This window comes from Balaenoptera borealis, assembly GCF_965194805.1.
Source record: "Balaenoptera borealis genome assembly, chromosome: 19".
NCBI lineage: Eukaryota > Metazoa > Chordata > Mammalia > Artiodactyla > Balaenopteridae > Balaenoptera > Balaenoptera borealis.
This window is the reverse complement of record NC_138878.1, coordinates 3355249-3425232: the sequence shown is the minus strand read 5'-3', so window position 1 is coordinate 3425232 and position 69984 is coordinate 3355249. Positions and strand designations below refer to the sequence as shown.

At 50.7% G+C, this 69984-nt stretch overlaps 2 protein-coding genes across 3 annotated transcripts; one reads left to right on the top strand and one right to left on the bottom strand.

Moving 5' to 3' along the window:
- Window positions 1–19382: 19382 nt before the first annotated feature.
- On the bottom strand, window positions 19383–35171 carry EMC8 (ER membrane protein complex subunit 8). 2 transcript variants are annotated; one of them, XM_082366938.1, is made up of 5 exons: window positions 34631–35165; window positions 26668–26744; window positions 21194–21263; window positions 20379–20473; window positions 19383–19850 (listed from the first exon to the last, which is right to left on the bottom strand). In XM_082366938.1, exons 1-5 carry the CDS (start codon window positions 34859–34861, stop codon window positions 19691–19693), a joined length of 633 nt encoding a protein of 210 aa, XP_082223064.1. In that variant the 5' UTR covers window positions 34862–35165; the 3' UTR covers window positions 19383–19690. The 2 variants fall into 2 exon arrangements, with proteins under 2 accessions (XP_082223064.1, XP_082223065.1); XM_082366939.1 differs by lacking the exon at window positions 20379–20473 and having other exon boundaries at window positions 19713–19850; window positions 34631–35171.
- A 29-nt stretch (window positions 35172–35200) lies between these two features.
- COX4I1 (cytochrome c oxidase subunit 4I1) lies at window positions 35201–42747 on the top strand. The gene is made up of 5 exons (XM_082366947.1): window positions 35201–35337; window positions 36518–36591; window positions 40662–40829; window positions 41482–41613; window positions 42504–42747. The coding sequence occupies exons 2-5, from the start codon at window positions 36519–36521 to the stop codon at window positions 42638–42640; spliced, it is 510 nt and encodes a 169-aa protein (XP_082223073.1). The 5' UTR covers window positions 35201–35337; window position 36518; the 3' UTR covers window positions 42641–42747.
- Window positions 42748–69984: the final 27237 nt, after the last annotated feature.

Sequence of the window (69984 nt, the reverse complement as noted above, 5' to 3'; positions counted from 1 at the left end):
CTCTCGGGCTCCGGGGCTTTTGTAAAGAGCGAGGTGGACGAGCTTCACCACCAGCCTGAGGGCTGACTCTGCAGCAGAGAGAAGGGGGATCCCGGGACCCTCGTGGAGGGGCCGCAGCACCTGCAGAGAGGAGCGGGAGGGCAAAGGGTGGGCCCTAAAAACGAAGGGTGGGGGGGTGTGGAAAGAGGAGGGGAGACAAAAAGCAGGAGCGACCCGAGCAGGAGAATGGAAGGAGGTGCAGGAGGAAGAGGAGGGGGGCGCCGCCCGGCACCTTGGAGAGCACCGTGACACCGACACCGCAGGCGGGCTGGGCAGCCCACGGCCCCGAGTGAGGGGCTCACGTCGGCAGAGGGGCCGAGCCTCGTGTTTCCTAGCTCACGCTTGTGACGGAGAAAAAGAACGAGCAGCCGTTCCTTCTTCAGTTCCTTAGGTACGGAGCATCTCACAGGTACTCGCGCTCTGTCGGGTGCCGGCAGCTTGGGGAACAGAAGAGCAGCATGGGGGCGGGGAGGGGAGCCCTGACATGTGCGGAGACAAGCATGATGGGGGGTCACGGGGGCAAAGTTCAGGGGCACAGGGCCAGATGGCAGGGTTCAGGGGCAAGGCAAAAAGGCGTCCCTGAGGCAAGGTGATAGGATGGGAGTGACAGCAGGGCAGCCCTGCCTTGAAGTCCCTCGGGAGGCCGGGCAGAGGAGCCCAGAGGGTGAGGGCGGTGTGAGCCGCGGCTGGAGGTCAGAGGCGGCCAGACCCGCGGGCTCGGGGGTCATAGAGTTTGGTAGCAGCTGGTCATCGAGACGGTTTCGGCAGGCGGTGGGCAGATCAGAGGGGCTGCAAAGCTGCCGCAGGGAGGGGGCGGGTGGGCTGGAGGGCCGGGGGCCGCGCCAGGCCCTGTGGGTTCTCTGTGACCCAGGAAATTGTTCCAGAGTGGGGAAAAAAACCCCAAAAAACAATAAACAAAAACAAGATTGCAGCCGCAAGAAAGCTCTTCATGTCCTGATGCGGAAAGATCTCCAGGTGAAAAAAAGCAAGTTGCAGAAAGGTGTACAAACGTTCAGTCCTCTCGCTGAAAAGGGAGGAGAACACAAGGCCCTGCGTTTGTTTGTTCGTGTTTGCTGGGGTGACTCTGGAGGGTTCTGCAGAATCCAGCACCCTCGGCTGCCTGCAGTGGGAGGGAGTGGGGCCCTGGGCAGAGGCCTGGGGGACTTTTCGTTCCCTTCCCTTTAGCTCCTTTTGAAACTTGAATCAGGAGAATGGATTACTCAGTCCAAAAGTTAAAAAAAAAAAAAAAAATCCATGGGTTTTAAAGTATAGAGAAACCTGCAAAATAGAAGCTAATAAAAGTTTACTTAAGACACTGCAACGTTCTTCTGAGTTAAATTTGGTCTTCACAAAGTTTCAGTTCTTTGAAGACAAATTGAGGTTTCGCTTCACGAGCATTCCTGTGTGCTTGACTGTGCTTGTTAAATTTAATAAGTTACTTATAGCCACATAATTTCAAATGCCAAACTAAAAGAATTATTTTAAAAATGTTCCAGAACCAAAGGTGTTTAATGGTGGGTGTGGGTGGGATTTCTCATCAGTCTTCCAGCCTCTGGGCTGGGACCTCCCACGGCAGATGTGGAACCCCAGCCTGGGCTGGGGTTGAGCTCGTGGGTGTGGAGAGATACGGAGGGGTTCCTGAGAAGTGGGGGAGGAGTAGGCATGGATCTGTGACGAGGGGGACGTGGTGGGGACGGGAGGAATGGAGGAATTAACTCTGATTTTGCCAGATTCAGGGAAACAGCCGATCTTGGAACCATCTTGAAGATACAAAGATCGGTACTTTGTGATCTGTAGGGAATTTGTTGCTTTTGATAGACATTCTTGTTCATAAACCAATATGTTCTTATAAGGACAGTAAGCGCCGTTTATTTGAGGGCACGTCCGGGGACCTCCTTATCCACACCCCAAAGCCCTGTGCCAAAGTCCACCCAGGGGTCAGAGGCAAGACCTGCGCCAAAGCTTTGCCCTTCTTTTACATGGGCTTGAGTAAGCTTGGCTTTCCCAGCTCAGCTCAGTAGAAGCCTCTCAAAGGGGATGTAGATGGGCCATGGGGAAAGTGGGTCAGGGACGATGAGGGAGGTGGGTGTCCCGACAGAGCTAGAGCACGCACTGGTGAAGCGCCTGGTACCAGGAAGGAGAATGAAGACCCAGGAAGTGTGGCCGATGGGGACAGCGTGGAGGGACAATCCTCCCTGCTCAACAGAGCCTGAGGGCATTGCCGGTCACCCGTCCAGCCTCGTACCTGATGGTCACCATTTGTTGCAGAGAAAAGAATAAACACCATCGTTAAATATTTCCCACCTAAAACCATTAAAATATGTTGAAGCATTGTGCCTGAGGGGTCAGATTCGGCTACCTGAAACCTTAGCTTAAGTCAACTAGACTTCTTCCCAAAGATTCCAAACGGGTAAGGTTTCTGCACATCTCTGGAAAGAGCGGGGGATTCCCGGGCAATTCAGACCGGGCTCCGCATCTGCCAGGGGTAACTCCGTGGAACGCTGCGGGCTAGAGCCTGACAGCGCCTTCTTCAAGTCCTGCCCGGCTCAGCTGCCCAGACAGGCAGCTTCAAAGTTAACCTTTCTCAAGGCATCAAAGCGGGTGCCCTGGTGTGCAGGGCCCGGGCCCCGTGCCCAGGGGCCGAGGGCAGCTCTGCTTTCTTCCGGGAGGCCTTGGGCAGCCAGCGTTCTAGCGTGCAACCCTCAGTGTGGTCTCGGCCTCCCGAGGGGTTTGGATGAATGTACCCGGGACAGTGCCAGCAGGGTGGGGACGTCACACACAGTGGCTGGGAGGGGGCTGACCCCGAAGGGGCCTGAGCTCTTCTGCAGGACATTGTTTCCCTGGTCAGCGTGGGGCTTTCCGGGAGGCGCTGCTCAGGGGGAGGTCAGCCTGGCAGACACCCAGTGTTCCCTGCACAGGCAGCTGGCTCTCGCGGCCTCTCCCTCACTCCCCTGGGGTAGGAAGAGAAGGGAGGAAGGGAAGGGTGTCAGGGACCAGCTGCTCTGCACAGTCTGAGAACATCAGGGATGGGCCAGAGGGGGCTCAGATACACCGCAGTTCTGTTCTCAAAGCGTCGGGTCACACACTCATTCATTCATCAAACCTTCCCCAGGCACCTGCCACAGGGTGCCAGCCTGGTAAAGTCTAGGGCTATTTCTATCCAACAGAAATCTACTTCGAGCCACAGGTGCCATTTATCATTTATGATTTCCTAGTAGCCTTGTTAAAACAACTAAAAAAGAAACAAGTGATTTTCATTTTAGTAGCATATTCCATTTACCCTGATTTATCCAAAAATTATCACTTCAACATGTCATCAATATAAAAATTATTAGCAAGATAGTTTACATTCTTTCTTTTCGTGCTAACTCTTCCAAAGCCGGTATGTATTTTACACTCAGAGCACATCTTGATTTGGCCCAGCTGCATTTCAAGTCCTCAGGAGCCACACATGGCTGCCGGCTGCCATATCAGGCAGCAGGGATCTAGAGGTGCAAAAACCAATAACACCCAAGCCTTCTGCTGAACGGGATCACTGCTCATTGGGGCGGACGGGGGGTGCAGACATGTAAATAACCGATTATGCGAATCAGAGCTTGCTAAGTGCTACAGGATGCAGGAGCAGGGGTGCTCTGTCTAGAGTATCCTCCGTGGGCCCCTGGTCCCTGCTTTGCCATTTGATAACCGTGCACAGTGCCTGGCCAGCTCCGGCCGCTGGTAAGCATTTAAGGAATTAACTACGAGGAGGTGCCACTCCACACCCACTGAAATGAAAACTTAAAAGTGCTGGTCCCGGCCAGAGAGCTGCTCAGGGAGTGGAAGTGGGGCGACTGGAGGGCAACTGGGCACCATCTGGGGAAGCTAACCTCCGCCAGCCAGCCTCCCCACGGAGGGGTCTGTGTCCTGGGAAGCCTACACATGAGCGCCAGGAGGGGGCATGGGTTGGGGGTTCACTGCAGCATCGCGTATAAAAGAGCGAACTTGGAAAGGCTCTAACTGTTGGTCAGAAGAATGAACAGACAATCTGTGGCGTATTATCATGACCTGTTCGTCCGATGGAAGACCACACAGCAGCCAATGTGAACGAGCTAGGTCTGCGTGCATCCACATGGAAATACTCAAAAGCATACTGAGTGGGAGACAGCAAAATTGTATGGTATGAAGTCGACTGGAGCATTTTGAAAAAGACAAAGCCGTCTATAACGGTACATAAGAACACTGTAGGACTATCTGAGGGGGTGCCCACCAGCTTCAGGTGAGCGATCGGTTCCGGAGAGAGAAAGGTGGAGTAAGAGAGGACGACAAAGGGACTCTTATCTCAACATTTGATCTGTTAAAAAATTCCTCAAATACAGCAAAATGCTAATATATGTTAAGTACATAAGTGTGTGTTAAAGTATTCTCTGTACTTTTCTATGAGTGAAATATTTCATAATAAAAAATTAAAACTCCTCTGAATGTAAAAAAAAAAAATGAATGAATGAGTGGCCTTGTGAAAGTCACTTGTCTTCTCTGTGCTTCATTTCCCACACCTGAAAGATGGGATAATAGTATCTGTGTCATTGAGTTGACGTGGGGCAAAAACGTGGCCACTTTTTCATGACCAGCATCTGGTAATAGAAGCTCTTAATCAGTAACAGTCCTGAGTGTTTACTGAGTGCTTGCCAAGTGCCAGACACAAATGAACTGACTTAATGACATCAGGTACAAAAGGCAGGCATCCTTGGGACTTCCTGGAGGTCCAGTGGTTAGGACTCTTCCACTGTGGGGGGCACAGGTTCAATCCCTGGTTGGGGAACTGGGATCCCACATGCTGTGTGGCGCAGCCAAAAAAAAAAAAAAGCAGGCATCCTTATCCCCATTTTACAGATGAGAATACCGAGGCAGAGTTAGTTAAGTTGCCCAGCGTTACCAGCTAGTAAGTGGTGCAACTGGGATTTGAACTCAGCCAGCCAGCCAGGTTCAGAACTGGCATTTTGACCCCTTCTGTAGACTGCCTCTAATCAGTGCTGATTCTCTTTCCTTTTTCAGAGATTGAAAATTATTTTTCAAGTCTGCAGGTGCCAAATCACCCACAGGGCGCAGGGCCCACGCTAATCCCTGGAGAGGCAGGGGTGCCCACTCTGGCCGCAGACGGCTCACAGCCCTCTCCCCGGCACGGACGAGCCCCTCTGGAAGACCATAGTGCCCCCCACCGACTTTAGGGGACCCCCAAGCACACCAAGTTCCATCTGCTTATTAAATGCTGCTGAGGACTTGGCCACCAGCGGGCCCATTTTTACATCTCCCAGCTACAAAAATATTCAACAGGGTGGGGTGCACGCAGAAGGGGAAGTTCCAAGTCCAAATCCACCTTCAAGTTACCCTGGGGCCCCAGAGAGCAGCTCCCCTCCATGGAAGCCCCCCAACGACCTGGGCTGGGGAGTGAGGGGGTCACAGCCTCCGTGCAGTCCGAAAATGGCAGCGAGCTCTCCTCCACAAACAAAAGATTTGTGCCGCAGACAAACATCCCCTCCCCTGGGCACTGCCGGCCAACAGCGAGAAGCAAGCAGACCTGCTTGTCCCGTGTCACTTAATTTCAATGCCTCACTGAACCGAAACTGGAACGACTCACTTTGGTTTGGTGATGGGGTGGGGAGTGCGAAGCAGTAGCATTGCCACGTCTTTCTCTCGTATAAACTTCTGAAGTCTTTACGTTAAAAACACCCAGGAGTGCATTCTGCCATAAGAAAATAAAGGCACGGTTTTTACAATTCAGGAGCGGACAGGAAAGTAACTGGCACACTGCTGGGCACCTGGTGGGAGGGAGCTCCACAGCGAGGACAGAGAGAGGGGGCCGCCCAAGCCTTCTGGGGGTCCGGAGGTGCAGCGGGAAGGGGAGGGGCGGGCTGCTGTCCCTGTGAGGCTCCCTGTGCCCCAGCTCTTACCTCTAGGAGGAGAGGTCGGTGGCCATCTCGCGCCTCAGGCTGGGCACGGTCGCTCGCTCTTCCTGGGTGGCCATCCGGGCTGTGGCAGCTCCCTGTCCCCTGCTGGCTGACCGTCCCGACTCTGCGCATATGGACTAAATGCCTGGCCTTCGCAGAGAAGGGAAATTATCTTTAAGCTCAGGCCTTCCAATGGCCCCCGTGGCTTTCGGAAGCTTACTCTGTGCCATTAATCCCTGGCTCATATCCCTGGTTTCTGGCCTCGAGCATAGGGGGATGAGCCAGCCGGAGCCCCGCCGAAGACAGAAACCCACATGGCGGAGGATCGAAACCACGGCAGGAGAGGAAGAGACAGAGCAAGGATGGGACCATTTCTGGAAGGCTCCCCTAGGAAGGCAGCTGTGGGAGTCTTGTGGGGTCCTAGGGGGTGACACGAGGGTCAGTGGGGGAATGTCAGGAAGTGGTTCATAAAGCAGAAGGGGAAAGGTCTGGCATTCGGGACTGGGGTGAGCTCCCCAAGTTTGGGTGTGTCAGGCACGCCGGTCACCGCACTGGCTTTACTGGGATGGTTGACCTGATGACTTGAGAGCCTGGGAGGGAGGGTGTTCAGGCTCCACTGTCACCGTGCACCCCTTGTGAGCAGGCCTCCTGTGGCCTCGGCTCTCCAAGCAGGCGGGACCTCAGGGAGGAGGAGAGCAGAACTCAGCGCCCTGCCGTCGCCCCCAGCAGGTGGGGGGCACCCCTAACAGTGGTGTTGGGAGAGGCTCTTGTGCTCCAATGACGCCCACGTGAGATGCCAGACAAGCAGTCTCGGGGCAAGAAAGCAACCCTGGTCCTAGCCTAGGTGCTTCAAAGCCATGTAGCAGGCCAGACGAGAGCAGGCGACGGCATGATCTGCAGGTGGAGAGCTGCGAGGTCTTCACACGGGGCCGAGAGCTGTGGTTGGGGGGTGAGACCAGGCTGGCAGAGAGACCAGGGCTTTCCAGTTAGCTGATGAGACCCAAGTCAGCCCTGGCAAGGACGTTTGCTCAGACCTGGAAAACCCACCCGAAGCCATCGCTCACCCCAGTCCCAAAAGGGAAGACAGGCCTCTTCCTCCAGCACCTTCCCCAGGCTTAGCTCTGGAGACTTCTGCAGTTCAAATGGAAGCATCGCTGAAAGGCTCCACTCTGACATCCCCCTCCATGCCTCCCCACCCTGGAGTAAGGAATGTTCCTGCAGTTAAAGCCCGGAGCCTGGGAGGCAGAGTAAACGGAGTTGGGTGTAGGGGTCACCAGTGCGTTTTGGGCTCCCATGCTGAGAACACAGCCGTCCGAGTGGGAGGACCAGAGGCCTTTTGCAGCAGGTCAGGCTGGATAACTCGGCCTCTGCTCCACTGGGCGCAGTCCTGGGGGTAACTAAACGCTGTCCACGGCTGAGCTTGGCCTCTGCTGTGTTCACCGCTCCCACGCACGTCATTCTGTTGTAACAGGGCTGAAGCCAAGGCCCCTGCGCGAAGGGGGCCCAGGCGCAGCTGGAGGCCGGAGGGAAATGACCGTGGTGGCAGTTTTCCCAGACTTGTCCTGGCTTCTAGAATTCTGTTGTCGCCACACGCGTCAAAGCACGTTCCTGACACTGGTCCAGCCCCTCTGCTTGGGGTGGGAAGGGCCAGACCAAGGTGGGCCGTCACGTGGGCCAGGTGAGGACGGCTGAGCTCTAACCTCAGACTCTTCCATGGCCGGCATCTGAGTCCCTGGGGCCAAGCGCTGAGCGTCACTACAGGCCTGGCCAAGCCCCTAGCTGGTGAACTGGTGACCATACCGTTTGTACTTCCTTCCACAGGCGCACCTGAAGGAAAGGGGCCCTGCACTTTGGGGGTTTTGTATCCGGTCAGAGCCTGGGCTGGCAGGTGCTCCAGTGGCGGGGGGCAGGTTCCAGGGAAGGGCCCTGCAGCCTCACCTCTTCGTCTTTAGTTGATTGGGGAGGCTTTGCTTGTCCTGGGGCCCAGGAAGTTTCTGGCTGATGAAAGCTAAGTGTGCCACCATGAAAACGTGGTTCTCCTGGCCCTGAGAGGGCCGGCAGCCGGGAGGTGGATGGCAAATGCCGTCCCTCTGAAGGGTGGAGAGGTGAGCTGAGATGCGGTGGGACCCGCACAGCCCTGTGCACTCCTTCCCCATGACTCAGCTAACCAGAGTCACAGCTGGACTGTCTGGGGTGCTGGGTGGTCTCGTGCCAGCTGACAGCTCCCTGTGGAGCGGGGACAATAAATGACAGGATTTGTTCAGCTCCAGGCTTAGCCAGTGACCCTCAATCTCCAACCCAAACCAGCCACGGACAGTGAGACAGCCAGCCAGGCTCTGCTAGAGGAGCTTCTCAGAGACACACGTCTCCAGGTGTCTCCCTGCAGCATCTGTCTCTGGGGTTCTGACAGGTGCCCCCCAGGTGGCTCAGGAAGCTGGCGCCATCGAAGGCATTTCACAGGAGATACCAGGCAAGGTGGGCAGTGGGTGGGCATGTGCTCTCACATCCCACGTTCTCTCTGATCACAGGGAAGCCCTTGCTCGTTGGCACAGAGGAGGGAGACCTGTGTGCACAGAGGAACACTTCCTTTTCCACGATTCACTGGAATGTTCCTCCTCTTTCTACAGGCTGCTCCCCTGCCCTTTGGAGCCTGTACAGACAGCATCCACACTTCCTCTATGCTGGACACGGGGCACACTGCCTGGTCTGGATGTTCAGGTACGTGAGACATCAGAGGCGCGAATGGAAAGGACGAGATAAGTCAGCTGTCACCCTGGCCCCCAGGCACGACCCCCCGGCTGACGGTTCCCGCCCCCACTGCCAGGCTTTGACCACCACCCAATCCCTGGACCCACAGGGTTGGGGGGCAGTGTGGAGCTACAGGGAACAGCCGAGCAACAGGGTGGTGGCAGCCAGGGATAGTGGTCTCAACCTGCCCACACTCCCGGGGGCTGGTCACTCCCTGCCACCACGTCCTGGCTCTGTCCCGCCTCCCTGGCTGCTCAGGTGGGAGGCCCACCTGGGATGCTTCTCTGCCCCGGCTTCCCTCCACCAGAGGGACGGCCCTTACCTAGGAACTCAAGCTCCTCCTGTGTGTCTGCGCACCAGCTGTGGCTTTCACTGCACTGAAGGGCCTGTGGGCGGGGCCTGCAGGGGACTCTTCTCTACGCCTCTGCTCCCACACAGTGTCCCGACGGCTGACGGCTGAGTAAAGGAAGGGCCAGGAGTCAGCTGGGTCAGAGGCTGCCGGCGGTGGGGGGGGGGGGGGGCGGGGCACAGCTCTGAGCACCCCCCGATCTTCCTGCAGGCCCAGGGGAGGCGTGGGGTCCACAGGGTGTCTGAGGCTCTGCCCGCATGAAGCTGGTCTCCAAGGTGGGCTGCTTGGGAGACACATTTGGGAAGAATGCCAAGTGACTCTCTGCTGAAACTGGAAAGATACTTAACTTCCTTTGGGTCCCAGGCTTCTCCCCATCTGCTTTGCTCCCCCAGTCCCCCAACCAAAATGCACTCCCCTCTTCTCTGCTGCCGGCCTGCCCCACTCGCCCAGGTCCACTCCTGCCTCAGTTTCCCTCTGCCCGGATGTGAGTGGTGGCCCGCCGTGTGGCTGCGTCTGCAGGAGCATCAGCCCGCCTGGGTAACCACACTCGCGTGATTACGGGCAACGCTGCCCCTCCTGGATGATCCCATAATGCCTGGAGGAACGGCGCCTTCCTCCTGGGGTTTCCGTGGGCGCAGAGCCTGCTCGTAAAGGCACCCCAGGTCTCCGTGAGTCTTGAGAACGGCTTCTTTGCCCAGAAGTAATTTAGCAGAGAGCTTGGCTGACCACGGGACAGCCATTTTACCAGCAGGATCTGCAAAAGGCTTTGAGCTCCTCAAAGTGAGTGAGGCCGGCACTGAGTCAATTCCAGGCATTAGAGGTGATGAACAGAACAGCTGGACTCTGGAAGGACCAGCTCTGAGCTGCAGGGCAGGATGAGGTGGGAGGCGAGGATGGTAGAGGCAGCAGGTGACACCCACAGTAGTCTTCCTTAAAAGTCTCGCAGAGGGACACGTCCTAAGTAGGCGAGGAGAAAGGCACGGCCGAGCTCCTCAGACAAAGCACTGTTGCTCCCCATTGGCGGAGGCCAAGTATTAAAGCCGAGTCTCAGGAATACGCCAGCCCAGTCGAAGGAGCTACGGAGGCTGCTGCTTCTTCGGATGCCCAACACCGTCACAGCACGCGAGATCGTGCCGGGAGGCCCAGGACACGTGAGTTGTGCGCAGCGGGGGGATTCTGCTTCTTCACATTTTCTTCCCATGAAAAGCTCTGTTTTCAATTTGCTTCTCCTCGATGACTTTACTTGAGCATATTTTTGATGTTTACTGGCCATTTGGATATCTCCTTTTGGGAAGTACCTGATCAGTTGGGTTGCCTTTTTAAGAAAATTGGTCTGAAAATTTTAATATATTTGGATAGATATATCAAAGTCTTTGTTGGGTGACTGTATTATAAATATCTTCTATCGCTCTGTGACCTCCCTTTTCACAGTCGTAATTTTTTTTTAATGAACAAAAGTCTTGATTTTAATGTAGTACAACTGATCACTTCTTTATGTGTCCTGTTTAAAAATCTTTGCCAAGCCAAGGACATGAGTATATCCTCCTGTTATTTTCTGGAAAGCTTATCATTTTACTTTTCATATGTAGACCAATAATCCATGAGATACCACTACACACCACCAAAATGTCTCACATTCAAAAGACTGACAACGCAGTGTTGCTGAAGGTATGGAGAAAGTGGGGGCAGATGTTCAACTGGTAACATCCCCTAAAAAGCTGAACATACACACCCCGACAGGCTCACTTCTGCACATAATCCTGAAAGAAACGTGTACGTATGCACACAAAAGGACACATACAAGAAAGTTAGGGACTTCCCTGGTGGCGCAGGGGTTAAGACTCCACGCTCCCAGTGCAGGGGGCCTGGATTCGATCCCTGGTCAGGGAACTAGATTCCCACACGCAGGCTGCAACTAAGAGTTCGCATGACACAACTAAGGAGCCCGTGTGCCACAACTGAGGAGCCTGTGTGCCGCAACTAAGGAACCCAAGAGCTGCAACTAAGGAGCTGGCAAGCCGCAACTAAGGAGCCCACCCGGCGCAACCAAACAAATAAATGAATTAAAGAAAAAAAGTTAATTGCAGCAAGATTTGTATCAGCCCAAGTCAGGAAAAACCCCAAATGTCCATCCACAGTGAAATGGAGAAATTGGGGTACGGTGATACAAAGAAATAACACACAACAAGGAAAATGCATGAAAAATTGCTCCATGTAACATGAATGAATCTCACACACAATTTGAATACATGCCGTACCCTTCCATTTATATAAAGCTCAAAAACCAGGCGGAACTAACCTAGGTTTGGGCATGAGGGGCTCCTGGGTGCTGGCAGTGTTCTAATGTCCTATATTTGGGGCTCGGTGGTAGTTACAAGAGCCTGCGCCTGCCCACTTTGTCCACTTTGTGAAAATTCACTGAGCTATGTACTTGTGATTTGTACACTTTTCTATATATCTGTTATATTTCAATAAGTAAATTTTATTAAGAAAAAAAAAAACTCTTGCCAAATATGTCTGAGACGGGAACACAGAGAACGTAGGACGTGAATATAAAGGGCAAACTTAATGGTTCTGGAAATGAAGTGATTAAATAATCCAGAAATTATCAATTACATTTCTTTCAACAGATTTAAATCTAAGACTTCAGAATTCAAAAATAAAGAATTCTAACATTTAGGGGAGAGCATATTCAGCAAATGGGGAGATTTCAGATGATTCCGCTTTTTCAGTTCCTACCTTTGTCCAGCTTGAACAGCAGCAGGTCTCTGGAGGTATGTCCCGCATGCTAGGGACGAGGACAGGGCCCTCGGGACGCAGGAGGCAGCTGCACGGAACACTCTTGGTACAGAGCCGCCTCCAGGAAGTGGGAAGTACTGACAGATTCCAGATTTAATTTAAAAATTAAAGATAATCAACAGGTCTTCCTAGGTATAAGATAACTTGGGAGGCAGAGAAAGTATAAAATATTGTCCTTGCCCTGCCGTCCTGAGTCCAGGGGTTTGAGATGGCTCAGAAGCTGTGAGTCTGGCGTCACCTGCCTGCTTCCTGTTGCTCAAATGTTTACAGCACATTCATGCATTCTGTGCGTGGCACATTTTAAGAGAAAAAAATCAAAGAGCTTCCTGCTGAGACAGAGTTCACTCAGGAGACCTGAAGCCCGCCAGAGTGAACTCTATGGAATTGTGATGCTTGAGCTGCTGACCTGTTGAATTAGCAACTTCACAGGGTCGGCCTAACGGTCCGAATCCTCCGTCCCTGGCTGAGTGTGTACAGTGGGGTAAGGCATTTCAGTTCTGAGGATCTCTAATTCTTCACAATAATGCACGGATTCTGGTCAGAGCTCAGGGTTTTTAAAAGTATGGCCTGAATCACCTGCTAAAAACTGACTTTTGGGTCTAAAATCTCAATGAATTTGGATTCTCAGGGCCTGAGCCCAAGAATCTGCACAAATTTCCTAATATTTTACTTGTAATTATGCATTTTACCTCTTAATTTACACTGTAAGCTCCTCAAATGTAGGCTTCCCATGCTTCCCACTTTGCATCTCAGTATCCAGGACATTCAAGGTCTCAGGAGATCCTGACGATGTGACAGCTTTCCGTCGCGTCTTCGTGAACGGGGGGAATGGGAGGATGGCAGAATGGGAGTGACTTCTAGTTTGTTTTTGATTTTCTACTGTGAACAGACACTGACATCGTAGTAAGACGGACAATGCATTAAGACTGGCGTGGGGGCAGGAGTGAGGCTGGGCAGCGTGGAAAGAGGAGGAGGAACGCGGCTTCTCTGCTCCTCGTCTCCCAGGAGAGGCCCGTGCCCTCGGATCTGGCCGCAGGAGTCCTCAGGCAGTCACTTCTACCACCTGCGAAATGCAGACCCTAACACCCTTCCACATCCTCGGGGCTGGGGTGGGGGGCGCGGACTGGGAAGACAAGTGTAAACAAAGGGTTAAGGAAAGGTAAGCTGCTGTTACTGCTGAGAGCAAATGCTTTTATTCACTCATTCATTCCATAAACGTTCACTGAATGTTTACTATGAATAAGCACTTAGATCTTTCTTAGCAAAGGACTAAGTAGGCTTTTACCTTGGGGGTCAGTCCGGCCAATAGTATGTTGTAGAACTGTTAAAACATGAGCATGAAGAACGTTATTCAGCGCAGCCCAAACGCATTCTACTAAGAGCTAGCACACGGTATTAGTCCCTCTGGTCTTAACAACGTCCCCGCAAGTAGGTGCCATCACCCTCCTTTTTCAGACGAGACACGAGAGGTAACTTGCCCACGGCCACAGAGTTGAAGTGGCCAGCTGGGACCCACACCACACACTGCTGCAGCCTGACGCAGCTGTCTAAGAACCGGGGCGATGAGGCACTGCCCAGGCAACAGGAAGATCAGTTTTTGAGAACACCCTTCTCTGAGGCATGACCACCTCTTCAGTAGTGAGGTCAGCGCAACGGAGAAGGGCAGTTGGGAGACGACAGCGGGGTCCACTCTACACACTTCACGTAACCCTCAGCGCCCAGGGTGCACCCAGGGCCCTCAGCAAACTCGGGCGAGTGTCCTGTCGCGGGGCAGACTCCCCGACTATGGGGGCTGTACTGGGTCTGAAGCCTTGTCCAGGGAACTTCACAAGCACAGGTAGATCTCCTTTTATTGCGCTTTGCAGGTACTGCATTTTTTAAAAATTGCAGTCTGTGGCAACCCTGTGTTGGGCAAGTCTATTGGCACCATTTTCCCAACAACATTTGCACATTCTGTGTTACATTTTGGTAAATCTCACAGTATTTCCAACTTTTCCACTATTGTTATATTTGTTATGGTGATCTGTGATCAGTGATCTTAGATGTGACTATTGTAATTGTTTTGGGGTGCCACAAACCACACCCATGTAAGACAGCAAACAATCGATAAATCATGTGTGTTCCGACTGTGCCACAGACTAGCCATTCCCCCATCTCTCCCTCTCCTCGGGCCTCCCTATTCCCTGAGACAAAACAATATTGAAATTAGGCCAATTAATAACCCTGCGATAGACTCTAAGTGTTCAAGTGAAATGAAGAGTCTCTCACTTTAAATCAAAAGCTAGAAACGATGAAGCTTAGTGAGGAAGGCATGTGGAAAGCAGAGCCAGAGGCCTGTTGTGCCAGTTATCTGAGTTGTGAATGCAAAGGAAAAGTTCTTGAAGGGTATTTAAAGCACTACTCCAGTAAACACACTGATAAGAAGAGGAAACAGCCTTACTGCTGATATGGAGAAAGTCTGAGTGATCTGGATAGAAGATCAAACCAGCCACATTCCCTGAAACTACAGCCTAATCTGGAGCAAGGCCCCAACTCTCTCCAGTTCTACGAAAGCTGAGAGAGGGGAGGGAGCTGCAGAGGAAAGTTTGAAACAAAGGTCGGTTCATGAGGCTGAAGGACAGAAGCCGCCTCCGTAGCACGAAAGCGCCAGGTGAAGCTGCAGGTGCCGAGGGGGAAGCTGCAGCAAGTCCTCTAGAAGCTGTGGCTCAGGTCATCCATGAAGGTGGTTGCACTGAACAAGAGATGGTCACTGTAGAGGAAACAGCCTGCTACCGGAAGAAGATGCCTTCTAGGACTTTCCTAGCTGGAGAGGGGAAGTCAATGCCCGGCTTCAAAGCTTCCAAGGACAGGCTGACTCTCTTGTTAGGGGCTAATGCCTAATGTTAGGGTGACTTTAAGCGGAAGCCGATGCTCATCTGCCATTTCGAAAATCCTGGGGCCCTTAAGAATGATGCGAAATCTACTCTGCCTGTGCTGCATAAACGGAGCAACGAAGCCTGGATGACAGCAAACGTGTCGACAACACGGTTCACTGAATGTTTTTAATCCCACTGTTGAGACCCAAGGCTCAGAAAAAAAGATTCTTTTCACGATACTGCAGCTCACTGACAATGCACCTGGTCACCCAAGAGCTCTGATGCGGATGGACAATGAGATTAATATCGTTTTCATGCCGCTAACACAACTTCCATTCTGTAGCCCATGGATCAAGGAGTCATTTTGACCTTTAAGTCTTATTACTTAAGAAACGCATTTCTTAAGGCTCTAACTGCCACAGTGATTCCTCTGATGGATCTGGGCAAAGTAAATGGAAAACCTTGCGGAAAGGATTCACCATTCTAGATGCCATTAAGAACATTTGTGATTCTTGGGAAGAGGTCAAAATACCGACATTGACAGGAGTTTGGAAGAAGTCGATTCCAGCCCTCATGGATGTCTTTCAGGGGTTCAAGATTCAGAGGAGGAAGGAACTGCAGATGTGGTGGAAACAGCAAGAGAACTAGAATTAGAAGTGGAGCCTGGAGATGTAGCTGAATTGATGCAATCTCATGATAAAACCTGAACGGATGAGTTCTTATGGATGGACACAGACGTGGTTTCTTGAGATGGAATCTACTCCCTATGAAGATGTTAAGACTGCTGAAATGACAACAAAGGATTTAGACTATGACATCAATTTAGTTGATAAGGCAGGGTTTGAGAGGACTGACTCCTATTTTGAAAGAAGTTCTACTGTGGGTCAAATGCTATCAGACAGCATTACATGCTACAGAGAAGTTGTTCAAGGAAGTCAATCCATGCAGCAAACTTCACTGTTGTCTCATTTTAAGTAATTGCCACCGGCACCCTGGCCTTCAGCAACCACCACCCTGATCAGTCAGCAGCCATAAACACTGAGTCAAGACCCTCCACCAGCAAAAAGATCTTGACTTGCTGAAGGCTCAGATGATGGGTAGTATGTTTTAGCAATGAAGTATTTTAAAATTAAGGTATGTACATTGTTTTCTCAGACATAATGCTATTGTACACTTAACAGACTACAGTATAATGTAAACATAACTTTTATATGCACTGGGAAACCAAAAAATTCATGTGACTCTCTTTATTGCTTGATTTCGGTGATCTGGATCTGAACCCACAATATCTCCGAGGTGTGCCTGTATTCTGAAAAGCAATTATTTACTACAGCCTTACTGATTGTATCTGGAACTTTTCTCAGACAGCACTAAATACAGGATGCTATTCTGCTTTATATGGCAACACAAGTTCAAGCCAAAGGTTTCCTCCACTCAAATCGAAGTGGATGTTCTGCTGGCACTTGTCACACTACTTTGAAAGCAAAAGACCAAGGAAAACACAATTTTTGGCAGTTCTAAAGCTGGACTAGATCCCAAGAAGTTAATCTTTAAGGGAAAAAAAGCTCCTTAGAAGAATGGGGATTCATTTTGGAGAAATGCAAAACTTGATCAGATTTTGCATCCCATTCAAGGAGACCTTAAGTATTTTTAAGGAGTAACAACAAGTCAACATTATGAGGATACAAATATCAAAGTTATCCCCTGGATTCTGAAGTGTGAACGAAGTCAGATTAACACACCACCTATCTGAGAGGTGGCAGGAGGAACTCAAACCAACATTTGCTGCCAGGCTTTCTACTGAACCGAAGAAAAAAGTCTAATGCTTAAGAGGCACTGAGTTGATGGAAAGGCTAAAGAAATGTCAATTAGTAAAACGAAAGTCTATTTTAAAATTCAGCTCTCTTCATTAAAATTGCTGAAAATCTCCACAGGGTATGGAGATTAATACTCATGGCTATTTTTCTTGCTTCCACTTAACAGGATGTCACAAACCAGCTACCGTGTTAAGACAGTTATAATACTAAAAAGGGGCAGTTTTGGGAGCAAATATTTTTCTTTTGAAGGCAAAACAAAAAAGGTAGGTCAGAAAAGCTGAAAATGACTACACACAGGAACAAGAGTTTTCCAAACACATCAATCAGAAAAATGAGCTATTAAATCAAAGCTTTTTACAGAACTTTTTACACTGAGGAGGCTTAAAAATACCAGATCCCTGGAAAACTTCAATTACTCAAGATTTCTAACTTGTTTTTTACTCTAGGTCAATCTAATTTCATTAGACTTAGCGAAGTCAATTTTTCCTTAGTATATGCATTGCTTTTTGTCATTTATGCCTACCTTTTCACGTTTAGTATCCTCAGGTCTTAAAGGCAACCATTAGACGTGGAAAATGGCATTTTTACATAAACCAGTAAGTCATCTGTCCCATTCACTTCATGATGGATAGATGCTATGGAAGACAGAAATGTCCACCAGAGTTTTAAGCATATGGCTGGTTCTAAGGGGATATCGCTACACAACCCCCCGCCCCCCCTTCCCCTCCAACCCCTTCAGATTTAAGTAGGAAAGAGTTACTCAGGAGCATTCTGACGGACGAAGATCTCTTCAATGTACAAATATACTTTGTGTTGCTCCTTTAAGTCTTTTCTAGGAAAAGGCAGAGTATGAGTCCATTTCAGTGGCTATCTGACAGGCTCTCACTTTTATCCTGCGTGGGGAAAAATGAAGACTGTTCTTAGGGCCAGGAGACTGGAGGCTCAGAGGCCACACAGCAAGAAGGAGGGGGGCCCAGCACAGGGCCTGGGGCTCCCCTCAGAGGCTTCTGCTGTCTTTACAAGCATCCAGGACCAGTTATCTGCACTTTGGAAATCTGTTTTTGTTTTTTTCACAGATACGTTCCTCCCTTTGGAGTATTTAACATGCTTTCTTCTGAAAACATAAGCCTGACTCAGCCGTAGACAGGGCGCCTGGTTCTAGGCTGAAATCCAAACTGGAGAACGGCACACGTTCCCGGGAAGGTGGTGGAATCAAGAACAAGAGTTCCACAAAGAGGTGAAAATGAGGGAAAATAAGACTATCTTTGCAATGCCTCCAAAACTAGCCTTGGCCGCACCTTTTGTTACAAACAGCTCTGCCAGTTCCCCTTGACCTTGACCTGGAGATAGCACATGTTCATTTTAATCCCAGGAAAAGAGAGCCTTTTCTTTTTTTTAACTTTATTTTATTTTTATTTATTTATTTATTTTTGGCGGCGTTGGGTCTCCGTTGCTGCGCGCGGGCTCTCTCTAGTTGCGGCGAGCGGGGGCCACTCCTCGTTGCAGTGCGCGGCCTTCTCATTGCGGTGGCTTCTCTTGTTGCGGAGCACAGGCTCTAGGCGCGTGGGCTTCGGTAGTTGTGGCTCGCAGGGTCTAGAGCGCAGGCTCGGTAGTTGTGGGGCACGGGCTCAGTTGCTCCCCGGCATGTGGTATCCTCCCAGACCAGGGATCGAACCCGTGTCCCCTGAATTGGCAGGCGGATTCTTAACCACTGCGCCACCAGGGAAGCCCCAAGACAGCCTTTCCTGTGGTAAATGCTGGAGGTAACTTTTTTGTCTCCGAAACAAATACAGAGCCGTCTGGGACGAGACTGTCTACTGCATTCCACTTGTGCTGGCCCTGGCGTCTACGTCGAGGAGAGCGAAAAGATAAAGTGTACCGATGCATCCATCACCCCTTCGTTTGTCTTCCCCACGTGACTTAAAGTCAGCTTAAAAAGCCAAGGGCGAGCGAGATTTGAAGAAAGCAGAGAGAATCTGGTGGATCAAATAAAGCACATCTATTGTAAGCAATGTTGAAATGTTTCCTACTTATTAAGAGAAAATAGTGAATGCTGTGTCATAAACCTTTTCAACAGATTATCCGATTGTTACAAATTTCCTTCATGAAGTCCAAAAAACGACAGTAGCAAAGGTACAGTTCTCTGAACTCTGCGTGAAATAATTCATGTAAAAAAGAAAAAGATGTAATGGGACCATAAAGTTTCCCCATCAGTTTCCTACGACTGGGTTAAAAAGCTTGACTGATTGTTTCAAGTATAATGATTACAGACAGTACACTGTAAAACTCCGGGACCCTAAGTTTTGTTCTGCTTTTGTTGCTTCAAATACAAAAAAAATAATTGTTTTGAACACGTAAATTAGAACCATTTGGATAATCATGCAAGTCAGTCAGGAGTTAGGACCGATTCTTGCCTTTTTAAGATAATCTTGGCATGGTTCGGCTTTTCTTTTGGTTCCACAGGTTTACAAGCTTTCTGGTTGAGGATTATTACACTGTGCTCCCATCCAAGCTGCCTTCCCAACAATGTTTGTTTTTACCCTTAATGATGAAGGTTTCTCAGGCAACTGTGGCATTATTCCCACGTGTAGAGTCGTGGCAGCTACGGAAGCCTGACCGCGGGGGGCGGGGGCGTAGCTGCAGCCTCCTGACCGCTGACACCAGCACACGGCTCTCAAAAACTGCTCGGCACTGGCACACCACGTGCCTGCCCAATCCCAGGTCTGGATGATATTAACTCAAACAGGATGAAAACTCACACTCTCATTCGGGTATAAGATCTGGGCCTTTTTTTTTTTTTTTTAAAGATAGTTCATAAGCCTTAAAAAGTATTCCTCCAGATTATAAAAGGTTAGTTAAAACTGTTTAATAGGAACAATCTTGGACAAGCAGAAATAGCTTTGATTTGAAGAATTATAGCAACGTACAACTGGGAAGGACTCCACAGGGATGATCAGATGGGACAGTCTATGCCTGTTCTCGAGGCTCTGCATTAGAAAGATGACTGATGGGACATTCTGCCCTCTTTCAAGGCACATGCCACTTCTGAAAACTGCCGGCTTTCCACACAGGCTATGAGATATTTTATTTACATTTAAAAATAGCTTTTCTTCTTCAGTGTAGTGGAAACGCCCAGAGACCAGTCACTGAAATCCCTCCCTAACACAGGTGCAGAACAGCTTTATTGATCTCTGGATTTGTCCAGTCATTCCGAATGTCATCCAGATGGTTATCAAAATCCACGAGCGTTTCATAGGACCGGCTATCCAGGAGTGATGCCGAGATCCTCTGGGCCTCTGGCCAGTCTTCACAGTAATCACTACGAGGTGAAACAGGAGAAATCAGACTCTTAATGAAAACAGGTGGCTTTTCAATAGAGTAAACAGGAAACCAGCCACATGCAGAGTGGTATAAAGGAAGACAATAATGAACACTAGCAAACACGTACGTTTAAACACATGAAGATGTACGTAAAGAATATGAAACATGAAAGAGTCACCCTCCAAAAGAAATTCTGAAAAAGGTGGAAGTAGATGATTGATTACAAATAAACCAAACCAAATGCCTGGAAAGAGGGCTTGGCTTGGGGAGGGGTGCCCTGGGCTTGAGGTGGGAAGACCCTCGAGTGACACTCAGGTTGTCTTGACTGCTTGGAAACCCTGTAGGCCTTAGTCCTCCAGGGGTCGAGGAACATGCATGACTTCTGTATGAGGTTTGCACACTCCTCTGGAGAAGACGCTAACTTAAAAACCCAGAAGGCTGGGATCAGCTTTCCCGTGGGAGCTGGGTGCCCGGAATGGCACCAGCACACGTGGCACGTGGGCCACCCTGGGAACAGGGCACTCACTAGTGAGGGTCTCTGCAGCGCCATTTGTTTTCGTGGTGTTCGTACACATGGATTGTGGGTACCACACAGTCCATCGTGAACTTAGTGTTGTCTACCTGCAACGAGACAAAGGACACGCTCGTGAACAGAGCCAGCACTTCTGCTGCAAGTCCGCAGGCCCTTCCTCGTGGCTCTCCCAGGACCAGTGTCAACACTGCCCGTGGCAGAAACCCCACCTCACAGCGCGTGACACCACGAGAGCACGGCCCAGGTGTACTGTGTCATACAGGAGAAACACTAAGTACTTTACTGCTTTTCCACAAACGTGAAGCTTCCCAACTTTACTTCTGCCTTCCCTGTCAGAATCCCATCTGGAGTGAGGTTAACAGGGTTCTTGATGAGAGCCACTCACCTACCTGGCTCCTTCCCCGCTCCCTCAGCTGTGCCAGCTACCGTAATTCAATGGTTCTCACACCTGAGCGTGCATGGGAATCATCTGGAAGCTTACTGAAACACAGACCGCTAGGCCCCTAGAATCTGCATTTCTAACAAATTCCCAGGTGGTGCTGCTGCTGCTGGCATGGGGACCCCACTGTGAGACCTGCTGAAGTGGAACGACCCCCACCTCTAGAAATCCGTGTGCCGGGACAGCAGTGGCCTGCGACTCAACTGTAAGCCTGCAGTTGGGAGCAGACTGCAAAAGGGGGCCGCGGTCCGATGAAGTGTCCGCAGAAAGGAAAACCGTTTATATCAATAGATAAAGCTCCACGTCAGCAAGAGGACGCTCAGCCGCCATCCCGCTACACAGAAGACTCAGGAGTGAGCGAGTGACTTACCATGACGAGAGCCGTGTCGCTGAAGCCCTCGGCGATTCTGGAGGCCACCTTTTCTGCAACCTGGTTTGGACTGTGAGAGAAGAACCAGAGAGGTTACCGTGTTCTAGTTAACGCCGTTCAACACTGTCTGCCTAAGGCAGAGTGAACGGCAATGATACAAAGACCAAGGGCACCAGTAAGCTGCCCGAGCTTGTTACGCCCGTTTAAGTAGCTTCTCGTGACTGCGCTCCCGCTGCAGTGACCGGTGAGGATGGGGAATCCTGCGTGGGCCATGGGGAGCACAGGGGAGAGCAGGGCCCTTCCCCCACCAGGAAGCCCTGGGAGGGGATCTTGAGAGGGTGTCTTCTCAACAGAAAGGCTCCCTGGACCCCGGGGCAGAGCGCCACCCAGGGCCTGCAGACAACTGTGCTTCTGAGAGCCGCCCCAGGCCAGCAGCCTCCAGGGCCCACCTTCTCCATCTGCGCTCTTAGCTGCTGCAATCGAGTCAGTTGTTTTTCCCTTCTTTTTAGTTTTAAAAATTCCTAAGCCATTGCAGATCTTCTCAGTGCTCATGAGCCTTCCCTGGCTGGCTCTGGCCCTGCGCCCACCGCAACCTTGACAAATGGCAACCTTCCACCTTACAGCAACAGAGTGACTTGGAGAGTGGGTCTCATGCGTCCCTGCACTCCCCCTCCTCCCGCCCACAGGCCCATCCACTCTGACCTCCTCCTCGGGGCCTTACTTATCTCCCTTCCCCCACAACGGGCCCAGCTCTGATGTCAAATCTGAGTCTTTTCCTTTTTAGGACAAGAAAATTAACTGGTTCTGTCCAGCCACGGTCCAACTTCTCTTCTCGCTTTCAACCATATTTCTTCAACTTCTTTAGTAAGTTGACGATCCTGTCCCTCTCGCCCCATTTCCTCCCTCTGCTGTGCAGTCTGGCGTCTGCCCCCTCACCCCGGAGGGCCAGCACCCCCGAAGCCTCCCTACCGCCTGCCATGCTCCCAAGGCCCCCTGGCTGGAATCCGGGGCAGCTGGAATCCGAGGCAGGCAGGCCGGCTTGTTCCCAGTTTCTCTGGCTGAGGTGACCTTTCCCACTTCTGTCCCACCCCTCACCAGGCGCCTCCCCCTTGCCTCCTTCATTCTCCCTGCCACCCGCTCCCTTCCGCCTATCACCGGAGGCACGCGTTTCTAAAATTGCCTCCTCACGGGTCTCAATTTCCAGGCTCTTCTTAGAAGAGAAAAGCCCGCCGTGCTCAGGCTGGCAGACCCAGCCTCTCTCAGCACGGGACCAGCTACCATTCCCACCCCCGGGAGCAACGCGCTGTGTGCCTTCCATCCCAGGGAACTGTCTGCACGCCGTCCTCCTCACACACCCCTCCCCTCACTCATACTCTTCCCTGTCTGGAAGGCCCTTCGGCGCCCCCCTCTGCTTACTCAATTCCTTCCATCTTCAATGCCAAGAAAACACCATCCTCTCTGGGACGTCTTGCCAAGCTGCCCCAGATGAGGTCCATTGGTCCCCTCTCTAAACACTTAAGCCTTGGTATGCAGTTGTCTTTTTGTGCATCTTTTTCCCCTGCACAGTTAGAGTCTCAGCTTTTTGAAGCAGGGACAGAGCCATAAAGAAACACACTATACAATTACGATCGTTTCTTTGTGATTGAGGTGAAAAAAGCAGGTTCAATGCTTTATAAAAATAAGTTTATCTAATTATTCTATTTTCACTTTTAAAATTGAGAATTTATAGAGATGTGTGATTATTTATCTGCAGTATCGTGTTAAGAAAAGTGAAACAAAAAAACAGTTTAATAGGGAAAGGGCCCCAGGGATTCTTGTCCCTCAGGTCACCCCGAAAAGCCCTCAAAGTGAAGTCAGCACTTCACAGGAGTCGGCAAGTGCCAAGCTCCCGTAGAGGGACCTGCTGATTCACCCGCCCACTGTGGAGAAGGCGCACCCCGTGACTGCTCCGAGTCTTTGCGGGTCCTCACTCACTCACACCTTAGGTGCGAAGGGAAACGAAGTCAGCATTTGCTAAGGGCATGATCGTCTCCCTAGGAGCATTTGCCACAAGGAAACTGGCAAAATACTATTATCCTAACGTTTATGATTATCATACTACTTGGTGACTTTTATTGGGAAGGGGATCGAGAAACATTTATTATGTTTCATTTCAGATGCCCCCAAACTCACTTAACATGTGTTCTTTTGAAAGAACTTAAAACTTACAATAGTTAATGAATTGCCAAAGTATTTCAAAGAACTACCAATTTTGTTTACCTCTTATTTGTATTTCACACTTAGTCTCTAACACCGACCTGCTCCACTCCTAATGTCAGATCGTCACATTGTGACAGTCACGTCAGTACTTTGTTTCCAACTAGGCTGTACAAGTCCTTGTTCCTGTGAACAGTCAGCTGCCAAATACAACGGTGGGGACCCTGGAGACGGAAGCCACTTGCCAATCCCCCGTCCCAACCCACACAAAACTAGGCATCTACCTGTGATTGAGATCTTACATTCCCATCTAAAAGCTCTTTACTGAGCATCTACCTCAGGCCAAGGCACTGGACCTGGTACTGAAATCTACCCCTCATGAAATGCTTATTATGAAGCAAAGCTCCAGCAATTATGAAATGATCAAATAAAACTTGATGGGATAACCTGAAGTTTAGGAAACGAGTAAAACAGTTACAAACACCTTATAGTTCTTTTCTCAGATTAAAACAGTGACTGAATGATCCTTTTTTAAAAAAGGTAATCACAGGACTAGTAACAGGACCGGCCTCTATTTGGAATCAAGCACAAAGTTAAGCACGCTGCGTGTGGCTTCGCTCTGCCCTCCTCACTACCACTCTCCGAAGGATGAACTCTTTAGCTCCATTTTACAGACAGGACCACTGAGGCCAAAGTGGTGAATCAGTAAGTCACTGAGGACTTGAATCCAAGTCTAACCTGGCTCCAAAGCTTACGCTGTGACATGATGTGAATCAGCCGATGATTCTAAAAGAGGAGCAAAATTTTAGCTAGGCGAGGCTGAAGAGAGAAGGGAAGGTTTTCTAGGTAGAAGCAAACGGTACTAAAGAAGGAAGTCAGCGTGATCCCAGCTTCTGAGCTTCCTGGCTGTGTGGCTTTGGTGCAGCGAGCGTCTCTGGCTGGAGTTTCTTCAGCTGAGTGTCCTTGTGAGGATTCGAAAGGATGACACCAAGAAAGCCCCAGGCCAGGCACAGTGGTAGTGACTGGAGGTTTATTCCAAACTCGCTGGAGGGGTGGCTTGGATCCCGGAGTACGGCCGAGGCTCACGGGGTCAGAAGGGATCCAGAGGGTTACTGGACACACTTGTCTCACCGCCCACCACGCTCTCTACAGATCTCACCAACGGCTGGTAGGCACTTAGACACTGACTTCAGTGGGAGAATGAAGACCTCCTGAGCAGAGCAGGTGAAGGACCTGGGAAATTCTAGAAGGTGTGAAGAGCATGAAAGTGGCGTCTGAGCAAGTAATTCTAGGCTGGGCTGCAATGAGGTCCAAACAGAGGCAGGAAGATGAAGAGGCCACGAGCCAAGTGAGGCAGCGGAGGGCAGAACCTGTGCGGGCGTGTCTGGGGGCGCGGGAGGAAGGAAGCCAGCGCCGTCACCTCTGGCCCGGTCTCCTCTCCTTCCTGCGAGAACAGCTGCGGGACAGTACTGTCTGCTTCCGGGAAGCCTTCCAAGGACGGCTCCCCGCTGCTTACAAAATAAAGTGAAATGCCGCAGAGCCGTCAGGGTGCCCTCACCCGCTGGCGCCCCTGTGTGTGCGCCCCTCGCTCCTGCCGGTTTCCACCCGGTGTCTGCATCACGCTGCCCCCCCTCCGCACTCTTCCCCCTGCTCTCCACGTCTGCACGTGACAGGACCCTGCCACGCGCAAGCATCCGCTTCAAACGACACCCCTCCCTGAGGGCCCCTCTGGTCACAGCAGTGGACTCAGTGCCTGCCTGCTCCTGCTGGACAGCGCTCTGTACCACCCTCCCGGCGTGGGGCCTGGGGGCCTGCACCACAGGCCTAGGTGTCGGTGTCTTCTGTGTTCAATCCAGCAACTCGAGGGCGAGGGCCAAGAGTCCAGCTTGGCTCAGCACAGAGCTTGGCCCGGGGCAGGCGCTCTGTGCCCTGCAGCCTCTTTCGTGTAACAAAGACCAAGACTGACACGGGCCGTGAATAGGCCCCAGCTCATCAGCACCCGGGAGGCAGGTGGGCTCAAAAGGAAGGCGTGGTCAACAAGAGCCACACCAGGGAGAGAGAGCCCGAACGGGCAGCGGGCGGGAAGACGCGGGAGCCAGGCTTCAGAGGGCGCCCCTGCGCCGTGGCCCACGCAGCGGCTTTCACGGGAGTCGTTCTGAGCCCAGCGCTGCGCCGGCGACCCTGTCTCCCTCAGAGTCCCGACTGGGCCCAGCCCTCTAGGGCAGAACGGCTTCCATCCCTGAAGCGTTTCATCAGCTTATTGTATTATGGCCCTAACGCTGTGGGTCCAGCCTCTTGCCTTTGCTGGGCAAGCGGATGTGACTCCAGGAGACACTTCGGTCTGGGGTCCTTCACCGTGTCCCAGGCCGCCTGGCCACGTGAGGGAAGCGTGCGAGGGCACCCCAGCTTCTGCCTCTGGCTTTCGCTGGTCAGGGTGCTGACTCCTCTGGGACTCTGCCTGTGAGGTCCCATCAGGCTGGCTGCTGGTCGTATCCCTCGACCAGAGGGCACTCTTCTCCTCGGGCCGGACTTCTTGACCCAACCCCTCCTCACCCCTTCTGGCAGCGCAGGTACCAGCTTTTGTCTCCAGCTCTGGGTGACTGCACCACCGTCTCCTGAGTTCTCTTGCATACCGTTCACACCTCTGGAAACAACTGCCTTATTAAGTCTTCCTCAACTTATCCTAACTACAGGGTGTCAAGTGTTTTTTTGCTGGGACTTTGACGCAGAAATAAAGCAAAGACCTCAGCCTTGCTCATTAGTGAGAATCACAGTGGGTGCAAATAGCCGGATAAAAGAAACCGGAACCTAACATGAAAGAAGCAGCAAACACCACATTTTCATCAAAGTATCAGACCTTAAGAGCACCAAACCTAAAAGTTACTCTTTTTTTAACCCCCCAAAAGAGTGGAGTTCTTTCCTAATGCTATGCCCTACATCATTCCCACCTTGGGAATGGGAAGCAAGACACAGCTGAGTGGGGACAGAAACAGGAGGCCCTGGACTGTTGCTTTCATTATATGAATTCCCTTCAAGCAAAACAAAGAAGATACAGAACAGAATCCCAACGTTAATATAAATGTTTAGAATTACTGTTGTTTGGAATTACCCGTACCGCACTCCCCCTGGAATACTATAAACAAGCACAGAGGGCCCAGAGGGGTTCTGTTCTAACAGATTTTGCATCCTGAGACCACAGAGGTCCAAACGTGTATCAGAGGTCACCTCCCTCACAGTATCGTTCTTTCAGACCCCAGGGGGGTTTTGCATGGACATACCTGGCATCCTTTACTCGTTCGTTAGCTTGATAATAACCAGCAATCACATAGCTGTTATCTTTGCACCATGAATCAATCTGAAAGAAGAACAAAATTTGGGAAGAAAAGGTGAATGATTTTCCCTTAAATATCAAGTCTCAATAAACAGAGGGAACCCCCCCAACTCCTGGATGCTGGGACAAGTCAGATATAAGCCCTGTATCCTCCTCCCTACAAGAATGACATGGGGGAGCTCCCTGGTGGCCTAGTGGTGAGGATTCCAGGCTGTCACTGCTGTGGCCTGGGTTCAATCCCTGACTGGGGAACTGAGATCCTGCAAGCCGAGCAACGCCGCCAAAAAAAAAAAAAAAAAAAAACCAAACAAGAATGAAATGGGTGTTCAGGGGAAAGAAGGTCACCCCAATTTGCTTTCCACGGTCCACGTGAGGCCAGAGAAAGCAAAGAAGAGCCTGGGCTCCCACTCTCACTGAGGTGGGGTGTCTTCCCACAGAGGAGGGCCCTGTAATGACTGGGAAGGGTGGGGCTGGACACGAACAACCTCGTCCCCCAGTCCCAGCAGAAGGCCCCAGTGTAGACATATATTAAACGGGTGCAGTGCCGTGGGTGAGGTGAGACCAGAGTTACCCACCTTCTCTGATAATATGAAGCACTGAGGCATTCTGGGGCTTGAATAGCCTTAAGATCATTTAAATCAATCTTTCACAGGTAAGCAAACTAAAAAGCTCGTGGAGGGTCTAAGTTTGCACAGCCAGGTAGCACAGCCAGCCTGGGAATATAAGTCTGTTTCAAAGCCAACTGCTTTAATACTGTATCTCAGTATTCCTAGCAACACACCATGAAAAATCCATCATGCCGGGATGTGGGGTAAACAGGCACACGCATGCACGCGCACACCCTTCTCGGTGGCATGTTTTTAAATGGGAGCATGGCAGCAGATTTTTAAAGTTTTTTGTTTTATAATGCCACTCTTCTCTCATCAGATTTAGCATCCTGCAGGTCTAATGCTATTATTAAAAGCAACAAAAGGTCATCCTGTTTTGCCATAATGGAATTTTAATAATACACTGCAGTAAATTCTATCCTCAGTCTGCAAAAGAAGAGATAAAATTGATCCTCGATTTTTTCAAAGTGAAGTAGCTGGTTAAAAACGTTTTTCTTTTCTTTCTTATTTTTCTCCTTTTTTAAACATAGCTCTACTGCTCTTTTTCTCAAATTCTGGTTTGGGTCTCCAACAGTCTCCTTTATGACTAAAAGCAGACATTACAGAATGGTTACAGACCAAGGTTCCCTCGCTCACACAAGGATTAGAATAATAATTCTGGCTTCCTAAGAGCTCACAAATTACCACATTGGGGCAAAACCAAGGCTCAGTGAACGAATTAGACGTTTTGGTCATCCACTCAAAAGACGAGAGCCATGTCTACAAAATATTTATAATGGCTCTTTCACTGTAACTTTGATGCAAATTATTCCACAATTACTTATATTTTATTTCTATCACCTCTTAAAGGAATGAGTTCTAGAAACTCTCTATTGCTGCTTACAGCACCAAATTCTTTCATTTCTTTCTAAATGTATCTCTATGTAGTATCAAAGGGCATAGCCCTGTTCTAAAATTTGGCATTTGGCCCCATTCCCTGAACTCAAACCCATAAGTTAGCCCATCCTTTAGTGTAGCCCTCTCAGTCTTTGTTTCTGATCGAAGACTGGTCTCTTGAGTGTGTCCTCACTTGAGGTGACCCTCACCCCTGCCCACTTTGGTGCCCCTCTCCCAGCCCTGTGGTGTGGCCTGTTCTTATATCCAGAGTCACAACTACAGATGGTATCCCGAGTTTGGCTACTGTCCTGGCTTCCTAATGCCCTTGTAACAAGTTACAAAAATTTAGTGGCTTAATACAACACAAATTTATCTTACAGGTCAGAAGTCTAAAATGGGTCCGCTGGGCTGATTCCTTCTGGAGGCTCTAGGGGAGAATTCGTTCCTTGCCTTTTCTGACACCTGGTGGTCACCACATTCCTTGGCTGGTGGCTGTTATCACTCTGACCTCTGCTTCTGTCACAACTCTTTTCTCTGTCTCCTACCCTGCTGCCTCTTATGAGGACCCCTGTGATTACACTGGGTCCATCAGATAATCCAGGATAATCACCACATCTCAAGATCCTTAACTTAATCTCATTTGCAGTCCCTTTTACCACGTAAGGTTACATGTTCACAGGTTCCAAGGATTAAGGTGTGGACATCTTGGGGGGCCATTTTTTGGCCCACCACAGCTACATTTAATATAATTATTTTCTGCTGCTGATATCCTGACCATCCCCAGCAGTAGTCCTTTTCTATGGCCATGCTGCGCAGCTTGCGGGATCTCAGTTCCCTGACCAGGGATCAACCCGCGCCATGGCAGTAAAAGCCCAGAATCCTAACCACTACGCCACCAGGGACTGCCACAGCAGTCTTTAGTGAGCAGTCTAAGCTGCTCCCAGATCCCTTTCCTGGGCTGAAGGTAACGGTTCAGGACTCAATCCCTAGCAAACACGTGGTGTCACCTTGTACCTGCACTCAGAGAGCAGAGAAGGCACTTGACATGAAGGATGATTCTTGTGACAAACACAACGCACACCTCAACTTACACTTTACCTAACGAGGGGTGAATTCCTGTATGTAAATCTCCAAGGGCCTAACCAAATTCCAGCAGAAAAATAATGTCATGACCTTGAACTTCTAGTAGAACTCTTCTTAAAATTTATTTATTTTATTTTTTTTTTGGCTGCATTGGGTCTTCATTGCTGCGCGCGGGCTTTCTCTAGTTGCGGGGAGCAGGGGTTACTCTTCGCTGCGGTGAGCGGGCGTCTCATCGCAGTGGCTTCTCTTGTTGCAGAGCACGGGTTCTAGGCTCGTGGGCTCAGTAGTTGTGGTGCACAGGCTTAGTTGCTCTGCGGCATGTGGGATCTTCCCGGACCAGGGCTTGAACCCGTGTCCCCTGCATTAGCAGGCAGATTCTTATCCACTGCGCCACCAGGGAAGCCCTTTTGTTTTGTTTTTGTTTTTTGGGCAACGCCGCATGGCTTGCGGGATCTCAGTTCCCTGACCAGGGATTGAACCTGGGCCCCGGCATTGAAAGCGCTAAGTCCTAACCACTAGACCACCAGGGAGCTCCCTAGTAGAACTCTTTGAAGCGGCTGTCCCAAAAGTGAACCAGGCACAAAAGCTCTGGCTTGGCTTTAGAAACCTTCCAATGATTCAGAACAGAACAACCAAGTTAAGCGTGGATGCCCGTGACAGGCACGCACAGCCTGTCCGCAGCTGTCCAGGTTCAGACACAAGCGGCCCCCAGTTGAGGAACGGAGAACGGGCCACCAGAGCCCACAGAGGTAGCGTAAACAAGTTTCATCGGAACCAGACCTCATCGGTGAGAGTGACCTGGTGGGCGGTAAGAGGCAGGGTGTGGGAGGAGGCGAGCAGTGTGGACGGTCGGTAGGGCAGGGATGGGGCAGGCAGCTCTTGAGGGCCCTCAGAATCCTGAAGTCAGCCCAAATGGCCTGCTTATGAAAAGCCCAAGCAGATTTACTTAAGTGGCAGCTTATACAGTAAAGGCAACTCACTCGCTCCCAAGTGGGGCAGGACAAGGCAAAAGAACTGAGAAGCTGTCTGACTGCTGTTCTCAACGAATCCGCTTCCGTCTTCCTTACCTTGCTGCTAAGATGCCCTACTCCCGTGATGCATCTTGTGAACAATCAAAATGAAAAAGTTCAGGACAACACTCCGAAACTCGTCAAGTGACTCTGAATACAGGGTCCAAATCCTGCATTTACTTACGTAGTTTCTTTAACTTTTCAGAGGGAAAGAAGGACACTTTCACCTTGGCATAAGTCTGCCACCCTCTGTTCAATGCCCTTTCAGGCTCGTTCCATTCCAGACACATAGGAGAACTACTAAAGGCCCTGGGCCCGACTCATCCGTTCCCAGTTAGACTGCACAAAGAAAGCAGCTTCTCTCAGCAAACTCGCTAATATTTGCATGTATGAGGCACTCTGTAATTTTCAAAGCACCATCACCCACCGCATGTGGCTATATAATAGCCATGAAGTAGGCAAGGCAGGGAGCTGATAAGAGCCACCCCCAGCAGGGCGTTGCTCCCATGTTTGCACTTACAAGCTGGGTGTGTCTGTCAGCCTCCCTGTCTGCAGCAATGAGCAGGCCTTGGCTTCTAAAAGTAGAGGGGCTGTTAGTTTCACGGAGAAGAAAAGCTCCTTCTCAAGTCGGCTACTGATTCTTCTCCGGCAGGAGAGGAGCTGGCTCCAAGGAGGAAAAGCGCTGGAGGTAAATGGCATGGGGACAGAGGGTGAAGGTCAAGGGGAGGAACTGAAAGGAGAACCCAGAGCAGCCAGCTCCCTCTCCCAGGCCAGCACATTTATGTTCTGGAGAGAAAAAGGGGCAGGAGGAAGCAGGGGGCTGAGCCACAAGCCAGCGGGGCAGCAGCCTGTGCAGGTGAGTAGAGAAGGCACACATGGAGGCGGCAGAGAGAATTCTAGACCGAAGTCACGCTGACTAGACCAACCGGCAAAGAAGGAAGTCACTGGAGCAGAATGTAATGAAAGGCAGCTCCACAGCACCAGGAAACCACCGACAGGGGAAAAGGACAAAGAGGGCTTAGGGAAACAGCAGGTTTATGCTAATTTCCCTACTGGCATTTTATGGGTTTTTGCTTTTAGAAATAATTCCATCACTACCTACGTCAAAGGGTTATAAGGATAAATTAACAGGCATAAGTACTTAAAAAAAAAAAATAGAAAGCACCCAGAAATGCAAGGATTTTTTTTTAATGGAAAATTATAATGAAAAGCCTTGCAAAGGAATCTGATGCTGCCCTTTGATGGACTGCATATCAAGTCAGTCTTTCCCACTTATCAAAAATAACTCAATACGAAACTCCCTGAATAGAAACAAGCTGTGAGAATTAGGCCTCGTTTATACAGTTTTATGGATGTAGATGCTTTATTAAAACTACATCTTCTATAGCTGATAAACCATGGCTCCATACACTGAGATTTTTCACTGCCTTCAGGTTATAAAGTTGCTAAGTCAAAAGCTGAATGATATAAACTTAACTATCTTAATTGTAATACAAAATTTGTGGATGGACTCAAACTGCAAATTTTCCTTTATAACTTTATTTAGAAAGTTATTTAATTTGTACTCAGTTGACATCTTTCTCGTATTTTTCAAATTCTGAGTCTATGATTCAAAGTTTTGATCAATAGAAGAAAAGTGAGCACAAACCACCACTGCTTGGCAAGGATAAAACTTTGGCTGTTAGTTTCTACTGTTTGAAAAGAAGCTAAGCGCAGAGAATCTGGTTTGCACTTAATTTTGCTGGACAGGAGACTCAAACACTGAAGGGCACATTGGGGGACATGCTGGCAGGTGAGTCTGGAGGGCAGAGTGCAGTGGTGCAGGGTCAGAACAAGCCTCAAGCAGTGCCCCTTAACAAGCTGTGGCAGTGGGCCTGTCTTAGGAGTCAAGGTGCCCTCTGGACCCGGCCTTCCCTCCCCAGGTAAATGGTGGACACAGCCCTAACCCTTGGGGAAAATTCACGTAAAGGCGACTCCGATGCAGTTGCTTATAGTTAGTATATTTAATTCGTTCAAGTATTGCATTTATATCTTGTAATAGGAACATAACCCTTTAACTCTGTAAAGCTTACTTAAGAATGAAAAGAATTAATCCTATTTTGACAATTCCAAGTGAGGTTCAAGTTTGCCTTTAAGATGCTCTTTGATTATTTCTGATAGGATTTTCTAGGGACTTAAAGCAACACACCTTTTCCTCCTACCCACGCTGGCTCCACCCTGGTTAGTCTGCTGGCTTCCCTTCTTCCACCCACCCCGCAGAAGCTGGAGGTCCTCAGGTTTCTGCCCATGGCTCTCTACTCGTTACACACAGTCCCAGCCAATAGGACCTGCTCTCATGGCTTCAGAAGTCACTGAGAAGCTACTGGTCCCCCATCTACGTCTCCAGCCCACCCATCTTCTGAGTTTCAGGCCCATTTTTCAGCTGTCAACACTAGGTCATTTTCCGTCAACGAGTGGTGCCACTGTCCTTCTGATGCTTAAGTCAGAAATCGAGGTGTGTCACCCTTGCCTCCTTTTCCCTATGTCCCCACACGATCAGTCACTGAATGCTGTGGATTCTCACTCCTGGCTCTCTCCGGTCTGTCTCCTCTGCTTCCACAGTGCACTTAGTTTAGGCCACCTCTCTGCCTCTAGTATTATATACACTCCTGTTTCCAACATCCTCTTTGCTGCAGGCTGGGGCAATCACTCCAAGACACAAATGTGACCATGCAGCTCTCCTCCAGTGGCTTCCCTGTCCTCATGATGGAGCCCAAACTCCTCTGTGTCACCTGCAAGGTCCTCTGCGATGAAATCTGTGCACTGCTCACCTCTCTCCACGCCAGGTCGCTTTATACTCTGCTATACTTGTCCGCTTGGTACAAGTTCAACTGCTAAGCAGGTACGGTGTTTGATCCATAGCCATATCCCTCCCCCAGCACAGGCCTGACACTACTGGAGAACTGAAAAATCCTGCATTAATGCTGCTGGTTAATCTAGTTCCCGCAAGTGAATGCACTTCACATATCCAATTCACCACGCAATTCCCTTGGTAACAAAATAGTCAAGACAGGTGGTTGAAAAGACTTGAAGTAAAACAGACACATGCACGCCCCAGGAATGTATTGGTACTGACAAGCTATTTCTTCAGGAGCTAAAATGGTTGATTTTATAAATATCATCTACTTCTTATCTATCTCCTGCCCCAAGATGATATGAAGAAATTCAGACAATGACTCAGTTTAACAGGCATTCAAAGATGTGCCCAGTAAGCTTAGGCGAGGACCGTTTGTCTAAAGATACTTCCTGCTTACCAAGAATTTACATGGGTATCATAATTATGTAAATTACAAAATGGATTCATTTTACTTGTTGGGAGGTATAGAAAAAGGACTTCTACCTATACCTTCTCAAACTTAACTACTTTTTGCATAATCAACTAATATTTTTTTAGTATCATAGTTTATATGTATATGAAAAACTGTACCTCAAGCCAGGCAGGTCTGAGTCTACAGTTTATTTTTCCTTAAGGTTTCAACTCAAATTTACAGGTGGTCTGTTTTCCTTTATGGGTCACTCTACCTCAACAAGCACTGCCTAGGATTCAATGACCAGCCAGTCTATCCCTATGCCACATCTTTTCTCACCGTACTTCAATAGACCAGTCGTGAGCAGACCCACAGAAGTGTGCGGGCTGGAAGGCATGTCTGCTCCGACTTTTAAATTCCACAGTCTTCAGGCTTTTAAAACCACGGGTGCATTCTAGATGTCACTAAGGAGGACAGACAAGCTTCCCTTACAAAGCGCTCAGGGGCATTCTCGGGCAGCAGTGCCCGTGATGCCAGCGCTGCCTCTAAACGTGTCTCCACCCTCGGGGTCCGGGGCACTAACGTCGGAAGAACCGCAGCCTTTACACCCACGGCTGACACGGATCCGGCCCCGCGAAGGTGCGCAAGAGCCAAACCGCAGTGCCAAAACTTCCCGTGACTCAAAATCCCAAATACAAACGCTGTCGAATCATCGCTCAGTTAACGACGGCTTGTTTCTATAAAGGATACTGGTGTGAGAAAATTAATGTATTACTCGTCGCCTAAAGCGTCTAAAAACACCCTGGACGGTTAAGATCGCTCCTGCGGCCGCTGCCACTACGAGCTGCCATCTGCGGGGCCTTGCTAAGTGCAGGCAAAGTCCTATGCGCCCTCGCGGGTCGTCCGTTCGTGGTCACGGCTACCTCGGGGGTGGGTCTAGACTCCGGCTGGACCACTGTGAGCTTCCAGCTGGGACTGCTCGGAAGCTGATCGCCAGGCGATCTCCTGCCCTGCTGATTCCGAGGCAGTACCCTTCCCGCGCTTACCAGGGTGAGGGCCACCTCCAGCATGGGGGCGAGGGCCAGGGTGCCGTGGAAGAGGGGTATACAGTCCACGAAGAGGGTGTGGTGGGCACCCGGGCCGCCCAGAGGAAGGTGCTCCTTGCGCGGCTTCTGCTTCTCGGCCACCAGCAGTCCGTTGACGGCGCAGTGCGGGTACTTGGCGCCGTGCAGCACCATCTTGCAGTAGGCCTGGGTGGTCAGCTTCACCCCGGGCATGCTGAGCCCGGGAGGGCCCCGGAGGCCCGGCGCCGGCCGAGGCCTGGATCCTCTGCCCGGCCGCGCGGCGCCTCAGGGGAGAAGTGGGACGAGGCGGCGGCTGCCTGGTGCGGTCGCGCGGCTGGCGGAAGCCCCCACAGGCCAGGCCCCGCTCGGGCTCGGCTCCTCCCGACGCCGGCTTCCCTCCGGGAGAGACGGATGAGCCCACGTCAGACTCCCCTCACGCCTCTCGCCGGGCGCCGCCGAAAACCGGTCTCCCAGCGGCCGCCGGAAAGCAGCCCAGCTCTGCGTTTTACGACGTTCGCGGCGGCCCCCGACTTCCGGTCCTGTGACCTCCGGTGCGGTCGGGCGCGGGGTGGGGTCCTCCTCGATCCCGTGGTGCTCCGCGGCGTGGCCTCTCTGTCTTCCGGTCGTGAGTAGCCGGGGTGTAGAGGGCAGTCGCGGCGGGCACGTTGAGCATCGGCTGGGGGCGGCAGGTGAGGCGGGTAGCGGCAGGTCTGCTCCGCGAGGCTGGTGAGGGTCGGGCGCAGGGAGCCGTCGGGCCTGCGTGCGCGCCGCGCGGCGCCAGCAGGAACCGGCGCTGGGCCTCCGATCCCAGTGATATTGAGGCCGGCCGGCGAGGGCTCCGGGCTCGGGAGCCGCCGGGTGGCGGTCTCTGTGCCTCCCAGAAGCATCCGGCAGGTCCTCGCCTGCGCTGCCGCGGCCGCGGGCTGGCTTCGGCTCTGACCTTGGAGCGTCCGCTGGCCGCGGGCGCGCACCCTAGGGCAGGTCGCTTTGCGGGCTCCCGGCCACCTTTTCAGACGGTGCTGCGCCACCGCCCCGGGTGTAACGGGGCTCAGGGGCAGGCGTTCGGCGTCCGCCCACGCGTGGGCCAGGCAGGGGGAGAAAACACGGGAAACGGGAACGAGTTCGCCCCTGATGTCATGCTTGTGTTTATTCTGCCCGTAATGGGTATCTTCTGAATGCGTTTGGGATCCTTTTCGTCATCGGTGGGGTCCCCTGAAACGTCCAGTTTTAAGGGAGGGGGAGGTAGGGAGGCTAGGCATGATTCAGTGAAGGCCCAGGTGAGAGGTGGGTCAACCAGGTCATTCGTTGTCCTGCAGGGTTTGGAAGTGGCCCAGGGCCCTGTCTGCAGCCTTTCTCCCTGGTTTCCCCTTCCTGTCTTGTGCACATATTAGGTCTTAAAGCAAATAATGAATGCAGTGCGTGCCACAGTCCCTTTGAACTGTTGACTTTTTTTCTCTGAACAATGGAGCCCATCATAGCGGCACATTCTAGCTTTTCCAGAGTCTCCTTTAAAAATATTTTTCTCTTTGCTTTTTAAGAAAGCCAATGTTTAAAAAACAAAAGGAAAGAAACGATATGCAAAAAACCCCAAAAACTCAGTTTTCTCCGAATTGCCTTAAGTGTATGCATATGGTGCTTGGTTTACAATGAAGCTCCGTTAAAACGTGCTGACTGCTGAGGAAAAATAACCTCATCCTAGGTTAATTTGTGAATTCAGAGTCAGTAATGAAGAAGGGATCAGTTATGCTAGAGGGGAGAAGAAGAAAAAAGAATTGCATTGACTTCCAAAATGTATTGGGGCAAAAAGAAGAATCATTCCTAATAGGTGTTTACGCTTATTCATAGAGAAGGTACATTTTTATCTTTCAGAATGTTGGCTACCAGAGTATTTAGCCTAATTGGCAAGCGAGCAATTTCCACTTCGGTGTGTGTACGGGCACACGGTAAGTGTAACTTTTCTTTTTGCTCTGCTCTGTTTAAGGCCCTGTGCTGGTGTTTCAAACACAGAGGGCTGAGATGGCTAAGATCCTGGTCACGATGTTGAGGAACTTGAGGGGAGGTATAAATATTTTAATGGGGCATACTTCTAGATTAGAGAGTATTTATGAATCATACAGAATTCTGGTCTGGGTCTTTGCTTATACTGATATTTTCCCCCTTTTTCTTCCCTTCCCATATTTTCAGGTTCAAGTTCAAGTTCCAGCCCTTTTAAGAGATCCCCACTGTACCTGACTTTAACACTCTCTCCCTCCGACAAAACTCCCAGCCACTTACCTTGAACACGGTTTACATTATTGGGACAATGGAAGGGAAGGAGTTTGGACTTCCTCGCCTGAACTGGGTTTAATCTCATTTCTGCCTTGGACTAGTTACTCAAGTTTAGGAATCTGTTTTCTCACCTGAAATATATGTAAAGAGCTTAGTGCAGTGCCTGGCACATAGCAAGTTTAGTTTTGCATTTATCAAGCATCTTCTTTGTACTTGTCACTGTTAGGCACTTAGAATAAAAGAATATGAGATATGAAATCATTCCCCAAGAATGTTTGCAGTCTGGAGAGGGAAGATACATGAAGGCAGCGTTTCAGTAAGAGATGGACCCTGAGGAGAAACATTTAGCCTGGCCTCTGGGGTACAGGGGAGGCTTCTGGAGGAGAGGCCTTGCTCTGCCGAAGGGCTAGTAGGTTTAACCTCACATTCCAGAGGGGAGTGGCATTCCAGTCAGAGGGAAAACAAGCGGAAGGAGGAAGTGCAAGTCAGCATGGCAGGTTGTGTTACTGAGGGGTCGAGGGCAAGGCTTGAATGGTGGCTGATAAACGCAGAGAGCAAGGCTTATGTATCCAGGGGCTCAAAAGCTGTTGCCTGAGTTGCTTTGTGTGTGAATTTTTCATTGAAATTGTGTCCTTTAATTGGCAACACTGTTGTCTTACCTTTCTCTATATTGCTGATATAGCTCAGGATAACACTATGGACACAGACTCTAAAAAGGAGCATTTTAGTAAGAGTATTATTGAAATATGTAATTTAAATGACTAGGTAATGAAAAAAATTAGTTGTTTAGTTAATACATGCAGAAAGAAGCACTCCTTCACTAAAAGCCTGGCAAGTCACGTAGGACAGAAATTACATTTTGTTTCCATTTTGGTTTTGCTAATATATTTCCTTAGCTTTTAGTTTGTTTGCTTAGTTTAGTTGGTAGTATAATTTACAGAAAGGAAAATTTATCTTTTCTAGGTGTTACGTTTCTACGGATTTAGGTACACTCACACAGTTGTGTAACAACGACCCCTGTCAGGACATACAACATTTCCGTCACCCCCAAGAGTTCTTTCATGTCCCTTTGGTCGTTCGGATCTTCTGTAAGAAGTCAGCTTGAACCTCCCTTGGTGGCACTGGTCATGACTTATTCTTAGGGTATTGCTTTAGGCAGAGGAAGTCAGATCTAGTCAGTCCCTTCTTGAAGCCCTCCGCTGGCTTCTTGTGCCTGGACTAAGATGGGCGCCCAGCCTCTCTGGTCTCGTCACGTCAGGCTCACGATGGCAAAGGGCAGCCCAGACCAGCCCTTCCTGTTGGCTCACACCCCCAGCCCGCACTGGAGTCCTGCTCCGCACATGCGCCAGGCTGGCCCCTCCTGCCTCAGCCCCAGAGGTGTGGATGGTTGCTTCTTTCGAATCATCACCTTCCGTGCAGGTGTTATTTCAGAACAGCCTTTCCTGACCACCTGTCCTGCCTTACCTTGCCTTGTGCTTCCTTAGAGACTGTGGATTTGGGGTAGTTTGAGTGTCGTCTGCTTCTAGAGCGCCAGCTTTGGAGGCCAGGGACCTGGCCGGGCTTATTCATTGCCGCGTCTCCAGCACACGGTAGGCAGGTGGAGAGAACTGCAGTCCATTAGACAAGTCTCGTCCTTTAATTTTGAAGTTTTACTTGTACAAGTCGTACACGAATACGTGAACTGGTTCTCCACATAAAATAACACAGTCTGGAGCACCATTGGTAGCCCCTGTGGGAGGTTTGGATGTTTGTGCGGAGACACGTCTGATGGAGAGGGGAGCTCAGATTCCCCGGATTGCCTCAGCAGAGGCTTCCCAGAATCCATCCAGGGTGAGGATAGAAATGCTAAAACATGCACTAGAATGCGAAGTCTTTGCTTTCTCTCTTTTTAAAAGGAATGTTTGGTGTGTTAAGCTTTATGTGTCTGTGCTCCGAACTCCCCTCCCCGCCCCCCGTTTACTGGGGGACCAGGCCCAAAGTGCTGAAGAGCCCTTGGCAGCCCTGAGATCACGAATTGGCCATTCTTGTTCTAGAAAGCGCGATTTTATGCTTAGAGTGCTCGAAGGTTATGAGCATTTACGTCTTTATAACAGCTTTATTGAGATGTAATTTACATAACACACATTCACCCGCTAAAGGGTGCACTTCAGTGGTTTTTAGTTCCTTCGCTGAGTTGTGCCATTATCACGCAGTCAGTTTTAGAACATTCTCATGACCCTAGTTAACATCTATTTTTAATAACTCGTGTAACCTGAGTGCTTTGTAGTTTTTTCATCATTTTGATAGAGTTTTTAAATTGGAAGGTAATTCTAGCCATTTTCATCTCAGATCCTTTTGGGATAAGGTCGGGTATAAATATATAAGTATGGTAGGCATTTGCAAGTCACAGATACACATCTAGAGAAATTTTACTGCTTTAAGACTTAAGGTTTTATTTCACTACTGTTAACATGTTTGGGGAGATTTTAATCATTGGGACTAAGCTAAATGGAGGTGAAGCATTTTTGCAGGACTTCATACCTCTAAACCAGTTTGGAACACAAAATTTTCTTGCAGATGTAGGGTAGAATTGAACACAGCTTTTTGCAGAGGGAAAACCCTAAATAAAATTGAAGATATTCCTTTTTTTCCCTGCTGTCTGAACTTTCTTCCTCTTTACTGGAAGAATACATGGGTACACACCCACTTGAAGGCACTAAAATTTCTGACTTTTTGAGCAGAATCCTCATTTTGTCCTCTCCTCTTTCCACTGATAACAACTTGGGTTTAACTTGCCAGGGGTTTTGTGTGTTTAGTTACACATACCTGTGAGTATCTACATGTAACTTAGATTTTTAAAAAGAAAACATAACCCTGATAGTGTTCTGTGACTTGGTGGGTACACAATTGTCTTTCCATTTTGGGCACATGGATCTCCATCATTCATTGTACTGTTGTAACTTGTTTCCTGCCATGCATGTACCCCTGGTTCCCTTCCTCTGCTTGCCTTTTTCTTTTTTTTCCAGATATCTCATTTCCCAACATTCTCTGTAGTTTATTGTTTGATTCCCACTTCTAGCATGTAGACACTGGTAGGCAGGAATGTTTGCGTTGTTCACTGATGATCCCAGATTGGAGCCACGCTTGGCATACAGTAGGTGCTTGGTAAACCTTTGTTGAACAGGCCAAATGGCTCTGTGATAACGCGTTTCTAAGGAGCACAGCTTCTTAGTGCGTCCTTGCTTGGACACAGGTTATTTGATACTTTGCTATAATAAGCAGTGGCGCAGTAACCAGCTTTTCATACATCTTTCTGAACTTTGAACCCTTGTTTCTTTCATGAGGTTTACATTGTGTTCTTCCCCATTAGTTGGCGTCCCTTGCAGAAGGGCCTTCCCTTAGTCCAGTCTCCAGTCCAGCCCAGGGAACCCGAGCGCCCTCTCTGACCTCTGCATGAACACTGGTCGTTGCAGGCAGTGCCGCCTTGTTAGCGATGCCCCGGCAGGTTTTTGTTTTGCTGCGATGAAAAGCGCTGCTGTTACGCATCTGCCAGCCTCACTCTGCTGTCTGGGCCCCTCAGGACAAGCCTGCTCCCTGTTGCACATGACAGTCCTGTGGCTGTTTGGAATGGTGGCCGCAGCCCCTGGGATAACTGAAGTTTTCAGGGTGCACATACACGTACTTATTTTGGTTTTTAGAAGTACCGCCTTGTTTGTAACTCTGAACCTATGTGAATTTTCAAATATTTATCCAATGCATGTTTTAGGAAGTGTTGTGAAGAGTGAAGACTATGCTCTCCCGAATTACGTCGACCGGCGTGACTACCCCTTGCCCGATGTGGCCCACGTCAGGGACCTTTCTGCCAGCCAGAAGGCCTTGAAGGAGAAGGAGAAGGCCTCCTGGAGCAGCCTCTCCATTGATGAGAAAGTTGAACGTGGGTATTGAAGGGAAGCAAGGGCAGCTTGTGTTGGGCGAGAATTCTCCTGATTCTGGGCTGCCGCCCAGAACCCAGCGTGCTGGGGAGGGTGGGGTGCTGTGGCCCCGTGGGGCTGTCCAGGGCCCAGGCCCCTGTGTCCAGGCTTGCGGGCTCCAGCCCCCCCGGGGAGGAGCGGGAACAGGGATACAGAGCTGGTGAGCGGGGCTCTGTGGAGGGCTTAGCGTGTGAGTCGCTTCTCGGGGCCTCCCTGGGTGGGACTGGCTTGGCTGTAAATTATTGACGGAAGATCAGCGAAATTGTGCTGTCAGGTAGGAAAGAGGCATGAAAGTATTATGGGCTTAAACAGACCCTTAAACCTTAATCTAAAGGAGAAAGAATTTCACTGCTTTTTTTTGCCCAGAGTAAACTCCATTATGTTATGTTATGAGGGTATGAGGGTTGCCCAGTCCAACAGCAGTAACTTCATGCATCTGCTTCCTTCCCCCTTGTGTGTGCGTGGGTGCGTCCGGGCCTCAGGCCTGTGTTGTGTTCCTAGCTGTATGTTTGCCGCCCCCGTGTTGTGGGGAGCAGTGATGGAGCCCCGCCGCGAGGAGGGGCTGTCGGTCCCCGTGGCCCTCTGTGCCTGCAGCGCTGTCCTTTCTGTTCCCAGTGTACCGCCTTAAGTTCAAGGAGAGCTTCGCGGAAATGAACAGGAGCACGAACGAGTGGAAGACGGTTGTGGGCGCTGCCATGTTCTTCCTCGGCTTCACTGCTCTCATCATCATCTGGGAGAAGCTGTACGGTGAGTGGCGGGGAGAGAAGGGGCCGTGTACCCGGAGCGGCTGCATCTTTCAGTGCCCAAGAGTGGGCCGTGGGGCCTTCACACAGAATCGGCGCTTCCGTCCTGGGCTCCACCCCCAGCTTGTTTACCGGGTCTGAGAGACTGGCTCACGTGAACGGAAGTGGTGTGTAAGCCGAGTCTGCTTTATTCTGAGCGGGCCACGCTCGGTCATGCACGGCTTCCTTTGTACAGCACGCCACCTATCCAGTAGTGGTTTCTCTGCTCGCCAGTCAGTTGTCAGAAGAAGGAGTAGTGGAGGTTAGATCAGGAGAAGGGAACTGTTACGCATCAAGGGCCGTTGCAGCTGTCGGGGAGGGACTGCAGCTCAGTAACCGGAGTTCTGGGTCTGCGGACCTAGCAGTTCGTGCTCAGCCATCGCTGGGGCTGCCTGCTTGCTCGCTCGTGTGCTGCCTGTCCTGCGTTCTCTCCGCCCAGCCGAGGACGCATCGTCCCATTCTCAGGAGGTGTGGTCCTGGGTCTGTGGCCTGCCTGTGGCCGCGGGTCGGCGACAGACCTGTGACCCTCTGCTCTCCCCCGCGTCACCTTTGGTTCTGTTCGTGCTCTGTGCTTGCCTGTAGACCCGTTGTCTGTATCCTGTAGAGAGGATGTTCTGCTTTTAGCTTAAGTATTTTATTGCTCGCTTTTACAAACGAAGGAATAATTTGCAAATGTCGAGTTGTCAGTGCCCAGAATTCGAAACCAGTGTGTGTGCACGCGTGTGGCTGGCAAGTGGCAGACGACTGCGCTGGTCGGGTCGCCAGTGAGGGGGGAAGACCTCGCCCATGTGGCGCGTTGGCTCGGCAACACCTTGTCGGGACCGTGTCGCCTCACGAAGCTGTTCTGGGCTGCAGTGTACGGCCCCGTCCCGCACACCTTTGAGGACGAGTGGGTGGCCAAGCAGACCAAGAGGATGCTCGACATGAAGGCGGCCCCGGTCCAGGGCTTCTCAGCCAAGTGGGACTACGAGAGGAGCGAGTGGAAGAAGTAAGGACCCGCCGCTCGCACGCGGAGCCCCCGTCTCCTCCCTGCAGCTCCGCACGTTTACGGCGGTGCTCGTTCCCAGTACCAGTGCTAATAAACAAGCGGTTTACGTGACGTCCTTGTGGCTGGTTCTTTGATGATAACTGAATGAAATGGAAGTGTCATTTGAAACACAGTACGTTTCTCCCAAGTGTCTGTAGTGAATACATTTTGGGTATAAACGAACTGGCAAAAGTAAGTTGTATAAGGGGATAGCATATAAAAACTAAAAATACAGAGTCCTGTGGTATGGGATGTTTCGACAAGAGATTTTCATGAGAGTTAAATCCCCATCACAGTAGCCAGACTGACAGACCTCCCCGTGGTCGCTTCCCTCCTGGGACTGTCTCTCCCCTTGCAATTGTGAGTGTTGGTTGGAGTGTGTGACCACGAGATTGGGAAGGGCAGACCGAGTTCTGCGCTCCTGCCTCTTTATCTAAGAAGCAACAGCGAAGCCAGCTGTAGGCTGGGCAGGCGTTAAGGAGCCCTGCCCGAGTCCCCGGCAGGCGTCCTGGGGGGGCTCCTCCGTCTGTCCTGTGGTTCTCTCCCCTCGCTCTAACGTCCGTTCCCCTCACTGGGTCCTGGAGCCCCTGCGTGGGGAAGCAGAACAGATTCCGGAACAGAGCTGGTGCAGAGGGGTCTCCCAGCAGCGTTGGTGCAGGGGGGGGTCGGGGGGGAGCTGTGACTGGGAAGGGAAGTTGGTCCCTGGAGCTCGACCAGAGGGATGTCCCAGGAAGTTGGCCTTAGACGGGCTTGTGAGAAGGCTTGAAGCAACCAGTGTGACAGGAGGAGCAGGGGAGCTGTAGCCCGATTGCGTATCTCCCGCTGCTCTGGAAATGGCCCTGCTGGCTTGTTCTCAAGGGCCAGCTGACTCCCCGGGAGGCCCTCTGCGGGGAGGACGTGCCGGGAGCTGTGGGGTGCGAGTCTGGCTGTGAGGACCAGCCTGTGGCTCTGGGTGGCTTGGCCCTCCCTCGGGCAGTGCCATTTTCAGCTCCTTCCCAGCGAGAGCTTCTGTGGTGGGGCTGGAGTTCCTGACCTGGCCCCTCACCTGGCTCTGCTGACCCTTGAACGATCACTGGTGGCTCCCCTGCCATGGGCCAGGCGCTCACCGTCTCACTCTCCAGAACGACCCCAAGAGGAAGGGGCCCTTCCCGGGTTGGGCGGTGGAACTGAATGCGGCTAGAGGCCGAGGGCTCTGCCTGAGTGGGAGTGGGGGGTGCTGGAGACTGACCCCCGGACGGCTGCTCCCCCGGAGTGGCTTCACACGGAGTCTCCCTGGGCCTGGGGGCTTCCCCCGACCACGTCGGAACCACTCGTGCACTTGCTCAGAGGATGACCACTTGTACCTCAGCATCAGATTCCAAGATGTGACTGCTGTCCTCTTCTGTCTCTCTGTCTTTGTGGGTTTATGCCTTAAAAAAAAAATCCCTTTACTGCCATTTTAATGGAAATTCAGCAGGAAACAATGAATGCTCGATCCAGCCCACCATCCTTAAGCTGGAGGTCTACTGAGCACTTACGGATGGTCTGCATGTTGTGAGAGTGACGGTGTGAACACGACCCTTGGGGCTCACCGTTGGGGCTCCCAGGAGCACCGAGGACGAGTGAAACAACAGACAACGTAATTAGAGGGTTCGAGAGGGCTCGGGGCGGTGATGGAGAGGGTGTTTCAGCTGGGGGTGGGAAAAATTCGAGGTCGATGATGGGAGACGTCCCCGAGGAGGTAGCCCGTGAGCTGAGACTTGATGACTCTAGCCCACCCTTGAGCAGAGGCAGGGACGAGGGGGCGCGGGTGGAGACAGTCATGCTCGAAGGACCACGGACAAAGGCCCTGAGGACAGAGCTCACTCGGTTCGAGGGCCTGAAAGACGACCCATGGGGCTGAGACCCTGTGAGGGAGGAGAGGAAGGGTGTGGAGAGCATGGGGGCCCAGGAGAGAGGGCAGGCTGAGCTCTCTCGGGGGGTGCGTTCATGTGGCCGCAGGCTGCCCCTCCCAGGGTGCCTGGGGAGACTTGTGGTTCCTTGTGTGACATGAAGTTGGGGCAGGACTTTGAGAAACACCAAGAAGGCTGACGGGACAGCCACCGGCTTAGCTCCCCGGAGACCAGAGGGGTCCCTGTCCCCCCCGGGAGTGGGGATTCTTCAGAGTGGGGGTCCCTGACCAGCCCAGGCTTGGGCTCTACCTGGGACCATTGCAAGGCCCTGCTGGGCTGCTGTTCTCACCTGACGCGTGGAGAGCTCCTTGCCGTTTAGAGTGTGTTTCATCCTTTTCTACTATTCTTATTTTTGCCTGTCACTCGGTGCTCACCTTGTTAGCAGCTGGCAGCTTTCTACCCTGTAGAACTTAAAAATCATTATGTACAAAGGGACAAGTAACAGCAGACGTATCAAACGCAGCCCTAGATGCCAGAAGGCAGTGGAACGATAGTTTCAACTAGAATGATAAAATCAGCTAAACTGTTAACCAAGAGCAAGGGAAAAAATAAAGATATTCACAGGCGAGCAGGAAGAGTATTTATTACCAACAGGTCTTTGCTGAGAGAAGCGCTGAAGGACATAGTCCAGGAAGGAGAAAACTGAACTCGGAAGGAGTGAGCTATAAGAAAGGGGGAGCAAAGGGATTGGAAACCATGAGGGCAAATCCACCCAAACACTCGTTGCCTACAACAATAAAAATGATGATGACCAATTTGGGGGGGGGGATGGTTAAAAGCAAGGGGGAGGGGATTCTGGGGAGGTGAAGGCTGTGGTGGCATACTTTTTGAATTTCTGTGAAACCCCACATAGAAATGGTAACTAGAGAGCAAAACCAAAAACCCTGTTGATAATACCAAAAAATTAGGTGAGGAGATATGACTATGAGCCGACCCCCGTGATCCCCCAAAGTACAAATGGGTGGGGGCAGATCAAGCACGGCCACAAGCCCTGCACAGTATCCGCTTTGGTGCCAGGGGAAGCAGAGGGAAGCAGGGACAGCTGATGGACCTGAGGGCTGAGACCCCGGGGTAGCCAAGGATTTTACCAGGGAGGAGGTGTGGTGGGACCATCTGATGAAGCTAGGAGGGTTCCCAGTCCAACAGCAGGCGAATGCTGGGGGCCCTCAGTAGGGTCCAGGGGGCGGGAGTACTCCCAGTCCTGACACCCTCCTGGGCTGACCTCTGAGCCCGGGACCCACACTGCAGAGAAATTGCTGAGAGTGGGGTCAGATTGACCAGGACAGGGATGGCACGGGTGAAGGATAGGGGAGCCCCAGATACGTGTGGAGGAACTGAAGACAGTCCCCAGATCTCAGAAGGTCAGTTGCCATATTTTTCAACCCCAAATGAAAACAACCTTGTGAAATTAGAAACGTTTTACTGAACCACACCTCCTTCTAGAAGTCCAGGAAAGCGAACTTCAGCTTCGACAATGGATTAACGTCCATCCAACATATTTAAATCTCTGGGTCCTGAGACACACAAGGAAACAGGGAAGCGTGAGCAACACTCAGGGACAGAAGCAGCCAACAGGAATGGGAGTTGTTGGCCGGCTCTCCCCCCAGCACGTCAGTGTGTGTTCAGTGGGTCCGTGAACTAAGCCGCCGTGGTGACAGGGATGGAGGCCGTGCAGGCCGCATAACCTAGACTTCCTTTCCCCGAGGCTGACCTGGTGGCCACGGATGTCGCGTGCCTAACCTGCCAACGGCGGAGACCATCGAGAAGCCCCAGCACGGCACCAGCGGACTTCTTCGTGCAGCAGGGGGCTCACTGGTCCCGCTACCCCTCACCTAGAGTCAGCGGACTTCTGAACACTCAGTGGTGGGCACTTGGGCGATAACGCTCTCAGGGAATGGGATTCTATCTTATAGGATGCAGTATATGCCTTTTTTATATCCATTTTGTATTGTGGGAGAATATATGTACCATGAAATTTACCGTTCTAACCATTTTTAGGTGTCTAAGTCAATGGCATTAGGTACCTTCGCATTGTTGTACAGCCATCATCGCTCTCCATCTCCAGAACTTTCCATCATCCCAAACTGAAAATTCCGTACCTGTTAAACCGTAGCTCCCCATTCTCCCCTCCCCCAGCCCCTGGTAACTGCTCTTCTACTCTATGTCTGTATGAATTTGCCGACCCTATGAACCTCATGTAACTGGAATCATACTGTGTGTGGCCTTGTGTGTATGACTTATTTATTTCACTCAACATAATGACCTCAAGGTTTGTTCATGTTGTAGCATATGACAGAATTTCCTCCTTTCTTTTTTAAGGTCGAATAATTTTCCATTGTATGTATACACCTCATTCTCTTTATCCCTTTGTCCTGTGAGGGTCATTTGGGTTGTTTCCTTTGGCTGTTGTGAGTAATGCTGATACGAACACGGGTGTACCAAATTTGTTTGAGTCTCAGCTCTCGATTCTTTGGGAATACACCTAGAAGTGGGAAGAACCAGGAAGTAGGTAGCAATGCTTTAACTGTCTGCATGTCGTGAGACCCAAGGGCATCTTCTATCCTCATCAAGGAGAATGCTAACTGTCTTTCCTTTCATACAGAACGATGCTTTTGATCAGGGACCAATGTGTGGTTCTCTCTTTCTCTTAGACTGAATACATGGGCCATGGTTCTGAGCTGGAAAGGGGAGTGTCTGCTTTCACAGTTACACCTAATAATACACCGACAGGGTCTTTGTTTCCCATTTGTGAACACTCTCTCTGTTGGTTTGGAGGTCTGATTCCTTAGGGAATGAATGCTTCCACCAGGAGACGCCACAATGGGCTCCCGTGAGCTGGAGATTGAGTCTGCCAAGACTGGATGGGCTCCTCATGCCACTGACCAACAGAAAGAGAAGGGGGTTACTCACTCTGTGGGACGTGTGATCCCGAGTATAAACGGGAAATGGGGTTTGTGTTACATAGTGGGGCTGAGGAAAGCTACGGCTAGAACCCAGGGGACACTCCCGGGTGCCTCTTACTTAGATCTTCCAAGTCCAGCGGTCAAAGTTAACGTAAAACAATAGTTCACAGTAACAACAAAGAGACAGGACCACCGAGGATTCAGACCCTATTCATGACCTACGTGAATGAAGGTCACTCCAATAGGTGAAGAACCTCAACCAGCTGAGCCCTGGAGAGGGGCAAAGGAAACAGAATGGGTAGCAGAAGAAGGAAGTTAAGAGTGTTAATTATGGCTTCATGACTGATTCAGAAATCAGGACGGCAGCGTCCAGGCATATTTTCCTCCTTGCTTGTTGTGTGTGCCCGTGGGCGTATTAACTAGTTTTTCTTCTCTGCCTTTCTTCTCCGTATTGTTTTCTACACGTCTTTTGGAGGTTAATTTTACGGTTTAGTCCCTAGGTAACAATACTCAGATGAGACTGTGACTGAATTGAAGGAGCAAGTCACGTAGCCCAGGGATACCTACAATGGCCCTTGGGACTCATTTTGGGCTGAGGGTAAGAACATCTTCCTTTGTATGAAGGCCGTTTGCATCTTGTTTGGTGGGGTCGTAGAGTCTTCTGATGTCGTATGGAGGTTCTTAAACGTGCGTGGTCACAGAGTAGCCTAAGAGATGGACTGTGCCAGGTAAGTTATTGTCTTGGCTTCAAACCCGCCCTTCCACACTGGCTGATGGATGCTGGGGCCAGGATGCTGCAGACTGCATTTGGGCTTGGCCAGCTGGCGTAGCCTCTGCTGCTGGGGGCCCTCAGGGAGCCGGAAGGCTGGAGGAGAAGGGAGCTCTTCCTGTCTGCCCCTGCTTCTTGTCTGCTTCCTGTCTGCTTCCTGTCTGCCCCTGCTTCCTGTCTGCCCCTGCTTCCTGTCTGCTTGCTGTCTGCCCCTGCTCCCTCTCTGCTTCCTGCTTGTTTCCTGTCTGCCCCTGCTTCTTGTCTGCTTCCTGTCTGCTTCCTGTTTGCTTCCTGTCTGCCCCTGCTTCTTGTCTGCTTCCTGTCTGCCCCTGCTTCCTGTCTGCTTCCTGTTTGCTTCCTGTCTGCCCCTGCTTCCTGTCTGCTTCCTGTCTGCCCCTGCTCCCTCTCTGCTTCCTGCTTTCCTGTCTGCCCCTGCTTCTTGTCTGCTTCCTGTCTGCTTCCTGTCTGCTTCCTGTCTGCCCCTGCTCCCTGTGTGCTTGCTGTCTGCCCCTGCTTCTTGTCTGCTTCCTGTCTGCTTCCTGTCTGCTTCCTGTCTGCCCCTGCTCCCTGTGTGCTTCCTGTCTGCCCCTGCTTTTTGTCTGCTTCCTGTCTGCCCCTGCTTTTTGTCTGCTTCCTGTTTGCTTCCTGTCTGCCCCTGCTTCCTGTCTGCTTCCTGTCTGCCCCTGTTTCCTGTCTGCCCCTGCTTCCTGTCTGCTTCCTGTCTGCCCCTGCTTCCTGTCTGCTTCCTGTCTGCCCCTGCTCCCTCTCTGCTTCCTGTCTGCCCCTGCTTTTTGTCTGCTTCCTGTCTGCCCCTGCTTCCTGTCTGCCCCTGCTCCCTGTCTGCTTCCTGTCTGCTTTCTATCTGCTTCCTGTCTGCCCGTTTCCTGTCTGCTTCCTGTCTGCCCCTGCTCCCTGTCTGCTTCCTGTCTGCTTTCTATCTGCTTCCTGTCTGCCCGTTTCCTGTCTGCTTCCTGTCTGCCCCTGCTTCCTGTCTGCTTGCTGTCCACTTCTTTTTACTTCCTGTGAGTGTCACCCAGCCTGCTGCTTTACCCCTGCAGTGGCAGTTGCTACCGTAGCAGCAGCTGAGCCCAGCTTCCAGTTGTTCCCACGCGTGCAGGGTCAGCCTAAGCATATTTCTTCGAGAAGCCCTGGCGCAGGTGTGGAGCAGCATGCAGCAAGGCCTGGCATGTTGAGGAGTCTCTGCATGGCCTCCCGTGTGGCTCACAGGCCGTCACTTGGGCCCGTGAGAAGCCCGAGGTGTCCCAGTGTGCTCTCTAAAAGGGAGTGTCACCACGGGAGACAGGGCTCATTTTTTTGTGAAAAGAACAGTTGAATAAGTTGAACTCTTACTATTTTTTTTTTTAAGTATTAGGAATCCTTTTTTTTTTTTAATGAATACATTTATTTATTTATTTATTTATTTTTGGCCGCGTTGGGTCCTTGTTGCTGCGTGTGCACTTTCCCTAGTTGTGGCGAGCGGGGGCTACTCTTCGTTGCAGTGCGCGGCCTTCTCATTGCGGTGGCTTCTCTTGTTGCGGTGCACGGGCTCTAGGTGCGCAGGCTCAGTAGTTGTGGCTCGTGGGCTTAGTTGCTCTGTGGCATGTGGGATCTTCCCCGACCAGGTATCGAACCTGTGTCCCCTGAATTGGCAAGCGGGTTCTTAACCACTGTGTCACCAGGGAAGTCCTGAACGCTTATTTTTAATTTATCCTTGGTATTGATAATTTAAGGGGAAAAGCTGTTATTTAGGAGGAAGTAGATAGCTCTGTCTTTTGACAGTGACTCTTAGAAACTCTTGAGTTCTTGTAAGTCTTCTGTGTGCTTTGAAAGGCTTCAGAAGTTGATGCCAATATTACCTTATTGTGTCAAATTTCATGTCAGAACTTTAGTTTTTCCCTGAGTGTGATGAGTGACCAGTCCTATTCCCACAGCTTTCAGACGTGTTAGGTACTGACTTGATCCACGTTCTCTCCAAGTGCTTGGCAGTTTCTTCAATATCCAGAATGAAGTTACATTTTAAAATTATTTTTTGGTTCTTCTTTTAACTCTACTTTCTTTACCTCCACCCCTAGCTTGATTGATTGATAATTGAGGTACATCACTGTGTAAGTTTAAGGCAGTCAGCCTGCCCGTTTGACTTGCATATGTTGTAAAATGATTACCACAGTAGGTCTAGATAACACTCATCCTCTTGTGTAGATACAATAAAAAGAAAAGAAAGAAGAAAAAAGGAAAAAAATTCCTATTATTGATGAGAACTCTTAGTATTTCCTAGTATTTCCTATTTCCTTAGTATTTCGCGGAGCAGTGTTAGCTAGAGTCGTCACGTTGTACATCACATCCCTGGAACTTACTTATCTCACAACTGGAAGTTTGCACCTTTTGACCACCTTCCTTCAATTCCCCTTTCCCACACTCAGCCCCGCTGCTGGTAACCACAAGTCTCATCTCTTTCTATGAGTTTGGATTTTTTTGTTTGTTTTTTGTTTCCTTTTGTTTTTAGATTCCACATGTAAGTGAGAACATACAGTGTCTTTCTCTGTCCAACTGATTTCACTTAGCATAATGCCTTCAGGGTCCAGTCATGTTGCAGATGGTGGGATTTCTTCATTTTACATGGCTGAGTAGTATTCCATTGTGTACATATATGTACCACAACTTCTATATCTGTTCATCCATTGATGCACACTTAGGTTATTTTCATATCTTGGCTATTGTAAATAATGCTGCTGTGAACATGGGGGTGCAGATGTCTTTTTCAGTTAGAGTTTTCATTTCTTTTGGACGTGTTCCCAGAAGTGGAATTCCTGGATCATATGGCAGTTCTATTTCTCATTTTTTCAGGATCCTCCATACCGCTTGCCACAGTGGCTTCACCAATCTACATTCCCACCAACAATGCACAAGGGTTCCCTTTTTTCCACATCCTCGCTGGCATTTGTTATCTCTTGACTTTAATGATGGCCGTTCTAACAGGGGCGAGGTTGTATTTCACTGTGGTTTTAATTTGTATTTCCCTAATGACTAGTAACGTTGAGCATCTTTTCATGTACCTGCTGGCATCTTGTGTATCTTCTTTAGGAAGATGTCTGTTCAGGTCCTTTGCTCATTTGGAGTTTGGCTAACTTGTGCTCATGTCCTTTATCACCCCTGAGCAGAAGTTCCGACCCCGAAATAGGGGCTCACATGCCTTCTAAAGGGTTGTCTTCAGCTTGCAAGCGTCCCAAATGCACAACTGGACCTGCGTCTTGGAGAGTTAGACTTGGTAGTTCATTGGGCCGCATTCTCAATTCTGCACAGCAGAGGGAGAGCTGAGGCCTCAGCCATCCCGTTTGTAGGGTGGGACATCCAGAAAAAAGTACCAACACAGTGAGTGGGGCTTTCTCCTGAGCTTTCTCTAGGGTTGGGGTGCAGAAGCTGAGGTGTGGGTGGCACATCTGTTCACACACCCTCCCCGGCACGTGTCTCTGCTTGTAGCGGTGCTTCACCCACAGGCTGGGCACTTGCAGGGCAGCTCTGGCCAAACGCATCAACACCAGGCAGTTGCAGTGATGTCCTCTCCTCCAGCTGCCCTTTCTCTGTCCTCCTAAAGAGTCCTCTGGCCCATGGGGAGATCCCGCTGCAGACTGCAGCTCTGCAGGCTGGAAGCTTCATTTCACTACCAGGGAGATGCTTTGGTTTGACTTGGTACAGACCCTGAAAGCAGAACGTAGTTTACTAGGATGTGATGTAGGCTTACAAGGCCTGAGAGCCAGTTGCTTCTGGCATTGCTGCTCCCTGGGTTAAAGTACACAAGGGCTTTATCTGTGAAGTAGGCTGGCGAGGGGTTAAGTGTACCTTCACCAGCTCAGACTGCCTGGGCCCCAGGTCTGGCTTACTGCCCTACGTGCTTTATTTCCTCGTTATAGACGTGAGGTTATTCTCCCATTTTACAGATTACGGGATGGGGCACAGAGAGGTTAAGTGACTTGTTTAAAGGCACACAGCCAGTAAAGTCAGAGCTTGGATTTGAATTCCAGTTGGGCTGCACCAGAGACCACTCAGTGCCTGATGTGTTGCTGTTTTCGCTTGAGCATCTGTACAACTCCTGGCACATAACAGGTGCTCAGTAAATGTTTATTGAATAAACAAACATGTCCAAACCTTAGGGATGGGTCAACCTCTAAGGGTCTTTTCAAGCGATTTCCTCATCTTTTGCCCTGTAACAGCGATTTCTCCCCACCTCCCCAACCAAACCAAAGTCAGCAACAAAACCAGCTAAACTCAGATGTCCAGTGCTGTCCAGCTGACCAGGGACCTCCTGAGCCTTCCCTTCCTAGACCTGCCCTGTGGGCAGCACCTGGTCTTGGGATGGATGTTCCTTGGGATCTCATTCCTTCCATAAAACTTAGCTGTGCTATTGCCAGATTCGGTCCAGCGCACCAGCAGGGTTGTATTGTGGATAAGCACGGAAGGCAGGATTGTCATCCTTGGGGATTACAGACCCTTCGAGAATCTGATGGACGCTCCCACTGCCACTCTCAAAAACGCACAGGGAGGCTCCAGTTATTGCTAGTCTGAGGCAGGTCTGAGGTTGAGGGTGACAAACCTACCTTAGTTTTCCCAGGGTCGTCCGTCCCAGTTTTAGCACTAACGTCCTGCATTCCTGGTGTTGTCATTTACCCGATGAATTCCACCAGTTACTGTGGCAGAAAATAGCTCTAACTGTGGAATTTATGTGTTTTATTGAAGAAAGGTGAAAACAGGATATTTAGGGTGTCCTGACAAAGTCCTTGCAAAAGCAGGGTATAATCCCCAAACACAGGACAAGTCCATGCAGGCAGCCTACACGTCCCTGAACCCCTTGGTCCCAGGACGACTGAAAGTGCTCATCACCCGACTGAGGAGTGAGGTGCACTGCTGACGTCCCTCCCAAGGATGCTGAAATCTTTTAAAAAATGAATGAATGAATGAATTTTTTGGCTGCACCACGCAGCATGTGGGATCTTAGTTCCCCCACCAGGGATCGAACCTGCACCCCCTGCATTGGAAACGGGGAGTCTTAACCACTGGACCGCCAGGGAAGTCCCTGGATGCTGAAATCTTTTCAGGAAATTCTTGTGATGCGAGTCTTCATCCTAGTGGTTCTCAGCTCAGGCTGCACATTAGGATCACCTGGGTGACTGTGTAAAGGCACTGCGGCGGTGGGCCTTATCCTACGTGCGTCTGCAGGGTCTAAGATCTGCCCCAGGTGATTCAAGTGCAGGTTCAAACCACTGCCTTCATTCCCAAGTTGCCTGGAAAACCAGCTGAAAACACAGACCTCTCTGCCTAACCCAGGGCTGCCGGGCCATGATCTGTGGGGCAGCGAAGCTGGGGTCAACCAGCCCGTGGCTGCTCTTGAGGCCAGGCTGGGGGAGGCTCCACCTCACGCAGAGAAGCCGGTTAGCGAAGGGGGGCGCGGGTGCTGAGACAGGCTGTCGGGGGAGGGGTGGGGAGGCCGGGAAATGCGAGGGTCCCGCAGGGACGCAGGAGCCACCTCCCCCAGCAGGCCTTTCAATCTGACATCCTCACAGAGCTGGCTGTCATGTCCCAAATGAACACGAGGTGGCATCCAGCCTCCGTGCTTGTCCTGGAGCCCCCAGAGGCAGGCTCTGCACTAAAAAAAAATTTTTTTTTTTTCCCTTGTCAAGCTTGTCTACCGAAAAGTTGGTAGGAGAGTTTGTGCAATCTGGACTGTGGGGCAGTGATCTGAATTGTCCTGCCGCGTACGTGACGTGCCTTCAAAAGTCTCGTATTTGATTGTGAAAATCCACGGAAATTTTGTGTTTTACTCCATGACACTGCTGTGTTTGTTTTAATATAGAAATAATGATTGCCACAAATTCCAAGTAAAATTGCCCCCCAAGGCAGATGCACTGGCTTTTGCAGGCTTCTCGGATCTGCCTCCTGACACGCGCACGGGAGGGACCGAGATTGTCCCCCACTTGGTTCATTTTCACGCCAGTGCTAACGTCCTGCCGCGGGAAGGACAGGACCCCCCCCCATCCTCAGGGATCAGGTGACGAGTGTTTTCATCTGCTCAGTACATCCCAGCGTGTCATTATCAAATCGCCCTTGAGCTCTTGTTCACCTGCACACTTTGGAGAATGGATGTTATGTAACAGAACTGAAAACCATCTGAGAGATGGTGTAGGAGACTCACTTCAGAAATGGGGAAATAGAAACTCAGGGCGGCGAGGCAGTGGGGTGCTGCGAGCGGGGAGCCGGGCTCTGGTCAGGTTCTGGTCGGCCCAGCAGCCCTGGGGAGTGTCCTGCCCTCTTCCTGCCTGTTTCCTGGTCGGAAATGCTGTTGCTGGGGAGTTGCGAGGATTCCTGAGCAAATCCTAAGACTCCGGCCACCCCGAGTAGCAGCTCCCTAAATGCCGTGAGTCTCAGAACCCACGTGTCATCCAGAGGCCGTCCAGCGGTGATACGGCCCCCGTGATGGAAACACCAGGTTTTAAGGGGAAAACAAAGTTTCCAGAGACCTTTTCAGAGCCTTTGGCTCTCAGCACAGAGTGGCCGCGTCCAGCCTCAGCCTCCAGGTAGTCCCGTCTGGAGGGCGGCGTAGTGCCCATAGTGCCCAGCTGCCCTTCCTGCTCTGGCCCAGCGCCACCAGGAGAGACGCATTGTCCCAGACGCTTAACAGTTTGGGTTCGTGCTTCTGGCCCTGGGCTCTGTGGACCTCCGATGTGTGTGTGTGTGTGTGTATGTGTGTGTGTGTGTGTGTGTGTGTGTGTGTGCGTCTCAAAAGCCACAGGAGTAAACAGGGAATGTTTTCTTGGGGCATCACTTTCACTCGAAGTTTTGGAAAAAGTTTCTTGTTGTTTGCAAGTAGAAGAAACAGAGATATACCACAGAGTAGAAAGAGGCTCAAGTCCATTTTAAAGGTAAAACACACCACTTTAAGGAGATTTGCACGGAGGCCAGCTTGAGCCACCCTTGGAGGGGTTCTCTGGCTAGAGCGACTTGGAGAATAAGTCCATCAACAACACCCGTTTCTTGAGTGGCTACTACGTGCAAGGCACGGTGCTAGACATGGAGGGGGCGGGAAGTAGGAACTACAGCTCCAGCATGAGCAGCGCCACCATCCTCATCATCACTATCATCCCATCACCATCTCCTTCTTCACCTTCATAAGCCCCAAAACACCTGTGTCTGCTTTGTTCCCTCCTGTAACCCTAGCTTCTGGGAGATGGCCTGGCACGTATTAGATACTCAGTAAATAATCACGCTAACGTCTATGTTGTGTATTATTTCAGTGACCGCTCACTGCAGTCCTAGGGGTAGGACGTCTAGTTATCTGTTCCTACACTGAGAGAGGCCGAACAGCTTCCAAAGGCTGCACACCTAGTAGATGGTAGAGTCAGGAGCTAAACGCTGGTCTGTCCCACTGCAGTGCCTGGGCGTTCCACCTTGAACCATGATGGCCCGAGGCTCCTGGCACAGCTGTCAGGCAGGACTCAAGCTCAGAGGCTGGCTTGGTTAGGGATGGCTTTGGTTTAGTTTCTCTGTTGGGTACTGAGACAATCAGTGTCCACATACCAGGGAGCACGAGCTGGAGGTGACCACGTGTGTCCAGAAGGTGTGACCAGCAGGGGGTTTAGGCAGCATTTCCATGTTTGGGGCTTCTTGGCCAGTGGCCACGTTGGCTTCTGGTGCTTCCCAGGCGTTTCTGTACACGCTGTAGCTGTGCCAGGCTGGAGAGGGACTCATGGGGTTTTCCCTTTGATCAGGAACCTGCTGGGGTCACCTGCAAAGCAAGTCACAAGGCTGCCCCGGAGGACTTTCCCAGCCATTAGGGCTACCACTTCCTCAGACCTCCCAGATGTCCCCTGGAAAACACCAGCTTGGGATCCTCATGAGTCTGGCAGAACCACTGTTCTGGGGCTGCAGGGGAGATGGGCTGGAGAGGCTGAGAACCCACGTCCTGGATGAGCATCCTGGTCCTGTGCCGGAGGGATTTGTTCATGAATGCGCACGTGACCCACACTGGACCCACTGGATGCCAGGACTTCTGCTGCATCTGGAACGGTGAGGGTGTGAGTCTGGACCCACTGTGGGACCTGCTTATAGTGAGTCTGCCTGACGATGTTGAAGCCAAAAGAGGAAAGTGGAGCCAGAGACGGAGAGAGACTTGGGCTTTCTGGATTCAGCTTTACATAAGCCAAGCGTCTCCTGGACCTTTTGCTTGCACGAGCCAATAAATTCCTTTTTTCTCCTTTATCTACTCCAGCCACTTTAAGTTGGGTTTTTTTTTTTTTTTTTTTTTTTTTGGTCATTCATAACAGAAAGGGCCCAACAGACAGGTTCAAAGACTTTTGGACTCACCACCCTCTTTGAGAATCCAACAAAAGCTAAGAATCCTCTCCCCAGAAATATGTACAAGCGTGCAGATATGTACAAGCATGTGGTCGAGCACATGGGCTCAGTGGGTCTCCTTCATGGATCTTCTAGGTACCAAGAACCTCAGGCTGAAATGGATTTGAAAAAATGCTAAAAAGTCCTTGGAAGCCCACCCTGGGCATCTGAGATCAGATGAGACGTTTTAACTGTGGATCTGGTCTCCACCCCGTCCCGAATCACAGATGAACAGCTGAGGTTCAGGGAGGTGAGCTTAGAGGTATAAACACTTGCCCGCTCCCCTGTGCACGCACACCTGGCTTTATTGTGCTTTGCTTTACTGGGCTTCGTGCATGGTGCATTTTTTTTACAAATTGAAGGTTTGTGGCACCCCTGTGTCGAACAGGTCTATTGGTGCCATTTTCCAACAGCATTTGCTCACTTTATGTCCATGTGTCACATTTTGATAATTCTCGCAATATTTCACACGTTTTCATTATTATTTGTGCTCTGTGATCAGCGATCTTAGATGTTACTGTTGTAATTGTTTTTTTTGTTTTTCAATTGAGGTTTGCACATTTTTTCAACATAATACTGTTGCACACTTAATAGGCTCAGTACAGTGTAAAGGTAACTTTTACGTGCACCGAGAAACCAAAAGATTCATGACTCACTTTTTCTTGCGTGGACTGGAACCGAATCCGCAATAGCTCCGACTTATTCCCTTAAAAGTGTTTTCAACTTGGAGCAATCCCGAAAAGCAGAACCTCAGAATCCAGTGCCACCGGCACACCATCGACACAAAAGGGAGCCAGTGGCCTTTTGGGATGCAGACCCTTGGGGACCCGTGTCCTGGCCCCTCTCCAGGCTTTCCCACGTTTACTCCACACAGAGCCTTTCATTGCCAGACTTCTGCTCATGGTGACTGAGCCTCGGTCACTGGCCACAAAATCCTCCACGAGTTTTTTGAAATAATAATATATATCCCAAGAATGCAAGGATTCTTCAGTATATGAAAATCAATCAATGTGATAAACCATATTAACAAATTGGAGAAAAACCATATGATCATCTCAATAGATGCAGCAAAAGCTTTCGACAAAATTCAACACCAATTTTTGATAAAAACCCTCTAGAAAGTAAGCATAGAGGGAAATTACCTCAACATAGTAAAGGCCATATATGATAAACCCACAGCTAACATCATTCTCAGTGGTGAAAAACTGAAACCATTTTCACTAAGATCAGGAACAAGACAAGGTTGCCTACTCTCACCACTATTATTCAACATAGTTTTGGAAGTTTTAGCCAAGCAATTAGAGAAGAAAAAGAAATAAAGGAATACAAATCGGAAAAGAAGAAGTAAAACTGTCACTGTTTGCAGATGACATGATACTATACATAGAGAACCCTAAAGACGCTACCAGAAAACTACTAGAGCTAATCAATGAATTTGGTAAAGTAGCAGGATACAAAATTAATGCACAGAAATCTCTTGCATTCCTATACACTAATGATGAAAAATCTGAAAGAGAAATTAAGGAAACACTCCCATTTACCACTGCAACAAAAAGAATAAAATACCTAGGAATAAACCTACCTAAGGGACAAGAGACCTGTATGCAGAAAACTATAAGACACTGATGAAAGAAAGATGATATAAACAGATGGAGAGATATACCATGTTCTTGGATTGAAAGAATCAACATTGTGAAAATGACTCTACTACCCAAAGCAATCTACAGATTCAGTGCAATCCCTATCAAACTACCAGTGGCATTTTTCACAGAACTAGAACAAAAAATTTCACAATTTGTATGGAAACACAAAAGATTCTGAATAGACAAAGCAATCTTGAGAAAGAAAAACAGAGCTGGAAGAATCAGGCTCCCTGACTTCAGACTATACTACAAAGCTACAGTAATCAAGACAATATGGTACTTGCACAAAAACAGAAATATAGATCAATGGAACAGGATAGAAAGCCCAGAGATAAACCCACGCACCTATGGTCACCTTATCTTTGATAAAGGAGGCAAGAATATACAGTGGAGAAAAGACAGCCTCTTCAATAAGTGGTGCTGGGAAAACTGGACAGCTACATGTAAAAGAATGAAATTAGAACACTCCCTAATACCATGCACAAAAATAAACTCAAAATGGATTAAAGACCTAAATGTAAGGCCAGACACTATAAAACCCTTAGAGGAAAACACAGGCAGAACACTCTATGACATAAATCACAGCAAGATCCTTTTTGACCCACCTTCTGGAGAAATGGAAATAAAAATAAAAAACAAATGGGACCTAATGAAACTTAAAAGCTTTTGCACAGCAAAGGAAACCATAAACAAGATGAAAAGACAACCCTGAGGATGGGAGAAAATATTTGCAAATGAAGCAACTGACAAAAGATTAGTCTCCAAAATATATAAGCAGCTCATGCAGCTCAATATCAAAAAAACAAACAACCCAATCCAAAAATGGGCAGAAGATCTAAATAAACATTTCTCCAGAGAAGATATACAGATTGCCAACAAACACGTGAAAGGATGCTCAACATCACTAATCATTAGAGAAATGCAAATCAAAACTACAATGAGGTATCACCTCACACCAGTCAGAATGGCCATCATCAAAAAATCTACAGACAATAAATGCTGGAGAGGGTGTGGAGAAAAGGGAACCCTCCTGCACTGTTGGTGGGAATGTAAATTGATACAGCCACTATGGAGAACAGTATGGAGGTTCCTTAAAAAACTAAAAATAGAACTACCATACGACCCAGCAATCCTACTACTGGGCATATACCCTGAGAAAACCATAATTCAGAAAGAGTCATGTACCACAATGTTCATTGCAGCTCTATTTACAATAGCCGGGACATGGAAGCAACCTAAGTGTCCATCGACAGATGAATGGATAAAGAAGATATGGCACATATATACAATGGAATATTAACCATAAAAAGAAACGAAATTGAGTTATTTGTAGTGAGGTGGATGGACCTAGAGTCTGTCATACGAGTGAAGCAAGTCGGAAAGAGAAAAACAAATACTGTACGCTAACACATATATTTGGAATCTAAAAAAAAAAAAAAGGTTCTGAAGAACCTAGGGGCAGCACAGGAATAAAGACACAGACATAGAGAATGGAGTTGAGGACATGGTAAGGGGGAAGGGTAAGCTGGGACGAAGTTAGAGAGTGGCATGGGCATATATACACTACCAAGTAAAATAGCTAGCTAGTGGGAAGCAGCTGCATTGCATGGGGAGATCAGCTCGGTGCTTTGTGACCACCTAGAGGGGTGGGATAGGGAGGGTGGGAGGGAGATGCAAGAGGGAGGAGATATGGGGATATATGTATATGTATAGCTGATTCACTTTATCATACAGCAGAAACTAACACACCACTGTAAAGCAATTATACTCCAATAAAGATGTTAAAAAAATATTGATGCCAATATTCATTAAATTCATTCTAATAAACATTTTATCACAGGTTCACATATTAGACTACTACAACTTTTCACGTAGTTTGGTATAAAGCTGAGAAATATGGTCCATACATGGACTACTTGAAATGTAATCTTATAAAGTCTAATTTCCATTCTGGAAAAAACGAAATAATAACAACTGGAAAAAAAAAAAAATATAACCAGGGCTGGAGCAGTGGAACGCCGAGCTATTTATGTTGTAAGTGAATTATGTATTTTTGTCCATTTGCACAGAGCAGATCCTTCAGATGTTTATGTAATAAAGATCCCTGTGGGTCTCAGAATCAGAAAAGCCAATGTTTGTTTCAGATGTCTGAGCAGCCAGAATTTTTCTTTTCTTGGGCTTGAAAAATACGGCAGGTTCCTCCGAGGCCGGCTTGCTGTATTAGCGTGGTTGGTAGTCTCCCTGGGGGTCTTGTAAGGGAGGGGAGGGCAGACCTGTCACAGGGTTAGGGGGCCTCCCTCGGAGCCGGAGGGCGCTGTGGCTGGCCGTCATCAAAGCCACGATTCCACGGTCAGGGAGGGCCTCGCTCCACTCCGGTTTTGTCTGCTAGAGGCTTCAATCCTGAGGAGGTGTCTTGGGATAAATACTGGAGTCCAGTGTCTGCTGCAAAGATCGTCAGCCACTTGCCTAATATTCTTCAGAGTGTTGACTCAGTGTTAGAGAAAAGGCCTGTGCAGTTGGGTTGGTTGGTTTGTTTTTTGCTTTAAAATTGTTATGAAATATTTCAGACATAGAAACCTCTACGCAAGATACCACAGTGAACCCCATGGACCCGTCACGTGGTGTAAGGAACAAAACATTACCTGGGACCTCTTCTCAGTTGGCCCCTCCCTCCCCCAGAAGTGAGGCTCTCCTTGATACAGGTGTTTTTCCCTGTGGGCATTTTTCTCCGCCCCTTGAAATTTCCTTCCAAAAGGGGTGACCTCAGGGTGAGTCTTCACTTTTCCAAAGGACCCCCGAGACCTCCTGTACCTGCAGCCTTCGTGTGGCCTTGGGGGCACTTGGGCATCTGGGACAGTGCAGGGGGACCCTTGAGGGTGAGCGGCTGAGTCCTGCTTCTGGTCGACCCCCTCTCCCCCGCCTGACCTGGGTTGACTGTGTCACCTCCCTGCCCTGCTCTAGCTTCCTCCTCAAAACACTGGGGTCACGGCGGGCCCACTCGGGGGGGGGGTGCTGTCGGGAGGACGGAGGGGGCCAGCTCCCGCCGCCTCGGTACATGTTAGCTGTTATTATTATCGTGCGACCTCTGGACAGGTTTGGGCGCCATTCCTCAGGGGGCGGGAGGAGGGGAGCTGCCCGACCTGGGCCTTGGGGGGCCCCGGGGCCTGTCCTGCCACCTTGGCTGGACGGCACAGCCTCTCGGCAAACAGACGGTGCTGGATTCCTGCCCCGGAATAAAAAAGCAAAAGAAAGGGGTTTCTTCATAAGCTGTTTAGCAACCCAGGGAGGGAAAAAACAATCAGAGACGTGGAAACAGCTCCGGGGGGGGGTCCGCCGTGCGGTGAACCCGCAGAGCCCCCGGCCCCTGCTGCCCAGGCTGTGCCGTCGGGAAAGCGGAACAGGAAAAGCACGGCGGGTTGAGCAACAGGAGCCCAGATTGGGGCCGGGCGACCACAGCCCTGGACGCCACAGCCGCCGGGCGTTTGCACAGGAAGCACCCCCAGCCCGGCTCGAGGGGGCCCTCCTGTGCAGGGGGCGCCTTGGGGTCAGGCCCGGGCCGCCACCGTCCTGCACCCATTGTACGTCAGGGAGGGGCCGGCCCTGGGGGAAGCCCCCCTCACACCCCAGGGTCAGAGAGGCAGGGGCGGAAGGCGCCGACCCCTTGCCCTGGGCTGGTGGCTCTTCCCTAAATCCTCGGGTCACGCTTCAGCCTGCCTCTCCCAAGAAGTCCCAGAACTCTCCAGAAGGATTGCTACCTTATCAACGGGCACCCTTCTCATAGCTTGCTTCTTAACAACCTCTCTCCTGTGACTGCCTGCCCTGGGGTGTATGTAATTTATTTCTAAAACCTATACAAGTAACTCTGTTAGAGAAAGTTCAGAAAAAGAAAACAAAATTTACCTACAATCCCACCATCCGAACACTACAGCTATTGTAATTTTGGTATGTGTCCTTCCAAACTTTTTTCCTCAATTCATATTTTTGCATGTGATTTAAACATAGTGTAGACATAATTGGAGAGCCAGCTTTTGACCGAACATTATCTCACGAGCATTTTCCATGCTGCTGTGGTTTTCATAGCTGTCCTTGTCAGCCCTGGGTGTTTGGACTGTTGTTTTATTTGTAAGGTTTTAAGAAAGCGTTTCAGTGTGGAAACATTTCAAACATGCGTAAGAGTAGAGTGAATCGTAAAAGGAATCACCAGATTCTCATCATTCAGTTTCAACGCGTATCAGCCTGTGGCTCACCGCGCCCCCACTCCGCACTCCGCACCCCCCCCCCGGTATTTTTTTTTTATTGTGGTAGAATATACATAACATAAAACTTACCATTTTTAACCATTTAAGGGCTCAGTTCAGGGTCATTAGGCACATTCACATTGTTCTGCAATCATCACCATCATCGTCTCCGGAAATTTTTCATCTTCCCAAACTGAAACTCTGTCCTCATTAAGCACTAACTCCCCCTTCTCCCTCCCCCGGCTCTGGGAACCTCTATTCCACTTTCTGTGTCTATGAATTTGACTATCTAGGTGCCTCATATAAGTGGAATAAAAATACTTGGCCTTCTGTGTCTGTCTTCTTTCACTTAGCACAGTGTTTTCAAGGTTCCCTGAAGTTGTAGCAGGTGTCAGCACTTCATTCCTTTTGAAGGCTGAATAATACCGCATCGTATGTGCGTCCCGCATTTTGTTTATCCATTCATCTGTCGATGCACATTTGCTCAGGTGTTTTTGAGCAAATTCCAGACATCATCTTGTTTTGTCCACAGATGTGTCGAAGTTCTCTTAAAGATGAGGACTTTTTTAAAAAAAGCATCATAGCCATAGCATGATCCCATGCAGACAACTTAACAGTAATTCCCTTGTATTGTCCAGTATCTAAGCAGGGTCCACATTGCTCTGATTTTCTCGTGAACGTCTTCCTGAAGTTGGTTTGCTTGAATTAGGATCCAAGAAAGGCTGCTGTAAGTCTCCTTTAATTCTTTTTTCTCTCTCTGGCCATTTGTTTGTTGAAGAAACTGGGTCGTTGTGCTGGAGAATGTCTCACATGCTGACGTGGATGGTGGGCCTCTGTGTGTCCCTCTTTCCCCCAGGCTGGACCCGACTCGAGTTCAGTTTTTGGCAGGAAGGGCTCAGAGGGCGCCATGTCCTTCCTGTGACATTGCCTCGGGCGGGAGCATGGCAGTCACCGCCATCACTTTATGTTTTGCTTGTTTTTTCTCCTTTACATTTATTGTTACTCTTTACTTTGAAACTTCTTTGAACTTACAGAAACATAAGAGTATTTCAAAGCATTCCTGTGCACCCTTCACCCAGAGACCCCATTCAGGTTTCCCAACAGATGGGACCCGTGGCTCCAGCCTCTTGCTCTTGGGGTGGGACCCTGTCCAGGATCACACGATGGCCTGTCGCCAATCTGGATCAGTTCTTGGGTCTTTCCTTGGCATTCGCAGCCTCGACATGTTTGAATATTCCAAACTAGTCTTTTGTCAAATGCCTCTCAATTTGGGTTTGTCTGATGTTTCCTCACGGCAAGTTACGCATTTTGGCTGGAAGATCACAGAAATAATGCTGAGTTCTTCTAAGGGAATCCTGTGTTTGGGGGGGGTTGGTTCATGATGGAGGTCTGTCCACGTTTATCCACTGATATCAATGTGCATTCGTGGATTCCTATTTTATTCAAAGCCAGACCCTGTTACTATCATTATTTACTTTCATCTTCAACTACCCCTGCATTTCTGGAAGTCGCTTTTGTCACTGAACCATCTATGACAGAGCTTGTCCCACAGCAGGGCCTACAGACCCCTCCTCTCTGAATGTGGCTCAGTTGTCCCATGATGTGACAGTTCTATTCATGGTCCCTTAATCTGCCTCTACTTTCCCCCAACAGCAGCGCAGTGAGTATCCTTGTGCAGGGACCTTGGTCCCTGTGGGAGGCATTCTATTTTAGAAAGCTCGAATCGCTAGAAATTTCTTCTTCCTTTTGAACCAAATCCACCTCACTGCAGCTTCCACCTACCCAGTCCTGCTGGCGGGAGCCATGAGCTCTAAAGCTTGTCCACCCAGCGGGTCACAGAAGCGGTGAAGAAGCTCTCGGGTCCCGCACAGCCTCCCGTCTCCAGATACCAGCCGCGGCCCTTCCAGCTCCCCCGCTGCCCCGGCCCCCGACCCCGCGCCAGCCCCGCTCTCATCACAGCCTGGTCTGCGGGTGCGAGGCCCGCAGTGAACACGGCCCCCCCCATGGCCTGAGCACAGGAGCCAGCAGGCCTCTCACCTACTTTCTTTTGGACCCCAGGTCTGACTACCAGTTGCTGCCCCTTGCATTTGGCAGTCACGACCTACTGCTGACCCAGTTGGACTTCGGTCCGCCGAGTCTGCAGGGCCTGTGAGAGCTGACGCAGCTTTTTTATTTGCATCATCAACTGAACTCTCCCCGCAGCCCTGGAAATAGGCGTGACCATCCACGTTTACAAATGATGAGGTTACCCGCCCCACGCAGAGGGCCCGCTCAGATTAGGGTAGTGCAGGGGCCCTCTGTGTGGCTGTGAGCAGAACCTCAAGGGAGAGTTGGGGGCCCCAGGCTGGTAGCAGAGGAGCTGTCCCCACCCCAGTCCAGAGCGGGCGAGGGAAGGAAGAAGTTTCTGGAACCAGAAGGAGAGAGTCGTGTGGCTCCCGTCTCCCTGAGAGGAGCAGGGGTCTCTGATGAAGGGCCACAGCCAGTGGTGGGCAGGGGGGCGGGAGGGTGGCCAGCGGGGAGATGCCCGACAGTGCCCTCCTCCCTCCCTCCAGTCTCGCACGGGGCTCCCCATTAGCCAGCACCCCCCCCCATCCCCCCCCGAGCCAGTGGAGCCACATAGGCCAGCCTTGCCCGGGCAGGGAGGACAGGATGGGGGGCAGGTGGAAGATTCTGGCGCAGAGGTTTAGTGAAGGGCCTGAGGTCTGAGAAGGAACTGCGGGGGGGGTTGGCTAACACATGGGTTCTAGACCAGGGGTCTCAGCTCACCCCCCCTCCTTCCCCCTCCCCCAACCACGTGCTCTCTTTAAATCATGGACGCCCCCAGCTCTGTGCCTGGCAGGCTGAGACCCTGTCACGCCAGCCCGTGAGTCGGGTCGGTGAGTGAGTGACACCCTCTGTGCTCAGCCCGCAGAGCAAGTGCCCAGGGAAGCTGGTGCAAAGCCCGTGGTCCTGGGCCGAGCCAGGGCACTGCAGGACGGACGGTCCTGCAGACCCGCCTGTGCAGTGTCTCCGGCCCACGGCGCTGGTCTCTGCTCCTCCTCAGCACATGGCCTGTCTGGAAAAAGCTGTCTCTTCTGATGGATGTTGTTTTCCTACAGAGCAGGTGGCGGGGCCGCTCCGCTCAATTTATTTTCCTACTTGATCTGCTTTACTGGTTGAAATGGAAACAGTGTCAGGCTGAGTATCAGTTAGAATTAAGTTTGAGTGCAAAAAAGGACGGAGGGAAAGTGAGAGGAGTGGAGGGAGGGAAGGGAAAGAGGGAAGAAGGGAGAGAAGGAAAGGGAGAGTGAAGGAAGAATAGGGAAAGAAATGAGAGAGAAAAACAGGTCTTTCACCAGACAGATCATTTCCCTTCCTCATATTAAAAAAGAAAACTCCAGAGGTAGCAGCTCCAGGCTGGTGTGGCTACTATATGGTCATCAGTACCTCAAGCTTCTCCTATTGTGCTGTTCTGTCATTCCTAGCACAGTGCCTCATGGTCTAAGATGGCTGCTCGAGCTCCAGCCATCATGTCTGCATTCTAGCCAGCAAGAAGGAGAAAGGAGGAGACAGAGCCAGTCCTTTTGTTTTGAGTAGAATGCATAGAAGGGACATAACACTTCGCCTTACAGTTCATTTGTTTGAAAAGTAGCTTCTCTTTCTGAGAGAATCCTCTGCAAGGATGCATGCCAGCTCTTAATGTTGGGCGCCTCTGGGGACTGGGATGGGGTGGTGCCCTGATTCTCGCCTGATGGTAGTCTCCCACGATTACCAGGAGATGCATCCGAGAGATGCAGCCAGAGTCCAAGCCAGTGGGGAGTGAGGAGCTGTATGTATGAGGTGAAGAGGATGGAGGTGTTGACCTCAAGGGGCAGCCCTGTGGGGAAACCTAAGCCTTGCAGAGGCCGTCCTGTCAGGGAGGAGTTAGGAATTAGACTGGTGTGGGACCCTGGGGGGAAGGTCCGGGGAGGCAGATTTCAACTCAGTGTTATAAAGCACTTTCACATTGAAAGCTCTGAAAGAGGCAACACGATGGCTTTTCTCTGGGCGTTTGGGGTGTGGGGGGACAACCTCCCACACCTCTAAGTGCACTTCCAAGAATAGAGATCGGAGACTCTTCTGGTCCACGAAGGAGTTCCTGAAAACTGGCAAGGTGTAGGGGAGTGAAGCCTGGGATCCCGCACGTGGTGGTCATTAACCTTTGTTGCGCGTGATCGGTCTGTGCCAGGTGCCGTCGCAAGAGTTCCCTGGGCTTGCCCAGTCCTTCAAGCTTCTGCACCCGCAGCCCAGCAAGCAGAGGCTGGCGGCCGTCTGTCACCTGCCCAGTGTCCACAGCCTGCAGGGACAGAGGCTTGACCTGGACAGCACGTCCGCCTGGTGGACCAGACCGGAGCAGAGATACGCAGGCCAAGAGTCAGGCGTGGTTTCCACCCCTACACAGACTGGGCGGCCCCACGAGGGTGTCGCGTAGCTGAAGGAAGACGGGTTTCCACGGCAGAGGGAGGGACTTGGCCCGCATCTGGGGAAGAGAGAGTCCCAGAGGCCCGGCCCCTCCAGGGGGTGCCCAGGGCGGTGGGTATCAGCTCTGCCCCACAATGTTCCGGGCCCACTGGCCGCGGATGCCCATCCACCGCAGGATGGAGGACCCAGACCTCTTAGCTGGGGCTGCGGAGCGTCTGCTTCACGCAGCCCCTGCTGTCTGGCCCTGCGCCTGCTGAGACACTGCCTGTTTATGACCCGGCTTCCTGTGCAGATCCATCTAGAGGGAGAGACTGCACAGGTAACGCTGACAGGCGTCTCCTGGTCCCCCGACACGCGGAATCTTCAGTAATGATCAATGCAGCAGTCTTCTGGGTTCCCAAGCTCGGCTAGCGAGCTGGGGTCTGCACTTGTTCTGCGTCTTTGAGACTGGCAGACCCCGGAGGAGCAGAATTAAGGGGACGAGGGGACGAAGGCCACCCCAGGAGGCCTCCTGGGGAGGGCTACCTGGTCTCCCCAGCCACCCTGAGGTCCACATTCCAGATCCTCTCCGCAGTGGCAGATGCTGCTTGTTGGGGTGTCAGGATGGGGTTTGGGATTCTGGGGGTGGAAACTCCTTGCTCGCATCCCCCCAGCCCTTCTGGAAGGTAGGACGTCCTTTATGAATAACGAACAGAAAGCAAGTGCTCAGCTAGGAGAGTCATGGCAGGCCGAGGCCCTCTGTCTCGGGGGCCTGGCAGACAGCCCCGCCAGACACTAAAGCAGCCTGAGCTCCTGCAGGCGTGCAGGTGCTGACGCCCGCTGCCTGGGGAAGAAGGAGGGCAGTTCTCAAAGGAAACCCGTTGGCAGCTCCGGCCTTCTGGGCCTTCCCTCTGAGTCCCCTTGTGCTGTGTGTTGGAGAATGTTGGTTCTGAAGCCAGAAGGGGGTCTTGGAGCTCCTAATTCAACCCCTCACTGGACAATAAGCCCGGTGCTTGCTCCTTCCTCTGGTGGGTGCTGGTAGATTTAGCAGCCAACTGGCCTGGGGGAGAGCCCTGATTCCTTAGTGCCGGCCCATTACCGTGGAAGCGCTCCCACCAAGGCTGATCTCAAGCTGCCAACGTGGCCTCACCAAACGTGGAGTTGGAAAGGGGTGCCCCCCCCGTGGGTCTGGAACCCTGATGGACTGGGCTGAAGGTCACTTGTCCTCTCACTGCACACACAGAGGGGCGGAAATTAACCCCTACTCCAGGGAAGCCATAAGCAAAAGAATCCTTTGGGAAGTTTCAAAGGTATCCCTTGAAGCCAACAACCGTGCCTCGCCTGAGGACGCACGGCATACAGGAGAGCACAGTCAAGGCAGCGCATGGCCGTGGGTGAGCCACGGAGGAATGGGACAGCTCAGGGTCACTCGTGGCCCCCAGGGACCTGCTGTGCTCTGGGAACCTGGTTGCATCATTGCAACCTTGTTGACTGTAGTTTTGAGTCTTTTCATGTTTTCCAGCGAGCAGTGCAAGAATTGAATGTAAGAAGTGAGTTGCAAAGGGTAGAGAGCCACTGCTCTGCGGATTGAGGGCTTTGAAGCCACTACAAAATGGCACTTTGCTGTCAAAACCCGGGCTTTAGAAACATCAGCGGGCGGAGTGGTCTGGAAAGAGCTAACGATGTGAGCTCAGTCCTGTGGCTGGGGGCCGGGGGGTGCGGGGGTGGGGTGACAGCAGTCCTGCTGCGGAGGGTTTGGAAGGCACGGTCACTGAGCGTCAGCTGGCTCTTTGGTCACGCGGGGATCATAACCCCCACCTCGGAATTGTTGGCAGAATCAAATGGAATCAAATGCCGGTGAAATGCTCAGCATTAAAGTTGATTTAAAAGGTCACTGTTAAAAGCAGGCTGAAAGGCCGCTTGCTTACGGTAACAGTAGGAGACTTACACCGTAAAAGTCATTCGCAGAAATAGGTTCCTGGCTTTATGAGATCAGTTGAGTTTCTATCCAGACCTCAGAATAAAATAGTGACAAAGTCAAAAATGATTCTGTGTTCGACTTTGGAGTCCAGGCTACTTTGAGAAGTGGGAGTGAATGCTGTTCTGAGAATTCGTCATGAAGTAAAATGTTGAATAAGGGAATTTAAAAATTTTTTATCTTTTGGAGAAGGAGGCAAATTATAAAAAAGGTTGATGACCTTAGGCTTCCAGGGGCCGTCCTGGGGTGGTGTGGGTCCACCCCGTCTCACCCGTCTACAGAGAAGGCTCTTGACTTCTAGAAGCGGAAGTGCTTCAGGTTCCTCGGAAGCCTCCGTCTCAGGAAACTGCCACGGCGCTTGTGTTAAGTGCGAGTCATCCATCTCAGCGCCAGGGACTCTGGAGACCTGCAGTTCAGCTCTCTCTTCCCCTCCTCCTCCCCTCCCCTCCCCTCCCCACCTTCCCCTCCCCCTCCCCACCTCCCCTCCCCTCCCCCACCTCCCCCTCCCCCTCCCCTCCCTCCCCTCCCCTCCCCTCCCTCTCCTTTCTCCTCCCTCCCCCTCCCCCCCCCCCCCCCCCCCCGGCAGTGAGGCCTCAGCCCCCCAGCCTCACAGCTCAGCCTCCGAGAGCCACAGGGCTGACTCACCCAGGTGACAACTCATGAGTCAGGGGCTGGATGTGGGTGTTCAGTTTCTGACATGGCCTGGGGTCCCCTCCCAGAGGGTGGCAGCAGTCTTTCCTGCCCCTCGACACTCAGAGCCACTGAGCTGTGTTCCCAGGCAGGGAGCTGGGGTGAGTCCCTAGAGGATAGAGGTGAAAACAGATGGAACCCAACGTCGGGTGCGAGAGGCAGCTCGAGAGACATCGGCTGCTCTGGGGCTCAAGCATTGCCCCTGTTTTTGACCAACAAGACCCATTTCCCCCCCATTCTGTGCAGTAAGGAGCGTGCCAGCTGGATTGGATCCGGAAAGGAGCTGAGAACATTAGAAAGCAGTTGGTGTGGTGCCGAGTGTACCAGTGAGACCGAGGGGCAGAGGGTTCCTTGAT

Coding starts and splice junctions, on each gene's coding strand:
- EMC8 (XM_082366938.1), bottom strand. CDS start 34,861: ATGCCCGGGGTGAAGCTGACCACCCAGGCCTACTGCAAGATGGTGCTG. Junction 26,745..34,630: donor TGGAGGTGGCCCTCACCCTG/GTAAGCGCGGGA, acceptor TTCTTCTTTCAG/ATTGATTCATGGTGCAAAGA. Junction 19,851..20,378: donor CGCTGCAGAGACCCTCACTA/GTGAGTGCCCTG, acceptor TTCACCTCGTAG/TGATTACTGTGAAGACTGGC.
- COX4I1 (XM_082366947.1), top strand. CDS start 36,519: ATGTTGGCTACCAGAGTATTTAGCCTAATTGGCAAGCGAGCAATTTCC. Junction 36,592..40,661: donor GGTGTGTGTACGGGCACACG/GTAAGTGTAACT, acceptor TGCATGTTTTAG/GAAGTGTTGTGAAGAGTGAA. Junction 40,830..41,481: donor CATTGATGAGAAAGTTGAAC/GTGGGTATTGAA, acceptor TTCTGTTCCCAG/TGTACCGCCTTAAGTTCAAG.